At 40.5% G+C, this 59413-nt stretch overlaps 2 protein-coding genes across 11 annotated transcripts; both read right to left on the bottom strand.

Annotated features, from left to right (window-relative positions):
• Positions 1–14847: 14847 nt before the first annotated feature.
• LOC128313789 (zinc finger protein 33B-like) lies at positions 14848–42749 on the bottom strand. 10 transcript variants are annotated; one of them, XR_008294838.1, is made up of 7 exons: positions 36029–42749; positions 29820–29946; positions 27932–29530; positions 26492–27386; positions 20978–21117; positions 18505–18649; positions 14848–18225 (listed from the first exon to the last, which is right to left on the bottom strand). XR_008294838.1 is itself a non-coding variant. In XM_053213969.1 (4 exons), the coding sequence occupies exons 2-4, from the start codon at positions 26504–26506 to the stop codon at positions 18074–18076; spliced, it is 312 nt and encodes a 103-aa protein (XP_053069944.1). In that variant the 5' UTR covers positions 26507–27386; positions 27932–28207; the 3' UTR covers positions 17736–18073. The 10 variants fall into 10 exon arrangements, 2 of the variants coding, with proteins under 2 accessions (XP_053069944.1, XP_053069945.1); XR_008294833.1 differs by lacking the exon at positions 20978–21117 and having other exon boundaries at positions 27789–29530; positions 36029–42748; XR_008294834.1 differs by lacking the exon at positions 20978–21117 and having other exon boundaries at positions 35985–42747.
• A 10779-nt stretch (positions 42750–53528) lies between these two features.
• LOC128313788 (zinc finger protein 33B-like) lies at positions 53529–56351 on the bottom strand (the record flags this gene model as incomplete). Its single annotated transcript, XM_053213968.1, has 1 exon — positions 53529–56351. A coding segment is annotated over one exon (2343 nt), but the record flags the coding sequence as incomplete, so codon positions are not given.
• Positions 56352–59413: the final 3062 nt, after the last annotated feature.

The following is a 59413-nucleotide window of genomic DNA, read 5'->3' as shown; positions in this document are numbered from 1 at the left end:
GTAAACTGCTCTTTGTTGAAAAAGGAAACACAAAGCTGAATTTCTAAACCAAAAAAACTACTGAAAATATTACTTATGAGTCTATGTGGGATACACGTACTGATCAGAGATTTCATAGCATTAAATGTCTTGCATCAGTGAAAAAGAATGAAAAAGAAGCAAATCCGTGACTCAAAAAAAACTAGAAAAAGGCAACAATACTGTGAAAGAAAGAAGTTAAAGCAAAAAGAGGGAAATAATGAAGGTAAAAACAGAGAAATACAAAACTAAACTTAAAATAATACAGATAAGGGAGCTCAAGTGGTTAAGTTGTTTTGACACTTGATGATGTCACGGTTTGGTCTGAGTTCAAGCCCTCTGCGCTCTAGCCCCTTCCCTGCTCATGAGTGCGCGTACACTCTTCTCTCTCTCTCTCTCAAAATAAATAAATTAAAATAATAATAATACAGGGGCGCCTGGGTGACGCCGTCGGTTAAGTGTCTGACATCAGTTCAAGTCACGATGTCACGGTTTGTGAGTTTGAGCCCCGCACCTGGCTCTGTGCTGACAGCTCAGCTTCAGATTCTGAGTCTCCCTCTCTCTCTCTGCCCCTCCCCGACTTGTGCTCTGTCTCTCCCTCTCAAAATTAAATAAATGTAAAAAAAAATTTTTTAAAGGAAATAAATAATATAGATAAAAGTTTTTCTTCATCTTTAAGCTCCAGTAGATTTACTAAAGGATGCCTTAGAGTGAGTCATTCCAGGTCAGTTTTCCCAGGTCCCTCATGATCCCTTCTGTTAATAAAACAGAAACAGACAAACGGTTGTACAAGTGTTAACTCAAAAAGCTGGCAATTTGGGGGGCAACTGGGTGGCGCAGTAGATTAAGCGTCTGACTTCAACTCAGGTCATGATGTCAGGGCTCGGTTCAAGCACTGGGTCGGGCTCTGCGCTGACAGCTCAGAGCCTGGAGCCTGCCTCAGATTCTGTGTCTCCCTCTCGTTCTGCACCTCCCTGCTCACGCGTGAGCTCTATCTCAAAAAGAAACAAACAAAAAGAGAAATTAATTTAAAAAAAAAAACCTGGTTCTTTGGGGGCTCCTGGCAAACTCAGCTGGTGGCGTGTGCAGCTCTGGAACACAAGAGACATTACACCAGAAGGAACAAGGCAAAGAGACAAAGAAGGGGCATCCCAGGCTATTGCATTTGTTCCGATCCACCAGAACCATTCACACAAATACACTTATAGTAGATGAAGATATTCTAATGATTTCCTCCGACTGTGTTTTCCAGGAGATGATCTCAAAAATGGTGGCATGAAGGGCAGTACAAAAGAGTCGCCTCACACACTACTCTCTGAAAGGACTCACATTTAACTGGACCAAACTATAGAATGTGTGACTCAGGACAACGGTGGAAACATTGAGCGAAGAGCCAACAATGAGTAGAGGCTAAGGGCAGAATGTGACACCATTAGAAGCAGAGAGGTTAACACAGAGATCAGTGAAAGAGACTGTTAATCAGGGTTCTCCAGAGCAACAGAGCCAGGTACTATATGTACGTGTGAGAGCGACACAGACAAAGGAAGAGGTTTATTAAAGGACCCGGCTTTTGCACTTACGGAGGCCAAGAAGTCCCACCGTCTGCTGTCTGAAAGCTGGAGAACCAGGAAAGCCAACTGTATTTCAAAAGGCCTGAGAACTAGGGGAGGTGATGCTGCAACTCCCAGCAAAGATGAAAGGCCTGCCAACTAGAGGGTTGGTGGTGTAAGTCCCAGAGCCTGAAGGCCCCAGAACCAGGAGCACTGATTCTGTCCAGAGAGGATGGACGTCCCGGCGCAAAAAGAGAAAGAGAATTTGTCCTTCTTTGCCTTTTGTTCCATTCCATCCTCAACGAATTAGAGGATATCTGGCCATAATGGTGAGGGTGGATCTCTTTACTCAGTCTACTGAGTCAAATGCTGCTTCCAGAAACACCCCTCAAGACACACTTTTACCAGTCTGGCCATCCCTGAGGCCACTCGGGTTGACACCCAGAATTAATCATCATAGACACACTCAAAGAGCACCCTCTCAACACGACTGCCATTCTGCGAACCATGTGCACTGCCCAAGGCAGAGCCCTCTGACAAGAGACATCAGCCAACAGTACACTGCAAGAGGAAAAGACTTCAGTCAAATAATACAGTCAAGTCACTTAACAAATACATAAGCAAGCAAAAATAACAAGAAGCCCTATCAGACTCGGTACAAAATATCGAAAATATGCTTTCGTCCAAAATTACAGGTTCACAAGACAAACGGGAAAATTTCACATACGTGGGAGAAACAATAGGCAACAAACTGTCCTTGAGAGGGTCTGGATACTGGATTTAGCCGACCTCCAACCAGCTATTATAAACATGTTCAACAGGGAACCACACTGGGGCGCCTGGGTGGCTTAGTCGGTTGAGTGTCCGACTTCGGCTCAGGTCATGATCTCATGGCTTGTGAGCTCGAGCCCCGCAGGGGGCTCTGTGCTGACTTAGAGCCAGGAACCTGCTTCGCATTCTGTCTCTCCCTCTCTGCTCCTCCCCTGCTCATGTTCTGTCTCTCTCTCTCTCTCTCTCTCAAAAATAAACTAAAAACAAGTAACCATATTTACGGAAAAAAGGGAGGTAGTGGTGATACCTTCTCACACAGAAAATATAATAAACAGAGAAAGGAATAAAATGAAAATTCTAAATTTGAAAATTTACAATAACTACAATGAAGCTTATACAAGAAAGAATTAGTAAACTTGTAGATATAATACAGTCTAAACACTAGAAATAAGAATGAAGAAAACTAATCAAAGCCTCAAATAAATGAAAGATACCATTATCTGCACCAACATATTCATAATGGGAATAGCAAAAGAAGAGAAGAAAGAGTAAGGGGCAGAAAAATTATTCAACATAGTTGTAAAACTTTGCAAACGTAGAGAAAAACAATATGCAAATCCAAGATGATAGATAAACTTCACGAGGGATAAACAGAGATCCACATCAAAATGCATCACAGTAAAAATATTAAAAACTAAAGAGGAAAGGAAATTTCTTAAGTCTCAAGAGAACTACAACTCATCACATACAAGGGAACTCCAGTAAGATGACCACCTGACTTCTTATCAGAGACACAGAATCCAGGAGGTAGGATGGCACAGTCAGTGTGCTGGCAGAAGAAAACAAACAAACAAACAAACAAACAAACAAACAAAAAAACAAAAACCCAAACAGTCAACCAAAATACCAGCACTTCTTTGAAAACTGAAGGTGATGTAAATAAACCCATAGATTCCCAGTCGTGACTTCAAATCTGTAAGGATTGTAGGAAAAATAACTGTATTTTAAAAGACAGGATAAAGACGTATTTCTTCTCCTAACCATTTGGCCAAGGCCATGCAACAATCATTATGTATATACCTATACTGTTCAGTCTGTAACCATAGAAATTACATATATTTGACAATGAGGCAAAATGAGGCAGAAAAGCAAAGGTAACCTGGGGTAAGGAAATGACCCTGGATGGTAACATGAATCCACAGTAGCAAATGAAATGAAGCAGAAATGGTGAATAAGAAAGTTAATATAACAAACTCCACAAGGAGATATTTGCTATACTTTCTTCTCTCAGTTTCTTTAAAAGACATCCAATTATATAAAGTAGTAATTCAACAATGTATTGTTGGAATTTAAACATATACAGATCTACTATGTACAAAAGTAACAGCCCAAAGATAGAGGAGAAGAAATAGAATTACATATGAATGACCTTTCTATATTTCACTAGAGATGAGGGAGTATAAATCTGAAGTAGAGTCTGATAGGGTGAATTTCTTAGGTAAATTATAACAACAACCATTACCAAAATAATGAAGTGAAAAGGTCATTGAAGAAATTGAAATATTATGCTAAACCATATTCACTTAATGAAAACGAAGGCAGTAATATAAAAGAACTACAGGTTCATAAGGCTGGTTAGGGCAGATGTCAAAATGTAATATGGCAGGAGTAAATCCAGCCGTATCAATAACAGAAAACTGGAAATGGATTTAGAAATCCAATCAAAAGCAGTAACTGTTAGGTTGCAGAAAATACGTAAATCCAAACAGATGCTGTATATAAGAGACACTCTTAGCTCCAAAGGAACAAATAATTAGCAAATTTTAAAAGCAGAGAAAGATCTATCACGTACACAGCATCAATAATGCTAGAGAGGCGATACTAATATCGACAAAATACATTTTTACACAAAATATCTTATTAGAGATAAAGCAGGACATTATATGATCAAAACAGTCCATCAGTTAAGGAGACATAAATGCGAACAATTATCCACTGCTAACGATAAGTCTCAAGCAAGTACTGACAGAATTCAAAGCAAAAATACACACATCAACAATAATTAAAGACTTTAAAATTCCACTTTAAGTAATGGATAAAACTGGTAGAATACAAATAAAAGGGGGAAAAAAGAGATAAAAATAACACTATCAGGTAACCAGACTAACAAGTATATATAAGACACTCCACTCAAGAAGAGCAGATTACACATTCTTCAGAAGTACACATGAAAGGTTCCCAGGAATACATTCTAAAATGTTCTCCCACCAAAATGGAAGGAAATCATAAATCAATCACATGAAGGAATTTTCAAAACTCAAATAGTATATTAAATAACACATCTCTGAATAAAATAGAGGGGAACAATATCCAGGAAACTTAAGAAAATACTTTGAGTAAAAACGAAGACCAAATATACCAAAACTTATGAGACAGAGAACAGTACTTAGAAGACAATTTATCCTGCAATAATCATATTAAAAGAGAACAATCCCAAATGAATAACCTGCCGTGTATACCTGAGAACGGGAGAAAAAAAACAATACAAACCAAAGCAAGGAAGGATGTGAAATGAGAAGAATAAAAATTAATAAACCAGCAAAGAAAAGTAATAGATGACTCTTTTAAAATATCAATAAACCTGACTAAAATGTATTTAGGCTGACATGGAAATAAGAGACATAAGAGTCAAACTACTGAAGTTATGGGGTGCCTGGGTGGGTGGCTTAATCAGTTGAGCATTCAACTCTTGATTTCGGCTCAGATCATGATCTCATGATTCACGTGACTGAGCCCTGCATTGAGCTCTGTGCTGGCAGCGTGGAGCCTGCTCGGGATTCTCTGTCCACCTTTCGCTGTGCCCCTCACCTGCTCACTCTCATGTACACGGTCTCAAAAACAAACAAATAAATGTTTGTAAAAAAAATAAATTACTGAAGTTGTGGAATAAAGACGGTACACACGCTAGGGATAGAATATACTCACATTACAAACCTGGAATGTTTTCTACGCTACAAAAACAAAATATAAGTGAATGTTTTGAACTAACTTGATAACTTGGCTGAAATACAAAAATTCCTAGAATCGGAAAAAATATAACAACTCAAGAAGAAATAAGCTATCTGAAAAAAAGTGTAAGAAGTAAACACACTGCAGTCATTTTAAAACTGCCCATAAAGGAAGCCCAGGTCCAGATGGTTTCACTGGTGAATTTTTAAACTCGTTTAAGTAATAATTAATATTGATTATTCAAACACTCCTGCAAACAATAGAAAAGAACACCTCCCCCCTAATTATGTGAGCCTTATATTACATCGGCACTAAACTCAGACATGATGAGAGAAGACAACTACAGTTCAATGTCTAAAACAACTAAGAGCAACATCTTTGGAATACAGACCCACAGATACTCTGCACAATACTAGCAAATGTTATCGAATAACACATTACGAGGATGACACACAAAGACCCCGTGAGATTTATCCTACTAACGCAAGGCTGGTTTATCATCCGACAATGGCAAGTGAGCACCAACAGTGCACTCTCCCTCTGATTCACTCCAGCTGGAGGGTATCTTCTCTCCGCGTTCTCCCTCTGCCTCACTCCAGCTCGCCAGTGTCTTCTGGAAAGCAGTGTGTATACTCCTCCACCATACTTGGGCGCCTACTGCCTAGTGAACACTTTTAGATTCCCCAGCTCTGGTGGCCAGCATCACTTCTGCTTCCGGTCTCACAGGACTGTACATATTTGTATACTTTAAGAGATACCGTCTGAAGACCTCCCTTCCAAACAGCCTGAATCTAGATGCTGAGTGAGATCCTCCCCTTGGGACAGTGACAGGTCTTGGAATACCCTCAACTACTGAAAGCCACTACAAATAAAAGAGGCTGGTTAGACAACCATGAAAATTTGACAGGCAACCAAGAGCTAAGTCAGGGTCGAATGATAAGGTTCATCACCTACACCAGGCCATTCTTCCAATACTAGGAGAGGTGGCTGTTTTATCTAATGAACACAAACCAACACAGAGAATCAAGAAAAATACACAAAGAAATGTGTGTTCAAAACGAAAGAACAAGAAAAAACCTAAGAATAAGTTCTTAATGGAATGGAGACAAGTGATTTACCTAATAAGGAGTTCAAAATAATAGTCATATAAATGCTCATCGAACTCAGGAGAAAACAGATGAACACGGGGAGAACCTCAACATGAAGAAAGTACAAGAAAGTACCAAACAGAAAATACAGTAAGACAACTGACAAATACTAGAGGAATTCAATAGCAGAACAATGAGGCAGAATGAATCAGTAATCTGCAGACAGTGGAACTCACCCAGTGAGAGCAGGGGGAAAAGTGAACACAGCTTAAGAGACATATGAGACAATATACAGCAGACCAACATTTGCATTATAGAAATCACAAAAGGGGATGAAAAAGAAAGGGGCAGAAAATTCACTGAGAGAAATAATAGCCGAAAACTTCCCCAAATTGGGCAGAAATAAAAATCCATATCCAGGAAGCCCAGAAATTTCCGAGTAAGATGAATTCAAAAAACCCACACTGAAACACATTATGAGATGGAGTGCCAAAAACTAAAGACACGGAGAGAATGTTAAAAGTAGCAAAAAATCCACAACTGGTTCCAGAAAAGGGAACTCTCGTAAGATTATCAGATCCTTCAGCAGAAACCTTTCCAGTCAGAAGGCAGTGGCATGGTATATTCAAAGAATGGGAAAAGAAAAACCTTTACTGGACAACAATACACAGCAAAGCTCTCATTTAGAATCAAAGGACAAATAAATGAGTTTCCCAAACAAAAGCTAGAATTCACCAACACCGGAAAAGCCTCACAAGAAATGTTAAAGGGACTTCTTTAAGCTGAAACAAAAGAATACAAATTAGTAACACGAAAACATATTAAAGTATAAATCTCACTGGTAAAAACAAATATATAGTGAAATTCAGAATATCCTAATGTTGTGAAGATAGTGGGTTAATCACGTACAAAAGCAGTATGAAACATAAAAGACCGAAGTACAAAACAAAAACATTACTTATAATGATTAGTTAAGAGATACAGCAGATTCAAAGTTATGGATTTGACATCAAAACCATAAAATAGGGAGGGGGAAATACAAACACAGAGCTTTAGAATATGTTCAATCCTCAGTTGTTGTCATTTTAAATTGACATTGTCCTGAAATGCCTCGTTAGACCAGATGGACTTTGCAGACATTTACAAACATTTCATCCACAAAGAAAAATTCTCAAGTACACATGAACAATTTTCAACAACTGATCATATATTAAGACAGAAAACAAAACCTAGCAAATTTAAGAAGACCCAAACCCTATCAAGCATCTTTCCTGCATGTAACTAGAAATCAATTACCAGCACGAAAACTAGAAATTCAGATATGTGGAGACTACACAACACTCTCCTGAACAACCAATGACTCAATAGAGAAACCAAGGGATATCTTGAGGCAAATGAAAATGGAAATACAATACATCAAAACTTACAGGATACAGCAAAGGCAGTTCTCAGACGGAAATTCATAGTGATAAATACTTACAGTAAGAGTCCAGAAACTTCTCAAAAACAAAACAAAACAAAACAAAACCCTAACCTTACATCTCAAGGAACGAGAAAAAGATGAGGTAATGAAACCCAAGTTAGCAGAAGGAAGGAAATAATCATGATCAGAGCAGAAATAAATGAAATATGATCTGAAAAGACAATAGAAAAGATCAATAAAATTAAGAGATGGTTCTTTGAAAAGATAAAATGATCTGAATTTTTACTAGACTCACCAAGACAAAGAGGACTCAAATAAATCAGAAAAAAAAAAGACAAAACATTATAACTCGTACCACAGAAACACAAAGGATTTTAAGAGACTACTATGAACAATTATGTCATAACAAATTTGACACTCTAGATGAGATGCATGAATCTCTAGAAAAATGGTCTACCAAGAGTGAATCATGATGAAATAAAACATCTGAACAGACCAATTAATACTAAGGAAACTGAATCAGGAAAAAAAGCCTCCCTAAAAATAAAGCCCCCTCCCCACACCCACCAAATAAAGCCCAGGACCAAACACCTTCACTGATGAATTCCACAAATCACCTAAAATAGAATACCATTCTCAAACTCCACCAAAAAATAGAAGAGGAGGGAACATTTCCTAACTCATTTTCCAAGGCCAGCATTACCGTCATACCAAAACCGGACAATGATGCTACAAGAACAGAAAATTACAGGAAATATCCCTGATGAACACAGATGCAAAAACCTCAAGAAAATATTAGGAAACTGAATGCAACAATATAATAAGAGGATGATATACGGTAACAAAGTGGGATTTATTACAGGCACGCATGGATGGTCAAACATCCACAAATCCATCAACATGACACACATTACCAAAATAAAGGAAAAAAATCATAAGGTTATCTTTCAACAAAGTGGGGTTAAAGGGAACGCACCTCAACAGAATAATGGCCATATATAAAAAAACCAAAGCTAACAGCATACTCAATGGGGAAAAACTAAAAGCTTTTTCTCTAACATAAAGAACAAGACAAGAATGTCCATCCATTCTCATTACTTTCATTCAACACAGTAATGGAAGTTAAGTCCTAGCTGCAGAAATCAGAGAACAAAAATAAATAAATAAATGGTATCCAGGTTGCTAAAGAAGTGGAACTATCACTATGTGAAGTCATATAATATTTACAAAACCGTAAAGACGCCACCAAAAAAATGTTGGCATGGATGTATGAGTTAGGTAAAATCACAGAATAAAAAAAAAATCAATATACAAGAATCTGTTGCATTTCTATAAACTAATAACAAAACAACAGAGGTATAATTAAGAAAACATTCTAATGAAAATTAAGAATACGTTTCCAATTGCACCAAAAATTATAAAATACCTAGGAATAAACTTAACCAAGAAGGAAAAAGATCTGTAATCTAAAAACTAGAAAACACCAATAAAAGAAATGGAAGACAACACAAACAGCTGGAAAGATATACTATACTCTTAGATTGGAAGATTAGCATTAAAATGTCCTTACTGGACTACCTGGGTGGCTCAGTCCGTTAAGCAACTGACTTCAATTCAGGTCATGATCCTATGGTTCATGAGTTCAAGCCCTGCAGTGGGCTCTTTGCTGACAGCTCAGATCCTGGAGGCTGCTTCGGATTCTGTGTCTCCCTGTCTCTCTGCCTCTCCCCCACTCATGCTCTCTCTCCGTCTCTCAGAAACGAACATTAAAAAAAAAGTTTTTTTTAAATGTCCTTACTATTCAAAGCAATCTACATACTCAATGCAACCCCTATGAAAATACCAATAACAATTTTCACACTAGAAGAAATAATACTAAAATTTGTAGGTAGAACCACAAGAGGTTTTTTTTTTTTTTTAATATTTGTTTATTTTGAGAGAAAGAAGACACATACATGTGAGCAGGAAAGGGGCAGATAGAGAATCCCAAGCAGGCTCTGCACTGTCAGCGCAGATGCCAACACAGGCCTCGGTCTCATGAACCGTGAGATCATGACATGAGCTGAAATCAATAGTTGGACACTAAACAACAGAGCCAGCCAGGAGCCCACACAAAAAATCCTGAATAGCCAAAGCAGTCTTGAGAAGAAACAAGAAAGCAGAAGGTAGCATGCTTGCTGATTTCAAACTATACCACAAAGCTACTGTAATCAAAACCGTATGCTATTGGCATGAATCCAGACACACAGATCCATGCAACAGAACACGGAGTCCAGCAATAAACCCACATCCAAGTCAACTAATCTACGACAAAGGAGCCCAGAATATACAATAGGGAAAGGACAGTCACCACTTCAATAAACGGTGTTAGGAAATACGGACAGCCACATGCAAAAGAGTGAAATTAAACCGCTATCTTGCACCATACACAAACTCTAACTCAAAATGGATTGAAGACTGGAACACAAAACCTGAAACTATGAAAGTCCTCGAAGAAAACAGGCAGTAGGCTACACATCAATCTCGGCAGTAAGTTTTTGTATTTGACCCTAAATACAAAGGCAACAAAAGCAAAAATGAGCACGTGGGACTGCATCAAACTAAAAAGCAAAGGAGACCATCAATCAAATCAAAGACAATCCACTGAATGGGAGAAACTATTTGCAACCATTTATCTGATAAGGGGTTAATGTCCAAAACACAACTGATATTACTCAATAAGAAAAATCAAATTTGACTTAAAATGGGCAGAGGATATGAATAGACATTTTTCCAAAGAAGACATACAGACGGCCAACAGGTACTTGAAAAGGAACACTACATCATCAGGGAAGCGCAAACCAAAACCACAATGAGATATCACTTCATGCTATTAGAATGACTATTATCAAAAAGAAAAGACATAACCACTGTTTACAAGGATGTGAAGAAAAGGAAACCCTTGGGTACTGTTCGTGGGAAGGTAAATTGTGAAGCCACCATAGAACACAACATGGTAGTTAGTTCCTCAAAACATTAAAAATACAACTATCATATGATCCAGCAATTCCACTTCTGGGTACTTATCTGAAAAAAATGAAAACACTAACCTGAAAAGACATACACACATTTCTTCACTGTGCTACTATACAAATAAATGAAGAATGTATAAATAGTCATACATTAAGTTATATACGTTATGTATACTAAAGTACATACATTTTACATATGTATATATTTTGTATACATATCTTATAAACATGATATACATGTAGAATACTATTCAGCGATAATAAATAATGAAATCTTGCCATTTGGGGACACCATGGATAGATCCTGACGGCATTATGTAAAGTAACAGAAGTCAGACAAAGGAAGAATAATACCGAATGATCTCACTTAAATGGAATTTGAAAAATAAAAACACAAATACAGTGATTTTATAGATCCGGGGAACATACTGGTGATTGTCAGAGGTGTGGGTTTGGGGGTATGTGAAATGGGTGTGTGTGTGTGTGTGTGTGCGCGTGTGTATCAAAATGATGTATCATCAAAATGACACCCCCACACATACACACCCTCTTCAACAACTGATGCTGAGACAATTGGATAGCTACATGCAAAACAATTAAACTCGTTCCTCATACCATACACAAAAATGGGTAACAGACCTAAATGTAACAACTATTTACTTAAGGAAAATATAAGAATGAATGTTTTTGTCCTTGGGATAGACACAACCCTTTTAGATACAATACCAAAACCAATAGTGACAAAAGATAGAACAGATAACCTGTATTTCATGAAACAAAAAACTCTTTTGCTGCAGAGCGCACAGCCAAGATAGTAAAATGACAACGCCAAAACGGGAGAAAATATTTGTAAACAATATACCTAATTAGGGACTGATATACAGAATATGTAAAGAACGCTTACAACTCACCAATAAAAAGACAACTACAACTAAAATATTAATAAGGCAAATGCCTGTTGAATATTAAGCTTGTATCCGGCAACCTTCCTATAAATGACTTCTATGTTGTAGGAGTGTGCCGCATTAGGATTCTTAGACAATCGAATCTCTGCAAAAAGAAGAGTTTTATTTCTTCCCTTGTCACCTTTCATATCCCTGTTTTGTTGCATTACCTAGGATTTCTACTAAGATGTCTAAATAAGAGTGGTGAAACCAGATGGCCCTGACTTGCTCCTGATCTTAGAGAGAAAGCACCCAGTTTCTCTTTATTATATGTGATGTTAACAGATTTTTTGGTAGATGTTTTTCATCAACTTGAGGAAATTCTCTATTCCTAGTTTGCTGAATTTTAATCATACATGGATTCTGTTAAATGCTTCTTCTGCATCAAAGGATCCTATCAAAGGATCATACAGTTTTGCTTTCTGCAGCTTACTGATGGGATGGATTATGTTAATTGATTTTTGAATGTTGAATGAGCTTGCAGGTTTGGAATAAATCCTAATTCGTCATGGTATATAATTCTTTTCCTACACTGTTGGACTTTATTTGGAGTTCTGCATCTATATTCCTAAGAATTATTTGTAGTTTTTCTTCCAAGAGTGACCATCTGCTTTTGGGATTAAGGAAACAATTCTTTGGCCTTAAAGAAAGAGTGGAAAAGTTCCCTCTAACTACAAATCATCCCTAGGAATTTACAAAAAGGCCACTCGAGGTAATAAATAAATTCAGAAAAGCTGTAAGCCACAATATAACCACCCCCAAATCAGGTGAGGCTTCTATGCAACTGCAATCAACAATCTGAAAGGAAATTAATAAAGCAATTTTATGTATAACAGCATCTTTGTCAGCCTATGGTACATTACGCTGATTGTTGTTTCTGGAATGCTGAACCACTTTTGCATACTCGGAATATATCCCACTCGGTCACAGTGTAGGATTCTTTTTATACATGGCTAGTTTCTATTTGCTAATACTTTGTTAAGGAATTGTGCTAGTAAATTTATGGGACATATCGATCTATAGATTTGTATTCCTGGGCTATCGTTATATGGTTTTGGTATCGGGATAAGAAAAAACTCCATTAGAACTGTTTCCTTCTAGGGGAACCAGAAAAAGAAAAAAAAAAAAAACAACAACAAAAAAAGGCAGGTTAGAGTGGGAGAGAGCCAAAGCAGAAGAGACTCTTAGAAACTGAGAACAAACTGTGGGTTGATGGGGTCGGAGGAGCGGGAGGGTGTGTGAATGGTAGTGTAGAGGCCTCTCTCTCTGCCCGGATGAGCACTGAGTGTTGTATCGAAGGCAATTTGACAATAAACTTCATATATTGAAAAAAAAGAACTTTTTCCTTCTATTTTTCTAGAAGAGATTGTGTAAAATCAGTGTTAATTCCTCCTTAAATGGTTACATGTTTGATAGATGGTAAAAACATCTGTAGATTTTTTTAATCTATTTTTTTATATTAAATTTCTTTAATTCAAATTATCTACGTCATCTTCTATGACAATCTATGGACCATTCAAATTGTCCATGTCATCTTGAGTTTGGTAGTTTAGGATTTCTAAAGAATTGATCCATCTCTTCTTGACTGTCAAATTAAAAGCATAACATTTAAAGTATCATCCTGTTAATGAATGCAGAAGTCATAGCCCCACTCATTGGTGGTTTGGGGTGTGGGTGCGTGTGTGTGAAGACTGCTAGGTTTATCAATTTTATTTTTTTTCTAAGCACTGGCTTTGTATCATTAGGTTTCTCTGTTTTCCTATTATAAACTTCATTGATTTCTGCTTTTTTCATTTTCTTTCTCCTACGTGCTGTGGATTTACTTTGTTCTTTTCCACTTTCTTCAGGTAGAAAGTTCATTATGGATTCGAGACCTTTCATCTTATCCAATGTTAGCATTTATTACTATAAACTTCCATAACAGCACTTTAAGCTGCTTCACACACAAATTGGTATACTTTTTCATTTAGTTCTAAGTATTTTTAAAATTTCCTTTGAGCCTTCTTTGATTCATGCTTTACTTACATGGGTCTTGTTTAATTCGTAAGGTTTGTTGACTCCCTGTTACTGATTCAGTTGATTTCTTTTTTTGTTTTGTGAGGGTTTTTTTTTGGGGGGGGGGGGGTAATGTTTTTATTTATTTTTGAGAGAGAGACAAAACACAAGTCGGGGAGGGGCAGAGAGAGAGGGAAACACAGAATCTGAAGCAAGATCTAGGCTCTGAGCTGTAAGCACAGAGCCCAGCATGGGGCTTGAACTCACAATCCGTGAGAGCATGACCTCAGCTGAAGTCAGACCCCAACCAACTCAGCCACACAGGTGCCCCCACAGTTTGATTTCTTTATGTACGGACAACATAGCATGATTTCAGTTCTGCAAAATTTCCTAAGCTTTCTTCATGGCCCAGTATATGTTTTATCTTACTGAATGCTCCACAAGCACTGGAGGAGAACACATATCCTGCTCTTTTAGGTAGTATTCTTAATCAACTGAGCCACTCAGGCACCCCAATCTTTTAGGTAGTATTCTACATTTTCGTTCAATCCTGTTCAGGGATGTGCTCTGCAGCTCTTCCACATCTGCTATTAATTCATATCTGTTGTCTACAATTTCTACCAATTACTAAGAGTAAGGTGCTGAATTCCCCAAATATAATTGAAGATTTGTTTATTTATCCGTTCAGTTCACTCAGTTTTGATTTGTGTCCTAGGAGGTTCTGTTGTCTGGTGCGGTCACATTTTGGATCACTGCCTCTTTTTCTCTAATAATTTTCTTTGATGTCGAGACTACTTTATCTGATATTAATGGAGTCAATCTTGCTTTTGTTTTCATTAATATTTGCATAGTACATCTTTTTCATAAAATTTTATTGTTGATTTTTGAGAGAGAGAGAAACAGAGCATGAGCAGGGTAGGGGAAGAGAGAGAGGGAGACACAGTATCTGAAGCAGGTTCCAGGCTCTCGACTGTCACCACAGAGCCTGATGTGGGGATCAATCTCACGAACCGTGAGATCATGACCTGAGCCAACTCAGATGCTTAACCAAGCCACCCAGGCGCCCCTATCTTTTTCTATTCCTTATCAACCTTACTATGTTCTCTCTGAAGTGAATTTTTTGTAGATAACATATTTCTGCATCATGTTTTCTGTTTCATGCAGTCTACCAATTTATACGCCTATTGGTGTATTTAGTTCATTTACATTGATGGTGAACACTGCTAATGTCAAGGTTTCAGTCTGCCATTTTATTTTTCGGTTGTTTTCTCAGTTTCTCATTCATCTCTTCCTAACTAATTTTCTTACTGGTTACCTGAACATTATTTTAAATATTCCATTTTCATTAATTTAGAGTATGTCGTTTTTTTCTGTTTACGCTTTTTCTGAATGTACCACTTCATATAACTTTTTAGTGGTTGTTCTAGGTATTTGAGTACATTTCTAGGTAAAAAGCACATATATAATTTATCACAGTCTTCTCGGATCAACATCTTATCACTTCAAGAGAAATGTAACACTTTAATTCCATTTAAAGCCCTTTATTCTATCTTTTAAATGTAATTATATCATTTTCTCCACACATAGAGCATCAAATCATAAGATATTTCTAAATTTTGCCTGAATCAAATATGATTATAGAAACTCATGAGAAGGAAACTCCATTACATTTACCCTTATTTTTGCCACTTCCATTTTTCTTTCTTTTCTAAAGTTCCACCTTTCTAGTGTTATTTCCTTTCGATTCAGAGAACCTCCTCTAGCCATTTTTAAAAGCTTTTTTTGCTTACAACACTTTCTCTTAGTTTTCCTTTTTATGGTATCTTCAGCTCTCCTTTCATAAATATATATTCATAAGATACCGCTTTTGTCTGAAAGTTCTTTTCTTTCAGTACTCAAATAAGGGCATTATTTCCCTCTAGCTTCCATGCTTTTGGCTGAAACATCCACTATCATGTCCAAAGAAAAGGAGATGTTTCTCTCTGGCTACTTTGAAACATTCTCTTGTTTTTAGAAATGTTATCATGACATGACATTGGCGTGGATCCCTTTGCATTTATCTTACTTACAGTTCATGCACATTCTTCAATGAGTACTTTTAGCTCTACTGCCCAACTTGGGAAGTTTTCAACCATTATTCTTTAAAATCCTTCAAGTCCCACCCCCCTTCCCTTTCTGTTATTCTTCTTCCTGACACACAGAGATTCCACCCTCCTCTCGTTACCTCCACGCCTTCCAATCTGGACTGACCATAATCACCCTTAAGGAAAACGACAAGCGTCCTCTAGCGACATCTGTAGTGCTTATGCTCTTCCCGATATCTTCTCCAGGGGCGAGAACGATCTTATAAACATAAACTACACATTGCTTGTTAACCAAAATATACTAAAGAGGATAACATTAATAACTTTAATAAGATTTATGATATTTACCTTGTGGACCACAACTGCCTGACGTCATTTCCTGTCCCACACTCATCAATCACTCACTCCCCTCTGGCCACTGTGACTTTTTTTTTTTTTCCGCTATTTCCCAAAAAACACCAAACACATTCCTGCTCATTGGCTTAGTGGGTGCTATTCCCCTTGCTGAGAAGAGGCAGAAACCACCCAACTCACACAAACATTTCACTCAAATCCTGCTCTAACGGTGGCTGATCTGCTACTTTAGGTCTCCCCTGACTACTCTTCTTAAAGCAGCACAATTTAACTCTGCTCGAATTTCCAAGGTCATTTTATACCACTACACAGCGTTAATACGCAGAAGTATCTCCTTCTAGTGCTACTTTTTAAATGCATGAGACATATAAGTGTATAAATTCAACGTGCACGTTAGTTTCAGACAATTATAAACTGTATTAGGACTGCTACTGTGCCAATGATCAGCACCTTTATTATGTTACACAATTCCCATGCCTTATTAGTGATTGGAACGATTCAGTTCTGGTGTCTGGGCAAGTGTGATGACCGCAATTCGATACTGTCTGCATTCTTGATATGGTATCCGCCATCTCTACGGCTTACTTATCTCTTCCGATCTTGTCCTTTCCCTCCTTTCCCACACCCCATCCCCTGGGAACCACCACATTACCCTCCGTTATCATGAGTTTGCCTTTTCCAGATTCCAGATATAAGTGACACCACACGGTAACTGTCTTTCTCTTAAAGTGGCAGGATGTCATTTCTCATGACCGAATACTACTACTCTCTTTTCTTTCTTTAGCCATTCATGAACTGACGAGCACGCAGATTGTGTCCAGATCTGGCTATTGTCAATAAGGCCGTGATACACAGGAATGTGTATATTCTCTTCGATATCCTCTTTTCATTTTCTTCGGGTATGTTCCCAAGTACAACTGCGGGATCCTAGGACAGTTCTATATTTAACTGCTTGAGGAATCTCCACACCCTTTTCCACAGTAGGTGAACCAATTTACATCACCACCACCGACAGTGCACAAGAGTTCCCTTTTCTCCTCATCCTCGCCAACACTTGTTCTCTCTTGTCTTCTTGGTGCTAGCCATTCTAAATGGTGTGATGTGGCTCGGATGCGCATCTCCCTCACGTTAGTGATGTTGACCACCTCTGCATGAATCTCTTGGCCACTAGTGCTACTTGTACAAAGTCACTGGCACATTATTCTTTCACTGCTATGGCATTTATTAATTGTTTTTAATCAAAAAAATGTTTTTAACATTTATTAATTTTTGAGAGAGAGAGACAGAGCACGAGTGGGGGAGAGCCAAGAGAGAGGGAGACACAGAATCTGAAGCAAGTTCCAGGCTCTGAGCTGTCAGCACAGAGCCCGATGCAGGGCTCGACTCATGGACAGCAAGATCATGACCTGAGCTGAAGTCAGACGCTCAACTGACTGAGCCACCCACGCGCCTCTCACTACTATGGTATTTAGACAACAGCAAGCACTCAAAAATTATTTAGGTCGGAAAATCAGTGTATGAAACAATGCCTGGGAACAGCAGGAATGCAGTGCAACAACGCAGGTAAGGTCGGGGCTGACACGGCTTTGAGAAACACAGACTCATGCAGGAAAACGATGGCAAAGGGGAGGAAGGCAAAGATTGGTCTGTTGACAAATGTAAGAATGGTGAATATTCAAAACGTGAATCAAACAGGAGAACATTTTTCGTGAGAGCAGAATCTGGAGGTTTGGTTCAATAACCAGTATTCTCAGTCACTCACTGGATTATGACTTCTAAACAGACACCTTAAAAACACATTCCAAAGTTGTCCAGCCCTGGGTTAATCATGGGAAGATAATAAATGTCCTGATGTTCATCGGTGCCGTATGTATCAACTCACCTGGGAGGCTCTGGCTTGGGAATTCTTCCTCCGATATCCATGGCTCCTCTCCTTGCTCCAGCCTGAAGATCACCTCTGGTTTGGTAGCACAGGACCCTGTCAACGTGAAATCATTCAGGATTCAGACCAGGTGGCCTAGACTTCAGGGCCTCTGGAAGAGGAGGAAGCCGCTGCAGCTGCTCAGTGAAGAAGCCACGGAACACTTCACTGGAGAGGTAAACACAACTACCTTCCTGGTGCCCAATGGCGGTCAATCGGCAACGACTCCTGAATTCCAATCTTAAATATATCATTCAACGCGGCACAGAGCCTATACGCCTCATAATTAACACAATCAAAACATGCTACTTGGAATTACATAAAAACAGTCCTTACCCACTGAGACAAGGTGGCTGTAGTTCTCCAGCATCACGTCCCTGTACAGGGACCTCTGACTTGAGTCCAAGCACTGCCACTCCTCCTGGGTGAAGCCCACGGTCACATCCTTAAATGATACTGATCCCTGGGATTTCTGTTCAATCTGAAATGTTCACAATTGGGTGACATGGAAAAGCTGTATGGGAACCAATCCCTCTCACGATTACCAAAATAGTCTGCAGAAGGTGTGTTTGGCTTTAGGCTTTGAGGGGAGACGAGAAATCTAACCAACACTATGCCATTGCTTCAGGGTATTATTAATGTAAAAATCACCAAATCCCACAATGTATCCGGAACTGTTCCAATTCTCAGAAATGCTAAGATTAATAAAACTGTTCTTGTATTCAAGGAGCACATAATCTGATAAGAAAACATGCAGTAACAGGTTACAATGGCTAACGTGAAGTATGAACAAGACAGACTAAAACAAACGAGCAGCAAAATTAGCTCTCTGTGGGGCCTCACTGAAGAACGGCTGTTGGAGAAGAAGAACCCCGTACTCTCATGAACACAGGGTCATGATCCCAGGTGCAAGCAAAGGCGGGGCTCCTTTAACACATTCGCGAAATGAGAAGAGGGCAAATGGCGGAGGAAAAGATGAGAATCCACCCTGGATCTGTGATGACAGGAAGGGCCATAAAGGAATTCATGGAATGGATCACAGAGTAAATTAGACCGAGTCTTCAAATGTGTGATCACTTTCTACTTGAAAGAATATTTTGGAGTACTGGGGCGCCCGGGTGGCTCAGTTGGTTGAGCGTCCGACTTCGACTCAGGTCATGATCTCGCAGTTTGTGAGTTCGAGCCCCGCGCTGGGCTCTGCTGACAGCTCGGAGCCTGGAGCCAGCTTCGGATTCTGTGTCTCCCTCTCTCCCTGCCCCTTCCCTGCTCATGATCTGTCTCTCAAAAATGAATAAACATTAAAAAAAGTAAAAAAAAAAAAAAGAACACTTTTGAGTACTACCAAACTTGGTATTTATGAACTACATAAGTATACTATCAATACATTTTGTTACAAATTTTTATTCTCCAGTTTAAAAGGAAAAAGCCGAGGGGTGCCTGGGTGGCTAAGTTGGTTAAATGTCCGAGTTCGGCTCAGGTCATGATCTCCCTGTTCCATGGGTTTGAACCCTGCATCGTGTTCTGTATGGACAGCATGAAGCCTGCTTGGGATTCTATGTCTCCCTCTCTCTGCTCCTCCCCAACTCATGTTCTTTGTCTCTCTGTCTCTCAAAAATAAACATAAAAAAGTTAAAAAATATATGTAAATAACATGTTTCTACCTGTTGATGCAGCTACGTATCGTGAGTATAAAGGCTGAGGTTCCTTAAGTACCTGATGTGGGAGAATACACTGAGACATGACAAGTCTATGAAGAAGTGAGATGGAGCAAGATGATAAAATCAGCAGCACACAAAGATCTTCCTGAGTCATTTGCAAAACCAGTAGGCACCTCAGGAACCAGTGAGAACACTTCCAGTATCATTTGTAATGTGAGTTTCGGTTCTCACCTTTCAAGCATCAAATTGCCAGAAGAGGCATCTCCTGGTAGACTCGGACTCAAGAGATCTCAAATTTGTCCACTTCTCAAACTGCATTTTCTGCAAATGAACTATTCTATATAGATCCTGAATGTAAATCCTTATACGCTTCTGTAATTTCAGTACCTACAGCATAAAGGTGGTGTAGGATTGCACTAGCTAATCCAGAAAACTTACTTAACGTAGTATTATCCAGGCACATAATTAGAATTCACCAATCAAGAGATATATTTGATTCCAAATCATTCCTGACATACCAGCTCTGTCCTTTAATGAAACTGCTTCAAGAATTTTTTTTAGGTTTCTTTATTTATTTTGAGAGAGAGAAAGAGCACGAGCAGGGGAAGGGCAGAGAGAAAGGGACAGAGAGGATCCCAAGCAGGCTCCATGCTGTGAGTGTGGAGCCCCAAGCACAACTCCATCCCAGGAACCGTGAGATCATGCCCTGGACTGAAATCAAGAGAAGGATGCTTAAGCGACTGAGCCACCCAGGTGCCCCATGAAACTGTCTGAAAAACAGTATTACAAATATTCTTCATTAAGGAAAACAAAATACTTCAGAGGGCTTCCACAAAATACGGGATAGCAGAAGATGACTGAAGTAAATGTAAAGGTCAAATTGCAGTAATAATAAAGGTCCTTTCATATGTTGAAAGAAAATTACAAACTATAACCACAATTTAAACTTAAATGATAATTAATATTAGAATAAAAATTAAATACTGAACCACTCTAGAAGGAGTAACTTTAAACTGTATCATCAAAGGTCATTTGATAAATCATGTGACCACTGACAAACCACTCACAAAATATTTTTTCCCTTCTCCAGTAGGTCCAGTGCCCCAGCCTGCCCCTAAGGGTACATTACAAATCCTGCCCCTGACATGAACCTGGGCCACGTGACTTGCTTTGTCCAATGAAAAGTGGTACAAGGGAAATGTGTCACTTCAGGGAGAAGTTTTCAGAGACATCATCCTTCATCCTTGACCCCACAATGCACAGCACAGGGAACAGAGCCACGCCTTAGTCCCTAAGATCACAGACACAAACAAAAAATAAATTTAGGAATCCTTTGTTACAACACAAGCTGACTGATGCAGTGTTGAAAAAACAAAACAAAATAATCCAATAAAGTACAAACGAACAACCTCTAGAGACCACTTGTGTATACAACAGGCTTGAGCAGTCAAAGCTTGAGGAAAGCAAAAGGATCCACAGCGACCACGACCACGACCACCAAGCTGACGTGAACAGGCTCATTAAGCCACAGGCCCTCACTGACCAATGGGCTGCCCACGGCAGGCATAGTGCCTAAGATTACCAAAAATGGGGGAAAAGTTACAGCTACTCTAGAACTACAGCCCCTCACCACCGCCTAGTAGCAGACGGTCTCCCCTTTGCCATCCTGCCAGCTGCTCCCTTGCAGGATATCCAGTAAACGTCTATTTCCTCTGTTCTGTCTTGAGTGAATTCTTCACTGGCGCCCCCTGCCGGCTCCCACTCAATCGGGGTGCCCCACACAACAAAGAAAAAGCATAGGGAAGAAATACATTGTCAGATGGAGGGACTAAAGCCTAACAAGAACAAATACAAATGGGTTACGTCACCCAATACAAAAAACAATTATGTTATTTTAGGCTTGAAAATCTTGTCTTTTCATTTTTAACCAGAAATGAAAAATCATGAGGAAAACAAAACAGGATCCCCACCGTAGGACTTACAGTAACGTCAAAATCACGTGAGTTTCTTTTAATGCCCTACACAGTTCTAAGAGTTTCTCCTTATAAAGAGCGATGTCTCATTCTTAGAATCCTCACCAGCTGGCACACATTAGGACACATACTAACTATTCATAAATGGTTAATGAACGAAGTGAACGAAGGCCTAATTAAGGTACGTTATAGGGAATACCAACTGCAGCGAAAGGGAGACTTATTTCAGTGATAAAAACAGTTGCAGTCAAATGGAACAGAAGAGAAACCCCCCAATAAACCCACGCATATATGGTCGACTGATTTTTGACAGAGTTGCCAAAAACACACAATGGGGAAAGGATAGTCTCTTCGGTAAATGGTGGCGGGAAAACGGGATACCAACACGCAAGAGAATGAAACTATACCCCTATCTTACACCACTCATACAAATTAACCTGAAATGAATCAGACTTAAACATAAGAACTGATACCATACAATTCCTGGAAGAAAACATAGGGGAGAAGCTCAATATTGTTCATTAGGATGATGTTTTCTTTGGATAAGATGCCAAAAGGAAGGCAACAAAAGCTCAAACAAGCGTTCATCGAAGTTAAGAGCTCTGCCCAGCAAACAGTCCATAAACTGAAAAGTAACCTACAGATTGGGAAAAGATATTCACAAATCATGTATCTGATAAGACGTTAATATCCAAAATGTATACACAACTCATACAATACAAAAACCAAAAAGCAAATAATCCAATTAAAATGAACAAAGGACCTGAACAGACATTTTTCTAAAGACCTACAAACGGCCAATCCAATATGTATATGCAATGGTGCTCAATACCATGAATCATCAAGGAAATGCAAATCGAAACCTCAATGAAATACCACTTTCACACCTCTCAGAATAGCTATTATCAAAAAGACAAGAGATAACAAATGGCAAGAATGTGGCGTGAAGGGAACCCTCATTCACTGTTGGTGAGAATGTAAACTGGTGCTGCCACCTTGGAAAACACTATGGCGGTCCCTCAAAAAATCAAAAATGGAACTATCAGATGATCTAGCAATCCCAATTTTAGGTACAAATCCAAAAGGGATGGAAAGAAAACTGCAAAAGACACCTGTAATCCCCTGTTCACTGCAACATTATTGATAGTAGATGAGGCATGAGGCTTAGAGTTCATCAACAGTGGAATGGGGTAAAGATAATGCGTGTATACATACATGCATATATAATATATACATAAACGCGCGCGCGCACACACACACACACACACACACACACACACACACAATGGAATACTATTCAACCATAAAAACAAAGGAAATCCTGCCACTTGAGACAATATGGACAGACCTTGAGGGCATTATGCTAAATGAAGTAAGTCAGAGAGAAAACAAATATCATACACTATAACTCACCATAAAGCCAATTTCATAGAAACAGAGTATAAAATGGGGACTGCCAGAGGCTGGGAGAAAGAGGAAAAAAATGGGATGTTGTAAGCCAAGGTCATGAGATCGATCCCCACACTGGGCGCAGAGCCTACTTAACAATGAAGAAAGAAAGGAAGGGAGGGAAACAAACTAATTCCAGGTAAAGATGTCCTTACCTATGAATGAATACCTAAGAAAGAAGTAGAAAGAAAATAAAACACAATCTTGGGGAGAAAGCAGGAGGAAATACTCAAGAATTCTTGTTATGAATTCAACATATCTTTGACACTAAATACTAAATGCTAACAAGAACATGTCCCCCACCAGGAAAAAATACCTCATTGCTCAATGTCTCTCATGGACACAGATACATAATTCTAAAACAAAATATTGCCATGACCCAGTTAGGTTTATTTCAGACATATCTTGTTAGTTTTACATTTAAATTTGTTGTAATTAATTTTACATTAAATTTAATTGCATAAGATTTGATGTAATTTACTAAGAAAATGAAGGAGACAAATCATATGACGATTTCAACAGATGTCCAAAACCATTTTAAATAATTTAATTGGCACTCATTGGGGGGCTTGGTTGGCTCAGTCAGTTAAGGGTCCAGCTTCGGCTCAGGTCATGATCTCACAGTTCGTGGGTTCGAGCCCCAAGTTGGGCTCTGTGCTAACAGCTCAGAGCCTGGAGCCTGCTTTGAATTCTCTGTCTCCCTCTCTCTCTGCTCCTTCCCTGCTGGTATTCTTTCTTTCTCTCTCAAAAATAAACATTAAAAATTTTTTTTTAATTTAATTGGCACTCATTAAAAAAAAGAAAAATGTTACATAACGAGGAACAGAACTGCATATCCTTGATGTCATCAAGAAATGTAAACAAATACATCAAAAATCCATACTGAAAGGAAAGTTTACCCCCTACTCTTGCTTCTATTTAATATTATATATTTGAGGACCTAAGAGGGCAATATAGAAAAAAAAGTACAAAATCTGGGAAAAGTAGATAACAGTGTCACTATTCCCAGATTATACATGTGTATACATAAAAAATCCAAATTTTTAGGATATACAGATAAACAATTAGATGTAGTAAATTAGTGTAGAAAACTTGTTGGAAATAAGGTCAATATATAAAAAATAACATGCCAGCAACAAGCAGTTAAAAAAGTGCAAATAAAAATATATTTAAATATTAATACATAATACAGGGTGGCTCAGTTGACCACCAGACTCTTGATTTCTGCTGTGGTCCTGACCCCAGGGACGTGAGATCCAGGCTCATGTCGGGCTCTACCCTGAGTGTGGAGTCGGCTTAAGATTCCCTCCATCCATCTCCCTCTACCCCTCTCCCCAGCTCACACTACCTCTCTTGGGTGGGGGGAGATACATGTATATTTTTAAAAAACCACTAAATACAAAGAAATAATTCTAACAATGGGTGTGCAAGAATTCCACCCACTCTTGAAATTGCTGAACACTTATACACCATAAATTTATGAAATTTGCACAAACTCAATAATCAGACACATACAAATTAAACAGTGAAGTTTGTAACCATTTGAAGTAGGAATAACTTCTGTATCTGGAGAAGACACAGTTTTCTGATGAGTAACAATTTACCTAGAAAAATGAGAAATCCTAATATCCTGTAACTCAAAAATACTAATCACTGGACACTGGACCAGTGATTCTTAAACTTAATGTGTTATCAACCATCACACGGACATCCCGTAAGAACACAGATTGCTGGGCCTGGCCTCCAGAAGTTCTCTTCCAGTAGGTTTGGGATGGTGGGTCACAATCTGCATGTCAAACAAGTTTCGAGGTGACACTGCCATTTCTGGCCAAAGATCCTCACTCTGAGAAGCAATGCTCCAGGGTCTAGAGATACATCTGCATTTACCATAGAGAATGACAAGGATATTCACAGCAGCTGTTATATTAATGAAACATGCAAATTACCTACAAGTCTATCAGTAAAATATAGTATTTAGAATACGGTGTGGCCACACAGCGGGAAAATCCAACATTAAAAGAAACAAACTACAGGGGTGTCTAGGTGGTAAAGCACGTGACTCTTGATTTCGGATCAGGTCATGATCTCACTGTCATGAGACTGACCTCTGCACTGAGTCCGCAGCCTGATTAAGATTCTAATTAAAAAAAAAAAAAAAAAAGGAAATAAGCTACATATGGATAGATCTCAAATTACTAGTGAACTAAGAAGACAAAATGCCTGTCAATTACACATTAAGATAATTTACATATTTTTAGAAGTACTCAAAACAATAAACAGTATTATTCAACCATTTTTCCAGTATCCATCAAAAGAGAAAAAGAGTCTCCTGGAAAGCGTGGTCAGTAAATACAATTGAATCATTGGCAACCTTTACCTGGACAGATCTCAAACAGTGAAGAAGAAAAACCAAGGCAGAAAGCTATGGGATGAATTTGACGGAGAAGCTCAGACAGACTCACTGGAGAATTTAACTTTAAACGATAGGCTATACAACTCGCATACACAACCTGGTTAAAGTACTCATGGAAAGTTCTTGTTAACCAGCATGCAGGCCATATTCATTCCTCTAAACGTATCAGGGTTTTTATTTTCTTTTTAATGTTTATATATTTTTGAGAGAGCAAGAGACAGAGTGTGAGAGAGAGAGAGACAGAGAGAGAGGGAGACACAGAATCTGAAGCAGGCTCTGGGCTCTGAGCTGTCAACACAGAGCCTGACACGGGGCTCAAACTCACGGAGTGTGAGATACTGACCTGAGACAAACTCAAAAGCTCAACCTACTGAGCCACCTAGGCACCCCTAAACGTATCAGGTTTAATACCAGGATCGAACAAGACTATCATTAAATTAACTACTTGAGCTATCTCTTGGACCCTTTTACTTTCAGTGAGGAATAGTTTTAGGCACTCATTTCAGGGCTGTCACAGGAAGGTTAAAAGATAAAAAAGATATCATCCAAGAAGTCTTTGTGTCTTGTAAAAATTCTGTCTGTATCCAAAAGACGGTGTCCTCCTTTCTCCATGATTATCAGAAACAACAGAGATGTTATTTGTAGGTCAGTTTAGAAACTCTAAGATATAGAATGATCAGTATGTATCTACAAGCCACCTTAGTCTTGCTATTGATCTGTCACTACTTTCTGTAAAGATAGATTTCTATCTATTGCTAACTTCCCATTAGTATGGACTCACAACTCTCACCAGGTCCACTGCAAAATAAAGTGGGGAATGAACAACTTACCTGGGATTTGTTCATTTTCTGCTGTCTTGGAAAAGTGTAGACAACTCTGTTGCTGTGCTGAGTTACAGGAGGAATGAGGTCCTAAAAGAGCTGGCCTGCCTGGTGGCTCCTGAATGCTCCTGCCCTATAAAACTATACAACCCAATAGATAGGAAGAGCGTCAATGCCTTTCACCTTCAGAAAGGACAGCAGATGCTCAAAGAACAACTATCTAATAGGACTCTGACATAATCATGTAATGGCTGCTGGGCATAAAAGTTTTCACTGGGAAAACCTAAATATTTGTTTCCTGGGGATTTTTAACAGTTTAAAGCTCTCTTGATGTTCACAAAAAATTTTTAAATTAAAAAGTAGGTTTAAATAAAACATTATACTCAGTGAAGTAACATTAAGTCTTCACCAAAACTGCTACAAAAAATACTCCCAACCTGGGGCACCTGGGTGGCTCAGTCAGTTAAGCCTGCATTCTTGTTCAGGTCAAGATCTCAGGGATGACGGGATGGAGCGAGCCCCACATCAGGCTCTGCGGTGACAGTGTTGAACCGGCTTGGGATTCTCTCTCCCTCTTTCTCTGCTTCTTCTGGGTTCTCTCTCTTTCTCCCTCTCTCCCCAAAATAAGTAAACTTAAAAAAATACTCCTGATTAAACTGTTTATCAATTTCCCCACTGTTACTAAACCTTTGATTACTGATTACACAGAAAACGATAAAAAGCAATGCTTTAATGAAAGGTCTATGTTTTCATTTCTTGATCCTGGTTGCCGTTTCTCAAAAGGATCTTTTTAAAAGTAATTTGCCTTTCCTCGTGTGCAAAAGCAGGCAGTCTCTCTGGAGTCGGGAGACACAACTTCCAGTCTTCGCCACTAACAAACTGTGATTCTGAATAAGTCAGTAACCTTCGAGAAGAAAAACAAACAAACAAACAAACAAACAAACAAAAAATGTTTCTATTCAATGAGACAAAAAGTAAGGGATTCTTGGAGATCCTTCCCTAATGCCGGACTGAGTAACAACACACCTCAAGAAGCAGTCACGGACCCCACTGGAGAGCCGCTCAGACTCCAGGAAGGATACAAGGAGAACCAAGAGGCGGGGCGGTAACCGAGTCAGCCCAGGCAGGGGCGCCCGTCTTCCCGGACCACCCGGCCTCCACCGACGCGCTCGCGCCCCCCTCCGGCCGCAGCGCCGTCCCTCTCCCACCGCCTCCGGACACACGCCCTCCTCCCGCGGCCTCCAGAACCGGGCCCCGCGAACGGCCCCGGCCGCTCCGGCAGGGACTGAGCACCGGGGGGCCCGACCTCTAGTGCTGATGGACACGTCCCCATCCCGCCGTCACCGGTCCACGGACCTCCCTCCACACGATCGGGCACCGACCGCCGGGGCACAGACTCCCGGGCACACGGCGCCCCCATTGGCCCTCGTCCAATCGCCCCAAGCTCACCTATCGATCCCTGCGCACGAAGCCCCAGAAAAGGTCAGAGACACGGCGGGTGCAGAACGCCCCCTCCCAGCGAGAACTGAGTTAAACGGAAGGAAAAAAAGAAACAGGACGGAAGTGCAGAGCGGCGGAAGGCGGTACTAGGCAAGCGCAGAACCTGACAGTGGGAGCGTTCCGCGCTGAAAGCCAGAGCTACCGCTCCTTTAGACTGCGTGAGCGGCGATGGACTTGAGCGGAGAGCGTGTAGTCTTTATCCAGCGTGAGAAGGTTGGGGCGCTTGACAGAGTTACCCAAACTGTAGATCGCGTCAGGGACTCCCCAAAAGTTGCAGATTACAGCCGAGATCTATGTGCACCCAGTGTGCAATTTAGACACAGAGCTGTCAGGAATAGGAACCTGCTTGTCGACTTCACTTTTTTAAATACTAGGAAACAGATTCCATCAAGCAATAAAAGAATTTTTAAAATAAAAAAACAGTATCTGACACCGTCAGCGATTCTCTGGAAATAAAAAGCCAGGGGACGAGGGTGGCATCAAGCAAGGTAGTTCATCAAAATCATGAAAGAAATGAACGAAAATCGTAGATAAATCAGAAAATCGACAGTCCAAAAGAAAATGTCTTTATTCGTCTACATAATCCTATTCTTTCTTCTAGGACACTAACATTACTTGAAGAAATGGAGATAGACCCTTTCACTGAAACTCAATATACTGTGACAAATTCCACTACCACTGTCAACCAACTTTTGTACATACTTTTTTCTCTTTGATTTTTGTGTACTTTAATAGGTACTTTACAAAAGCATTCGTAACTTCATCTGTAATACATGAAAATGGAAACTGACAACATTTCGAAAAGAAGACTTCCTAGGAAATATCAACACGTATAATATTGCTCCACTACAAGCAGTCTGGCATCTGCTTCATGGAAACATGGCCATGATTAAGAGTGTTTTTTTGAATGTAGTCTAATAAATATAGCATTTCAAGGCAATGAGGAATGAATGGAATATTCCAAACAGCAAGTCATTCCCAACAGTTTGGAATAGCCTTAGGTACATAGTTCACACAGGGCATAATTCACAGGGATTCAAGATTTGAAATGTGTAAAATAAACCACTAGGAAAATAAAGGTGACAAGCTGTGACACCAAAAATAAAAACCATAAATTTAGTATCCGATGCGTTTTAGTATTAGCAATAACAAATAGTTCAGCTCTATTTTAAGTTAAAAGCAAATAAACAAGGAAATATATTTTTAATATTTGAAAGAAAAGATATGTTAATTAATAAAGAGATCTTTAAGTCAATAGAAACGTGAATCCGGCTACATAACTAAGCACTCATGATAAAAAAGAAAATGACAATGAATGACAAATGTATGTAAAAGTCTATTATGAGAATTTAAAAGAATGCAAATGTTTAAGTATAAACATGTAACCTATCATTTATTGAGAGAAAATTTTTTCATTTTACTTCTATACACAAAAGTTCACTCTGATGTAGTTTCAGGTATTGTGACAAATGCGGAGATCTGTGTAACCACCACCACAGCCAAAATCCAAAACTATTTCACCACAGCCCTCCTTAGGAATGGATAACCCTGTGAATAAGAATCATATGACGTGGGACAAACTGGGTGAGTTTCAGGACTCCTCAAGGTGGACGACAGTATAACTCAAAGACTACACAATAAAAAAAAATTTAATTTAATCCCTGTTATGGGACACAGGGAAACAAATTCCTTGTGACAACCAAAAGGGATAAACCATCCTTGGCCTCCAAATTCCAAAGCTAAATATTATTGTAGTCTACAAAAACTCTACAGGTTTCTGTAAATACAAAACAGGCACACATACTGGAGGCCTGCCTGAGAAACAAGCACTACCTACCCACAGCGACAAGGTGGCTGTAGTTCTCCAGCATCACGTCCCTGTACAGGGTCCTCTGAGCAGGGTCCAGGCGCTGCCACTCCTCCTCAGTGAAGCCCACAGTCACATCCCCGAATGACAATAATCCCTGCAAAAGCACATTGTGCTCAGTCTCAAGTAGTCAGAATCAGGAAATATGAAAAAAAAAAAAAAAAAAAAAAAAGATGTTCAAAGACAAATTCTTACATGTTTTGCTGTTGAAAACTGACCAGATGTTACTAACCTCTACTATATATATGCCTTGTTTTGTGTTAGACTTTGCAAGTAAAAAAGAGATTAGAGTAGAAATACCACTGACGAATCAATTTATTCTTTAATGCAAAAGATCTGAGTGCACACATGTACTTGGAACTGCCCTGATTCTGACAATTCCAAGTGGAATAAAATACTCTTTCTGATCTCAAAGAAGATATTCTCATAAGGAAACCCGCAAAGACATACCTGCCACAGGAATTAAAGAATCCACACCTAAGAAGACATTACGTTTATACATCAGGCTGATCCTTGGCACAAAGAGAGACTACCACCATCAAACAATAAATAAGTAAGAAGAAACAAAAACAGTAAGAAAATACAGCAAACATTGCAGACTGGGGAGAATCTGATTTCCAAGCTACCACATTATTAAATTCAAATGCCCAGTGTTTAATCAAAAAAATCACAAGGAAATACAAGAAAACAGGAAAACATGTAACCATATAAAACTCCTAAAAAAAAACAACAGAGGTGCTAATGAGCTCCTTGACATAGGTCTTGGCAATGGTTTTAGGTTTGACACCAAAAGCAAAAAAAACAACACAAGAAGAAATAAATAGGAGTACATCATAACTAAAATGTTTTGCACACCAAAGAAAATCATCAACAAAAATAGAAAGGAAACCTACTCAACACAGAAAATATTCCTGAGTCGTGTATCTCATAAGGGACTAATATTCAAAATGTATAAAGAACTCACATAACTCACTTGCAAAAAAAATATGAATACACAATTATTCAGAGAAGACATACAGGCCCATAAAAAAGATGCTCAACATCATTCATCATTAGGGAGAGGCAAATCAAAACCACAATGATATTACCTCCTACCTGTTAGAATGGCTACCAAAAACACAAGGAGAACAAGCGTTAACAAGGATGCAGACAAAAGGGAACGCTTGGGCACTGGGTGTGGGAATGTAAACTGGTGCTAGGGAAAACAGTATGGAGGCTCTCCAGACAATTAAAAGTAGAACTACCACATGATCCAGCCATTCCACTTCCCAATATTTACCCACCCCCCGAAAAAATAAAAACATTAACTCAAAAAGATACATACACCCCATGTTTACAGCAGCATTATTTACAATATCCAAGATATGGACGCAACCTAACTGTCCACTGATGGATGAATGCATAAAGAAATTGTGGTATGTATATACAACGGAATATGATTCAGCCACAAAAAAGAATGAAACCTTGCCATTTGCAACAACATGGACGGACTTTATGGCACGATGCTAAGTAAAATAAGTCAGAAAGAGAAAGACAAGTAAGTACCATGTGATCTCTCTTACATGTGGAATCTTAAAAAAACAAAAACAAAAAACAAGCTCATACAGAGAACAACTGCAGGGGGGGGCGGGAAATGGGTGAATCCTTTTCTAGTTTAAAAAACTGTCTTCAAGAGAACAAGGAAACTACAATATCTTTTATGAACATGGATGTAAAAAGTCCTCAACAAAATATTTCCAAACAGAATTCAGCAACATAGTAAAAGGATTATTACATATCACAAAGCTATAGTAATCAAAACATATGGTATTGGCACGAAAATAGACACAAAAGTCAATGGAACACAATCGAGACCTCAGAAGTAAACCCATACCTACATGGTCAATTAATCTATGACAGAGGAAGCAAGAATAACCTTTGTGAAACAGACAGTCTCTTCAACAAATGGTGCTGGGAAAACTGGACAGCTACATGCAAAAGAATTAAACTGGACCACTTTCTTACACTATACACAAAAAAGAAACTCAAAAGGGATTAAAGACCTAAATGTCAGCCCTCAAATCATAAAACTCCTAGAAGAAAACTACACCCAGTAACTTCTTTGCACGGGCCATAGAAACATTTTTCTAGATATGTCTCCTCAGGCAAGGGAAATAACACCAAAAATTAACTGTTGCAACTACACCAAAATAAAAAGCTTTTGCACAAAGAAAACCATCAACAAAACAAAAAGGCAACCCAGTGAATGGGAGGAAATATCTGAAAATGATATATCTAATAAAGAGGTTAATAACCAAAACGTATGAAGAGCTTATACACCTGATTAAAGCAGACATACAGGGGCACCTGGGTGGCTCAGTCAGCTAAGCATCCAACTTTGGCTCAGGTCACGATCTCACGGTTCGTGGGTTCGAGCCCCACATTGAGCTTTGTGCTGACAGCTTGGAGCCTGGAGCCTACTTCAGGTTCTGTGTCTTCCTCTCTCTCTGCCCTTCCCCTGCTCCTGCTCTCTGTAACCCTCTCTCTCAGACACAGGAAAACATGTTCAACGTCACTCATCATCAGAGAAACGCAAATCAAAACCACAATGAGGTATCACCTCACACCTGTCAGAACGGCTAGTATCAAAAAGAAATAACAAATGTTGGCGAGGATGTGGAGAAAAATGTGAATTTTTGGTGGGAATGGAACCGGTGCAATCACTGTGGAAAACAGTTTGGAGGTTTCTCAAAAAAGTAAAAATGGAAATACCATATGACCCAGTAGTTCCACTACCGTGCATTTAGCCAAAGTAAATAACACACTTAATTGGAAAAGACACATACACCCCTATGTTTACTGCAGTATCATTTACAATACCCAAGATATGGAAGCAACCCAAGTGTCCACTGATACATGAAGGAATAGAGAAGATTTGGTATATATACACAATGCAATATTACATAGGCATTAAAAAGAATGAGATCTTGGCATTTGGGACAAAATGGATGGCACTAAAATGTATTATGCTAAATGAAATAAGACAGAAAAAGAAAAATACCACATGATTTCACTTCCATGTGGAATCTAAAAAACAAAACAAATGAACAAAGAAACAAAAAAGAGACCCATAAATACTGAGAACAACTGGTAGTTGCTAAGGGAAGGTGTTGGTAGAGGGGTGAAACAGAGAAAGAGGATTAAGAGTTACAGCCTTCCAGTTACTAAATAAATCATGGAGATGAAAAGTACAGAACAGCAAATAAAGTCAGTAATATTGTAATAACATATGGCAACAGCTGGTGACTAATTGTGGTAAGCACTAATGTATACAATTGTTGAATCAGTATGCTGTACACCTTACACTAATAAAATTGTATGTTAATTATATTTCAATTAAAAAATAAAATAAAATACGGGCACTTGGGTACCTCAGTCAGTTGAGCAACCCATTCTTGTATTTGGCTCAGGTCATGATCCCAGGGTCATGAGATCAAGCCCCATGTCACACTCCACACTGGGCATGGAGCCTATCTAAGAGTCTGTCTTTCCGTTTTCCTCTTCCCTACTCACACCCACACTCTCTGTATCTCTAAAAAATTAATAACATTTAATTTACTTTAATTTAAGTTTTCAAAAAGGATTATACACCATGACCAAGTAGATCCATTCCTGGAATGCAAGGATGGTTCAACATACAAAAATCGATTAATATAATATACCACGTCAATACAATGAAGGGATAAAAAAACCACATGACAATCTCAAGTGATGCAGAAAAAGCATGTGACAAAGTTCAACAATCTTTCATGGTAACAGCACTCAACAAAAGAAGGGAACTACTTCCACATAATAAAATCCATGTATGGAAAGAAAGAAAGAAAGGAAGGAAGGAAGGAAGGAAGGAAGGAAGGAAGGAAGGAAGGAAGGAAGGAAAGACAGAAAAATTATTCTCAGTGGTGAAAAGGCGGAAAGCTATTCCTCTCAGATCAGGAGCAGGGTCAGGATGCCTGCTTTCACCACTTGTCTTCAACACAGGATTGGATGTTCTAGTCAGAGCATTAGACAAGAAAAAGAAATAAAAAGCATCTAAATTAGAAAGGAAAAAGTAAAACCATCTGTGCAAATGAAATAATATTACATGTAGAAAAACCTAAAAACTCCACAAAAAAAGCGGCTGCATCAACTAAATGAATTCAGCAAAAGAAGCAAGATACATCAACACACAAAAATCAGTTGTATTTCTATATACGTACAATGAACGATCTGAAAAGGAAATTACAAAACCAATTCCACTTACCAAAGCATCAAACAAAATCTTAGGAATTACCGTGACCAAAGATGTAAAAGATCTGCACAATAAAAACCACAAAATAGTGCTGAAGGCATTAAAGAAGGCATTAATAAATGGAAACACATCCCATGTTCATGGATTAGAAACTTACTGTTAAAATGTCAATACTACTCAAAGTGATGTACAGATTCAATGAAATCCTTAGCAAAATCCCAATGATGTTTTTTGCACAAATTAAAAAAACCCATCCTAAAATTCAAAGAAACCAGACTATCCACAACAATCCTGAAAAACAACAAAACTGGAAGACTTACACTTCCTGATTTCAAAACTTAGTACAAAGCCACAGCAATCAAAACAGGATGGTACCAGCATAAAAAGGGACAAATAAGACCAATGGAATAGAAAAAAGAGTCCAGAAATAAACACTCACACATCTTGTCAAATGATTTTTGACAAGGCTGTCAAGACCACTCAATGGGAAAATGACAGTCTTTTCATCAAATGGCACTAGAAAAACTGGATAGCCACATGTAAAAGAATAAAGTTGGACCCTTACCTAACACCATACACAAAAATCAACTCACATCAAGTACCTAAATTTAAGTTCTAAAACAATAAAACTTAGAAGAAAACATAGTACAAAAGATACACAACACCGGATTTGGCAATGACTTCCTGGATATGACATCAAAGGCATGGGTAACAAAGAAGAAATGGACACACTTGTCATGAAAATTGTAATGTTCACATCAAAAGATACTATCCACAGAGTTAAAAGTTAATCGACAGAACAGGAGAAAATATTTATAATTCATATATCTGATAAGAGATTATTATCCAGAATATAAAGAGAACTCCTAAAATTCAGCAACAACAAAAAAAACCCAAACAACCTAATTCAAAAATGGGCAATGGACTTGAACAGATATTTCTCCAATGAGGATATACAAGTGGCCAACAAACACAAGAAAATATAGTAAACATCATGAATCATTAAGGAAATACAAGACAAAGGTACAGTAAGATCCCACCTCACACCCATTGAGATTGCTACTATCAAAAAAAGAAAAAGCAACTGTTGGCAAGGATGGAGAGGAAATGGAACTCCCATGCTCTGCTGCTGACAGTGTAAAGCGGTACAACCATTGTAAAAACAGGATGGAGCTTCCTCAAAATTAAAACTAGAATTACCTTACGGCCCAGCAATTTTCCTTCGAGGTATATACCCAAGAGTAGGTCTCAACCACATGTCTCAACCACTCGTGTTCACGGCAGCACCATTATTCACAATAGTGGAAACATGGAAGCAACTCAAGTGTCCATGGACAGGTGAATGGACAAGCATAATGTGCATATACGTACAATGGGATATTACTCAGCCTTAACAATGGAAAAAACCCTGCAATACGCTACAACATGGATGAATCTTGAGGACGTAACGCTAAGCGAAATAAGCCAGTCACAAAAGGACAAAGACTACAGGATTTCACTAATACGAGGTACTCAGGGTAGTCAAAATTACAGAAACAGGAAGTACAACGGTGGTTTCCAGCGCTTGGAGGTAGGGGAGATTGGGGAGTTACTGTTTAATAGGTATAGAATTTCAGTTTTTACAAGATGAAAAGAGTACAGGGATGAACGGTAGCGACATTTGCCCAACAATGTGAATGTATCTAATACCACTGAAGCGGCTCCCGTCACCTCCCAGCAGGCGTTACGCGGTTACCATGGGGACGGGACACTGACCACCGGTGGCTGGAAGGACGAAGATGGACCCGAGTGGAGAAGAACGAGGCCCCCCCCCCCGGAGAGAAGCGACCACCCACGAGCGCCCCCGGGCCAGTTTCCGCCGGTCTTACTGAGGCCTCGGGCGACCCTTCACCTCGGAGACGAAAACACGAACCTTCGCTGGGTGACAAGCGCGGGGACGCGCTGGTTCGCATTCGATGCATACAGACGCAGCAGGACTCACCCCGCGCTCAGGCAGCGAGCCGTTTCCTCCTTCACCGGCCCCTCCCGCGCGGGGCCTCAGTCCCACGGGTCACCCACATTCAACCACAGACACCCGGGGGCTCGACCATCGCGTCCTCTCCGCCTGCGCCTCGGCACTCTGCAACTGAAGCATCCGGGACCGTCTTCTCCCGAGGCCGCCTACGCGAACTACCGAGAGGGGCGCAGTGCACATGCGCAGAAGGCCCAGAGCGGCTCATGTGGCCGACCCGCTAGTGCAGGCCTTTTCCCAAATTCCTGGTGCAACCTTGTTGGGAATCAGGCATCAGGCTTAGGAGACGTTGGGTACGACTGCCCGATTTAGCAATAAAGGTACAAGCAGGAGACACTGATACTACCGTCTGACTCATTGTTTATCCGAAATGAGTATCTAAATACACCTCTTTCATTAATTGTTTCCTTAATGAATTGGCTGTCCTAGCGGTTCCATCTTTTATAGAACGCACCTGCAGAATTCCTTCCAGGGACAGTCTGTGTTCCATTTATGTTATAACATAACTTCGACAGTAGTCATCCCTGTCTTATTTCGTTCTTCGTCCTTTGAGACGTTCATTGATGAGAAAGCATACTCGATTTAGCATTATGAGTGGTCAGGATTCACCAGACTCAGCCCATCCTTAAATTATTAGGTAAATATAATTGAAAACAAAATCTTGGGGCGCTTGGGTTTCTCAGTCGGTGAAGCATGGGACTTTGCCTCAGGTCATGATGTCACAGTTCATGAGTTGGAGGCCCAAGGCCTGGCTCTGTGCTGACACCTCAGAGCCTGGAGCCTGCTTGGGATTCTGTGTCTCCCTCTCTCTCTGCTTCTCCCCCACTTACGCTCTGTCTCTTAAAAATAAATAAATGTTGAAAAAATTTTTAAAAATCCTCTCTGAACCTAGAAAACTTAAGCACTCAGGCAGAAGACAAAGAAAACAATCTTATCATTGAATGGCGGGATATATGTCAAAGACAATCCAAGGACAGAAAGAAATCTCACCCTTTTTTATAGCCAAGTAGATACATCCCATCACATAAATGTTGCAAAAATAAACAATAACTAATTCTCAAGTAGGAGGACTTCACAGCATCCTTTATCACACATTGTTTGCCCTAAATTTGCCTGGTAATTGGGATGACCACCTGTGTTAGTTTATTGGTTTTACAAGTTAAAAAAACAAGCTTCTCCTATCTTTATGACAGGAGGTAGTTTTGCAACTTGGATCAAGACCCCAACCACCAAAGTTTAGGCTTCTACCCTCTCACAGACTCTGGGAGACAGAAGTGCCAGCTCCCTATTACATTTCAAACAGATGGTTCTGAGGTCCTTGGGAAAGACATTCTAGGCTGTAAAACTGCCAAGAGACATTTAAGAAGATTTGTGGTTCATTCTCAAAAGCGCAAAGAATTTACAACTTTACAAAGAAAATAATCTACAAGGAGGGATGTCTCTTCATTTTTAGCAGAATATTAAGCCTCTTATTTTTCATTTGTATATGCCCTTACACCACTCTTACCACTTACGGTTAATGTCGAACCGAAGGTCCTAGAAAGGGAAATTAGGCAATAAAATGGAATAAAAGTCATCCAGATTGGAAATAAAGTGGTAAAACTCTGTCTGCAGATGACAGGAGCTTCCATGTAGAATATACTTAGGAACATGACAACAAACATCAGAACTAATCAATGATTGCAACACGTTTGCAGGATACAAGATCAATACATTAACAGCAAATGAATTTGTACACAATAGCACTGAACAATCCACAAACAAACAAAGAAAAAGTTCTTAGAAATGAATTTAACAGGGGCGCCTGAGCTGCTCAGTTGAAAGCATCCAACTTTGGCTCAGGTCATCATCTCACAGGTTTGTGAGTTCAAGCCCCACATGGGGATCTCTGCTGTCAGTGCAGAGTCCACTCTAGATCCTCTGTCTGCCCCCCCCTCCCTCCCTTGCTGTCACTTCTCTCTCTCTCAAAAATAAATAAGCATTAAAAAAAAAAAAGAAATGAACAAAAAGGAGCATAAGACTTCTACAATTAAAGTTGCACGGTTTGTACAAGATTTGTATAATAAAAATTTCAGTGAAAGATTTTGGAGATCTAAATAAACGGGAAATCAGGAGAGAGGTCAACAAGATGTTAAAAATGAAGTTCCAGTCCTTGTTCCTTCACAGAAACACCAATTTAACAACCACCCGTAGATAAAAATACCTTCAGATGATCTCCAGAATCTAGATGAGAGGTTAAAACACATTGGTGGAGCACACAAACAACAAAAAAGACATAATTGAAAAGAGTGAGAACAACAGTCTCACTATACCCTCATCACTCCTCCCCAAAACCCACACAGTGCAGCACTCAAAGAGATCCCCTCAGTCCATAAGTTCTCCTGTAGGAAAAAAGAGAGCAAAGTGGGGATCCAAGTTCGGTGTAGAGCCAGCACTGGGTCCATTCACCCCCAGACCCAGCCAACCAGTCGACCCAGAATATCTGGTCATGCTGACTTGTATAGGGCTTTTATTGACGATGCCAAGTCTGTAATGACTAGAAAAAGTAACCACTTCTTCAAATGTACAGACACCAACACAAGCCTATAACGACCACAAAAAATTAGGGAAACATGCCACCACCAAAGGAACAAAATAAAGCTCCAGTAACAAAGTCTCAATCAATAAAAATAATTCAAAATAATCATCTTCAAGAAGCTCAGTACAAGAGAACACAGAGAGATAGCCAAATGAGATCATGGAAAACAACAAATGAACAAAATGAGAACTTCAAGAAAGTGATAGAAACCACAACAAAGCACCAAACTGAAATTCTGGAGCCAAAGAATACAAAGATTGTAGTGAAAAACTTCAGTAGAAATCTTCAAAAATAGACACAATCAAGCAGAAGAAAAAAAATCAGTGAACTCAAAGACAGGTCATTTAAAAACATCCAGAGGAGCATAAAGGAAAAAAAAATTTTTTTTACGAGTGAAGAAAGCCTATAGGACCTATGGAATACTATCAACTAAATCAACATACACATAATGGGAGTCCCAAAAGACAAGAGAAAGAAAGAAGCAAATGTATTTGTGTGTCCAAGAATGAGAAATAAATGTGACCAAAATTCATGGAAGGGGCAGCATTTTGTCCTTACTGGAACAGACACTCTGGATATAGACTTGCCTTCCTTGCACACAATGCTTCTGCCAAAACAACCATCTGTGGGCTAACAGAATATCCCACTGTCATGGGATTCCACACTGTGTTGCTTCTGATCAAGGAACCCACTTCACAGAAGAAGTAGAGAAGCAATGGACCCAGGGGTCATGAAATTCACTCATCTTATCACCTGTTCTACCATCCCGAAGAAGCCAGCTTGATTGAATGTCAGAATAACTTTCTGAAAATGCACAGTGCCACTGGGTGGCAATACGGTACAGAGCTGGGGCAAGTTCTCCAGAAGGCTGTACATGCTCTGAATCGGTGTCCAGTATATGGTGATATTTCTCCCATTGCCAGGATTCACAGGTCCATGAATCACAGGGAGGAAATGGGATTGGCAGCATTATTACCCCTAGTGTCCAGTAGCAAAATTTTTGTTTCCTGTCCACAAGACCTCTGGTTCTGCTGGCCTAGAAATATTAGTTCCAAATGGAGGAATGCTTCCACCAGGAGACGCAACAATGATTCCACTGAACTGGAAGTTAGGATTGTCACTTGGAGAATTTGGGCTCCCCATGCCTTCAAATCAACAGGCAGAGAAGGGAGATACTGTGCTGAGGCGATTGATCCTACTAAGAAGAAACTGGACTACTACCACACATTGGGGATCAGGAAAAGTGTGTCTAGAATACAGGAGATCCCTTGAGGCATCTCATAGTACTAGCATGACCTGTGATTAAAATCAATGGAAAACTACAACAACCCAATTCAGGAAAGACTACTAGTGGCCCAGACCCTTCAGGAAGGAAGGTCTGGATCACCCCACCAGGTAAAGAACCATGACCAGCTGAGGTTCTTGCTGAGGGTAAAAGAAATAAACATAGTCATGAAAGATCATAATACATACCACCTGTGACTGCATGAGCAGTTACAGAAATAAGGACTGTAATTGTCAGAGGAGTATTTCTTCTTTATTTCGTTAATATGTGTGTGCCCATACCTTAAGTATACGTACTTAATGTACATATAGGTATATATTCAATATTTACTTAACACTTAGTATAACATATACTTAAAATATACTGGGTATATATATTAAGCAGGTATCTTTGTTTACTTCCTTCTCTTATCCCTGTATCTATAATATATGGTGTACTGATTTTATATCATAGTATTTAAGTACTGTTAACTTAAATCATACTATTTAAGTTATGGGTTATCAAGGAAAAAAGTAAATAAACATCACTGAAGGACTTTGCATCCTCTTTCAGGGATAGGTTTAATGGTTTTTAATTGTACCCTGAAGATAGTTGTATAATGTTAGATGGAGGAAATATGACTTTGTTATTGTCTTTATTTGGAGATTAAACATGGGATATGGTATTAGAAACCAAGATCTGGGCACTATGTGTGCATGTTCCTTCCAGGACTCTGGTGCGCTTATATTGTGTCAGCTGACACAAAGAGGATATATTTTGTGTATACTAGCATGTGTATATAAACATACAGGGAAGGGGCACCAGGGTGGCTCAGTCAGTTAAGCATCCAACTTCGGCTCAGGACATGCATGACTTCATGATTTGTGAGTTCGAACCCCATATCATTCTCTGTGCTGAAAGCTCAGACTCATTTTTGACAGCACAATAAATAAACATTTTCAAAAAATAAAAAGAAAACATACAGGGAGAGGGGCAGAGGGAGACAAAGAATCTCAAGCAAGCTCCATGGTCAGCATGGAGCCCAATGCAGGGCTCAATCCCTCGACCCTGAGATCATGACCCGAGCCAAAAGCAATAGTAAAACACTCAACCAAGCCATCCAGGTGCCCCTCATAAAGATCTTCTGATCCTCTCCAGGACTTTCTTACATTATCTCCCCTTGCTTCTAGATCTGTAACTGGACATAAGTCCCAGTAGATGTCAAAGAGTACAAACTGCAACCCATAAAGAAGTGTGATACACACTAAAATGAATGTGTAATTTTATATTAACAGAAACCTGGGGAATATGTTTGGGATCAGAATGGAAAGAATATAAGGTCAGATCAGGCTGAATTTATTGACACGGGCCCACTAAATTGATATTCTGGACTGAATATTTAGCTTGAGGGGCTAGTAATGTCTCTTGTTTGATCTGGTTGACCTGCTGCACTAAAGCAGTTGAAATGCCAAAACTTCCTTGATATACTGTAGAGAAAACTATGCAAAGGCTCAGCAAGATTAGAATGTTAAAGCGGATTTCTGTAAGGCTTGCTTACCGACCTCAGAAGGTCCAGAGGACGTCTTTTATCAGGCAGGCCCCAGAATCCTTCAAGAGCCTTGTGGTTGCTCTTCTCTATGAATCGGAAATTACAGGGAGAATTGCTACCTTCAGATGGGGATGTGTGAGTCCAACGAGGATGCTGAGGTGCCAGGGTGGCAGGGGTGACACATGGCACTTACTCATCAAAAACATGGACATGGTTACTGTTAGGGACAGTGGAGCCAAAGCAGTAAGCAAAATAGTTTGGCTTGCAGATATTTGGTGTTTACTAGTTGAGCATGGTGTAAGCAGAAATAAAATAGATGGGACGTCCACTATAGTCTTCATCTAAGTGGAAAACCTGCAGGCGTAATGAGCAGAGGTCTGACTTGACTCACCAAAGGAGTCATACCCTCTCAATCAACGTCCAGCCTTGAGCCAGTTTACAGACTCAAAGCATCCCTTCAGAAGAGGAGTCTCCAGGTCTTCTTGAGGAAAAACCCAGTAATGCCAAAAATGTATACTGTTAATCTATCTCCCAGCATTCCTCAGAGGAACAGCCAGCCATTTACCAATCTGAGTAGGCATTTGGGTGGGTGGGTAGGGGGAATCAGACTTTTCAAGATTCCCAAACACTGGCTTTCAGCTGATGTTAATGCCTAGTGACCCAAAAAGTCGCTTGTAGTGCACTACCCAGAGAAGGAGCTAATGGGGGTCAAGTGATTGAGGGATTTTAGCTCAGGTCTAACTCATAGTGGGCCCACTGGGCCCAAATCCAAAGGGTGGTTCTTTCTTCAACTGTGGAACACATAACTGGAATAGAGACACCAGAAATTTTCAGAATTCCCACACTGGTTCCTTGACCCTTCAAGTGAGAGCTATTATGGCATAAAGACCATATGGAAGTCAGTAAAACTATCTCTATCTACAAAGATACTAAATCAAAAGCAATACTGCATTTTTGGAGGGTTTGCAGATATTAGTGTCAGCCTCAAGGCCTGGAAAGATAGAGCAGTGGTGATTCTGCCTCCATTCAATTACTTATTTGGCCTGAGCAGAAGGTATATTAATCTTACATAATGACAGTGGATGATCACAAATTTAATCAGGCAGTAACTCTGTTTGTAGCCGAGCTTTTAGATGGAGTTTTGTTGCCGGAACAAAGCAACACTTCTCTTGTCACCTGGTGTGAAGCTATTTAGCAGCCAATGCTTTTTATCCCCCTCTACTATACTTATTAGTAAATACCATCATAGCAGTTTGCTTTCTGTTGGCAAGGCCAGGAATACACCTTCACTGTCCAACCTCAGGGGTCTGTCAACTCTTCAGCCCAATATCATAGTCCAGGCTACAGGCTGCTAGGTTGTCTTTTTCTTCCACCTGTCTTGTTGATTCATCACTTTGATGATACAATGCTGGTTGAACCTAATGTACAGGAAAGAGAAAATATTCAAGACCTATTGGCAAGTCACTGTGAGCCTGAGGGTGAACTATAATCCCACAAAAATGCAGGGGGCTGCCACCATGGTAAGATTTCTAAGGGTCCAGTGTTGGAGGGCATGCCAAGATAATCTTTCCAGGGTAAAGAAGGAGTTACTCCTTCTACCACAAGGGAAGATGTACAAGCGCTATTGGGCCACCTTGGATTACAGCATGTGCCACGTCTGGGCCTGCAACTCCAAGCCATCTACTAAGTGAACAGAAAAGGTACCAATTTTGAAGAGAGTCCAGAAGAAGTGACTGTTCTGCAACAGATCCAAGCTGCCAAGCAAACTGCCATGCCATTTGGATTGTGTTATCCAGAAGGCCTAATGTTGCTTGAAGTCTCAGTGGATGAGGATCCCGTTAAGAACCTTTGGCAGGCCCCTATCCAAGAATCACAGCATATACCCTTAGGATTCTTTAAGCAAAGCCATGCTATTCGCTGTCAACATCTATTCCCCTTTTGACATGTCTGCTAATGGGTCATAGTGGAGACTGAACACCTAACCATGGGCTACCAAGTTACCATGCAACCTGAACCGCCCATCAAGAACTAGGTGTTGTCTCATCCATCAAGCTGTACACATCGGCGTTCACAGTAGCACTTCATCGTGAAATGAAATGGGATATGCACGATTCATCTCCAGCAGGTCCTGAAAACACAAGTATGCCCATGACCCCTACTGCTGCTATATACTTCCCTCAATTCACAGCTATAGTCTCATAAGGAGTTCCCTATGACCAGATGACTGAGAAAGAAAGAATTCAGGCTTGAGCTAGATAATTCTGCATGGTATGCATACCTACAACCTCATTCTGAGATGGTCCTGAAAGTCAGTGGTGAAAGGATATCATCCAAGTGGGCAAAAATTTGAGCAGGGCACCTGGTTATTTATTTTGTAGGGAAGGAGAGATGGCCATAGTTATAGGTCTACACTGATTCATACACATGGGCTAATGGTTTGATTGGATGATCAAGGATTTGGAAGGAGTACATTGGAAAATCTGTGACAAGTTGTTCTGGAGAAGAAGTGTGTGCACAGACTTTTCCAATCTGGCACAGTGTGTAAAGACATTTGTTTAACCATGTGAATGTTCACCAAAGTGTAATCTTGTCAGAGTAGGATTTAATAATTAGGTGCAGGGAAGCACATATTCTGTGGACAAGACTCTCCTTCTGCTAGTCAGCCCCTTTCCCCAGCCATTTCTGTCACTGCCAAGTGGGTTCATGAATCAAAGATAGATTCCTGGTAGCAGTGAAGAGATCATGCATGGGGTCAGCAACATGGACTTCTACTCACCAAGGCCAATCTGACAAAAGTTACTATTAAGTTTCCAAACTGCTAACAGAAGAGACCACCAATTAACAACTAACTTGGCACCATTCCCTGCGTGGATCAGGGGCTACTTGATACCAGAGTGATTATATCACATCACTTCCATCACCAAAGGGACCATACTTTGTATATCTGGTGAAGATATTTACTTTGTACATGGATTTGCCTTCCCCGTCTGCAATGCATCTGTCAAAACTAACATCAGTGGATTTACAGAACGCTGAACCCATCACCATGGTATCTCATACACCTCTGTTTTATACCAGGAAACTCATTTCACATGCCCATGGAATCAGTGTTCTTACTCTGTTCCCCATCATTTTGAAGCATCCAGGGTGATACAACATGGAGTGGCCTTTTGAAGACTCAGCTGCAGCACAAGCTAGGTGTCAACACCTTTTTGGGCTTGTGTAATGTCTTCCAAGATGTGATATATGCTTTAAATAAGTGCCCAACATTTGGGCCTGTTTCTCCCGTAGCCACAATTTATGGAGCCGGCATCAAAGAGGTGGAAATGGGAGAAGAGCCCTATCATTTTCCTAGAGATCTACTAGCAAACTCCTTGCTTCCAATTCCCTCAGCTTTAGATTCTGTTGGTCTAGAAGTCCTATTCCAAGATGAAGAATATACCATGAAACACTTCCACTGACCTAGAATCTGAGACTGCTAGCTAGCCACTTTGGTGCTCATAAGCCACTGAATCAACAGGGAGCTGGGTTACTGGAATGGCTGAGTGACTGGTTACTATTAGCGGGAAATTGGTTAGCTTCTACCCAGTGGGAGTAATGGGGACTATGCCTGGATTGCAAGAGATCCTCTAGGCTGCCCCATATTACTTTTGTGTCCTATTATTAAGAGAAGTGAAGGTTTGGGTCAACCCAAAGAACCAAGACAAGCTAGGGTGCTTGCAGAAGACAAAGGGACAACACAGTAGGTATGTACTAGAGGGTCATTATAAATGCCAGCTATAACCATGTGATCAATAGCAGAAACAAGGACTGTATGGTTATGAATACTTTTTATTTTTGTTATTTAATTTAAATTCAAGTTAGTTAACATACAGTTGACTTGGCATCAGTGATTTACCTTATATGTGACACCCAGTCTTCATCTTGCAAAGTGCCCTCCTTAATGCCTGTCACCCAATATTTTTACTACTTTTTAATGTTTATTTATTTTAAGGAACAGAGTGCATTTGTTGGGGAGGGGCAGAGAGAAAGGGAAAGAGAGAAAATCCCAAGCAGGCTCCAGGCTCAGTGTGAGCCTGATGCACAACTCCCATGACTGCGAGATCAAAACCTGAGGCGATATCGAGTCGGATGCTGACTTGACTGAGCCACCCAGGCGCCCCCTCCTTTATTTTTAAATGACCAATTATGTAAATATTAACCAAATATTTTTTCTTTTATTTCCCTTTCTCGCCCCTGTATCATTTAACATCGTATGTGTTAATAGTAATCAAGTTACAACTTAAGGATGCCAGTATTTAAGTTACAGGGTATCAGTGGATGACTATGAATCAGAAAAATACACATCATCCAAAGAAAGAAAGCAACAAAAACAAGAAAGACTTCGTACCTTCTCCTGAGAAAAGCATAAGCATGTTTTTGGTTGTCTGCAAGATAGTTGATCACGTTAAGTGGAAGCATGACTTTGTTTTGGTTTTATTTGGAGATTAAGTTTAGGGGTTTTTATGGGCTCAATTTGACAAGGGTGAACTGAGGTTGCATGGTAATGTGCCAATGGCTGGGGAAAACTACACTTTCCAAAGTTCCATTTCTTGAACATTTCTACCTAAGTTTCACTACAACAGATTCTTTCACAAGAAGTGAAGCTTCCACCATGTTGAAGTTTGCACCCTATGTCGGGGATGTACTGACTTACTTATGGGTATGAGGCAGTGCCTGGGCTGCCTCCAGGGGCTCCTCCCTGGGGCTGACTCCAGGGCCAGGAAGGTAGGTTTTGCTTTAAGGACCCTGGCTTCTGCACAAGTCCTTTACTGAGAAGGTCAAAGGAAACAGAAACAAACATGGCTTTCAGTCCACCCTTGTAGGTTCCAGCTGTTACTTGTGAGTTCTAGTTTGTTCTTGCTTTCCCACCTCACATCTATCTTCCCTTCTCAACTGCTCCCCACTCCCACCCCGTTACTTTCAAGCTCCAGCATCAGACACAAAAACAAGAGCGTTCCAGGGACTATTTAACAAGGTCCCACAATGCATAAGGTCAAATCCCTGTAACAAATCTGTATCTACATGTCTCCTAATGGCTCTGTTTCTCTGACTGAACTCTGACATTTACATTCTGAACACGCAGTTTAAAAACCTGTGATTTCAAGAATATAATCAAGATTAGTACTTCTGGCTCATGTATTTATAGTCATCACATATTTCCAGTTTCGAACAGTCCTTCGCATGCCTCGTGTATATGATCAACACCTAATGAACTATGTGCCCAACTTACAAGGAAAGAGTCATATACCCTACGGATCCAAGCAAGCTGAGGATTCCTAGGCTACACCACTACCACCATCAATAACAATCATGTTTCAAACAGCTGTCTGAAGATAGGGCCTGACCTACATGAACAAGCAGTATTAGGGCTTTTGGGGTATAGCCCTGTATCGCGGTCATTCACACACCTCTGGAAATCTATATAAAATATGACTCAGGTGACAAAAAAAGATACACACAGATTAAAGATGATCATCTGATTTCAAGTGATCTGGTTGACACAGATACTATTGTTGTGAAATATTAACCATCCCATAGTGGCCTAAAACACCCACCATTTTCTTATACCGGAGAATGCAGCAAGGGTATACTAGACAAAACTTTTCCCTGCTCCTTGATGTCTGAGGAAAAGCTGGTTTCACTCAGAGGTGGGCTACAGCATCTGAAGACTTGCTTGCTACCATGCACAATATATTATCTGGGAGGACAAAGACTGGATATAACAGAACTCCTATGCAAAACCTCCCTGTGTGGCTTGGCTTCTTCTGACACGAAGGTCTCCTGCAGGTGTACTACTCACATGGAGGCTTAGGGCTCCGATTACAAGTATTAATAGCGAACAAGGCAGTGAGTTCTGTGGCCTTCAGGAATAATGCTGGAATCTCTTCCACCAAATATGGGTGCAATTAAGGTATTGCCTGCAAAGACTATGTGCAATGGCAAAGAGTTGTTGGGATATCCCACTGGCAGCCTGCTGAAGGTATACCGGGACCCTTTGGAGGCAAAGGCAAACTGTGGCTGAGGCTGCTGAAAACAGCCCTGGGGAGAATGTACTGGCAAAACCCATAGTAACAAAATATGTACTGGTTGCTGCTTAGACGAAGGCAGTTATTTCAGGAACAGTGGTGTTGGGTCCCGGACAATTGGCCCCAGCATTGAGGATGCGGTGACCCACTGTGACATGCCAACACTATTTCCAGGTTTAAGAACGCAGTAAACTGGAGTACTAAATGGAGAAGCAGCAGTGACAATCACTTCGTCTCTGAACAGGTGGTTACCATGCTTTCAACCGGGACATACAGTACACGGGGGTCCCCTTCTGACAACCCAAATTCTACGTGCCAAAAGTTCATATTCACTCGACTGGAACCTACCATGGGAATGTGCTATAATTAAGTCAATGGGTGCTGTGACCACGGAGAACTCAGGCAATAGTTCTGTGGATTAAGAGAAAACATACCTACTCATCCGAATGTCTCAGGTTGTTCATACTGGCAAGAAAAAATAACACAGCCCGGGTGGCTTACAAACAACACAAATTTATTTCTCACACTTCTGGAGGCCCTCAAGTCCAAGACAGATGAAGGGGCCAGCGGTATCAGCACGTGGGGAGGGCCTGCCTCCTGGTTCACAGATAGCTGTCCTTTTGCTCTGTCGTCACTTGTGCAAAAGCCAAAGGCGTTTGCTCAACACTTGTGAGGGCTTTACTCCCATTCAGGAGAGCTCTACCCCCATAACCTCATCACATCCCAAAGGCCCCCCACCTCCAGAGACCATCACCCTGAGGACTGGAGTTCAACATATAAGTTCTGAGGAAACACAAATATACACTCACCCGCACTCCATTTTGTAGTCAGTAACTCCTCTAAGATTTTAGGGAATGACATGATCAAATTTAGCCGAAGGCCCAAATACAGCTGTAATTCAAGCCTGGTGTCAAGGTCATGACAATTTGTCAACGGTGCGTTTCAGCAGATATTTAAGTCATTTCACAAACGATCTAGCGAAGGTCCAAAAGCCAGTTAGTGCCCTTTGATCTTCTGTTGCATAAGTTATCTTCGTATAGTCTGGACTCCCAGCTGGGGCAATCTGTGCACCTTCATTTCTGTCATTTCCTTGTTTCCTTTTCCTGTACCTAAGTTCCTCCCACCCCTCATTCTTTCTTGCCAATTCTTTCCTTTTTGTTGTCACTCAATATACGTCAGGGGCTTTTCTATTTACTCTGATCGCACGTACAAGTTGCCTTCTCCAGAGAGCCTCCAGGGAGGATCTACGGGCTCGAGAGCCCACTCGATGGCAAAGGTTACATTGCTTCATACGGATTAAGGATCCTGGGCTTACGCTGCATTCCAATGATCCCCTTTGCTGTGGCACAGGGTGAGTGCTTTCCCCTCTGAGCAGGAGGATGAGAATTTTTCTCAACAGAGGCAGCAGAGCACAGCTGCAAGGAGCAAGCGTGGCCCATAACCCGGCGGTTGACCGAATGTCTTCTGTAGGGCTGCCTTTTTGCAACAGTGCAGGTTTCTTCTCTCTCATTTCTCTCTCTACAAATTCCCTCACAGTATTTTGGGTTTCTAGCCATGTGAAGTGACAGCTTTCAGTTTTTGTCTCCATCCTGACACCTGTGGCGGGGGCCTGGGTGGTTACAAGGGAAAGGACCACGGCCCCGCAGTCCGCCTCACAGACAGCTGCCGCTTCCTCCAAGGAATGCCAGCCAGTCTCTCTGGGGTCACGGTTCACAAACAATAAGGTCATTCTGGCACGGCAAGGGTCAAGGCCATCAAGCCCCAGGACTCCAAGGTTAGTCCTTTGGTGTACTGAAAAAAACCCCAGCGCCTCGCCAACCCCAGGTTCACTGGCTGAGGGTTCTGCATTAGCGCAGTTGAGGTCCTTCCTCTGGCAATTTGCAAGACGTCCCCTTTTGTTTCTCATCAGCCTCCGGGCCACAGGACACCACAGGTGTGCACCTCGGCACCCTCGGGCGTGAGGCGTGTGTGCAATGGCAGCAGGGGAAGGAGCAGCAAGAGATGGGGACGGCCGCTGCCCGCACGTGAACGACAGCTCATCACACACCGAGGGCCGTGCACGCTTCATGCTCCCGGGGCCAGGGCAGCCCAGCTTTCCAAACTCTCACCAAGGGCCATCTGCATGCCCTCCCCGCTGGGGCACAATGACAAAAACTGGTAAGCGTGGCTACCCTGAACAGCCGGGGACGGCCAACACTCGGTACACAGTAACCGGAGAGTGCCAGCCAGACCCTCGACCCTGGGTAGCTGGGGCTCAAATGCTCACCAGTTAAAGTGCGGTGTCGTCACTGCCTCTACAGGCGGAGCGTCTCACGACACCAGCCAAACTGACTGAACCCGGAGCCCAGGCACCTGGGGTACGGCCAATTAACAATTCTTAGGGCCAAGAGCTTGTTGCCAGGGGAGGAAACAGTGACACCCAAAACAGGCAGCACAGTCCACAGCAAGAGGCTGTCTGCCAGCAACCGGTAGCTCGGTCCCAGGTGGCCTTTGTCCTATCTCAGACCTCGTTAGTCAACAACAATCACTTAATGACAACTGGATGAACTGGGTCTTACGTGGTGACCCGGGTCTTAGATGGACCATCCTCTTAGTGATGCCCACTGGGTTAACTGCCTCCTGCTCGGAGGGTTCACTCCATGCTGGTTTCAGATGTCAAGAGTCTAGGACACTAGGCCTTAACTTCAGACCACAGTTACTGTAATTAAAAATATTCTGAAGACTATAGACACAGCTCAAATGTTCATCAGTGGCCATTATATTTGTAGTGCAGGAACACAGGACCAACGGAAACTTAGTACAGAAACAAGGTGTTATGAAGAGAGGTGAGAAATTTACGATACTTGCAGAAAAGACAAGGCGGCTTATAACAACAGGAGGCTACAGCTGAAAATAGGCTTTAGTGATGGTCAGCATATGATTTCTGAGAATGCATTCTGCCTCCCACCATGGCAAAAGTGGTACTGAATACTCTGTTTCTAACTGTGTAATTATAGAAGAAACACCCTCGGAGATTCCTCTATATTGCTATAGGCAGACAGGATGGTTCATTTCTTTCACACACTTTACATTTTAGAGTAGTCGTACAGTTACAGACACATGGAGCAGAAAGTCGAGTTCCTATACACCCCTTCACTCCTACCCCTCTGCAGCCCCCCATCATTCATATCTTGCAGTAGTGTGGTCCATTTGTTACAACTGATGAGTCAATGCTGATACAGGAGTACTACCTGAAGACCACAGTTTACATTAGGGCTTACCCTTTGTTACATTTTTGGGCACTGGCAAAGGATCCGCACGCCATCTACCGTTACAATATCCTACAGCATACTCCCACCGTCCTAAAAGTCCTCCATAATCCACCTATTCAGCCTTCCCTCCCCTGCCTCAATCCTCCGGCGACCACCGATCCTTTTACTGTCCCCCCACGTGCCTTTCCAGAACGCACTATAACTGGTAACGTAAGGTGGAAAGCCTTTCTGATTGGCTTGTCTCATTCAACAATATGCACGTAAAGGCTCCTGCATGTCTCCTGTTACCGAACGGCTCATTTCTTTTTACCACCCACCCAATCACCGTATCCTAAAACCTCGTTAACTCGCGTCAGCGCGTTTTATTGCCGACTCCTGGACATTTCCTACATGGGCAATCATGTTATGTGTGACTGTACACAGTTTTCTCTCCTCCTTCCCAATCCAAGTCTCTCTCCTTCTCTGGTCTTGCTCTGTCGGCGAGGACTTCCAGAAGGAGGATGAAAGAGCAGGGACAGGGACCTCTTTGCTCTCCTCTTCTCACTGGGAAAGCATCTAGTTTCTCACCATCAAAGTACAACGTTAGCTGTAGGGCTGTTGGAGATGTTCTCTACCAAGTCAATGTTCCCCATACTCCCAGCCTGCTGAGATTTCTTATTGTGGATGTGGGTTAACGTTTTGTGAAAGGCTCTTCTGCACCTATTGATAAGATCATATGATCATTTCTTCTTTTGCCTCTTGATGTGACAGGTGACTACCCGACTATCAAATGTTGAACCAGCACAGCACCCCTGGAATGAATCCCACATGGTCATGGCACGTAATTATATATTGTGGGATTCAACTTGGTGATGATTTGTTGAGGATCTCAATATCTATGTTCCGAGACATACAGGCATCTAGCTTCCCTTTTCAGAATTTTATTAAAGTAATCACACCCAACCTAGGGTTCAAACTCAGGACCCGAGATTTAGAATTGCGTGTTCTACTGACTCAGCCAGCCAGGCACCCGTTACTTTCCTCTCCTATAATGTCTCTGCCTGGTTTTGCTACTATAATAAGCATCACAGAATGAGTTAGGAAGGATTTCTTCTACTCCTCCTTTTTGGAAGAGGTTGTAGAGAACTGGTATCATTTCTTCCTTCCTTAAGTGTTTGCTAGAAGTCACCAGTGAACACATCTGGGCCTGAACTTTCTGATTTGGAAGATTAAGGATGAACTCAGTTTCTTTAATAGATATTTGCCTATACAAATTTATACTTCTGTGAGTTTAGGCAGATTGTGTCTCTCAAGGAATAGATCTAGGTTATGAAATTTGTGGGCAGAGTTGTCCGTAACATTACTATCCTTCTAATGTCCATGTAATCAGTTGTTATGTCTCTCTTTCACTTCTCATATTGGCGACTTGTATCTACTCTTTTTCTTAGTTAACCTAGCTGAAGGTTTATCAGTTTTATTGACCTTTTCAAATAACTACCTTTTGGTTTATTGGTTCTCTTTTCAAACATCTCACTGATTTCTGCTCTAATTCTTAGTATTTGTTTTGCTCATTTTGGATTTAGTTAACTCTTCTTTTTCTAGTTTCCGAAGATGAAAGCTTAGACTACCTGTGCAATTCAAGATAATTAGTTTGTGTAACCTGATTTTTAAATCGGAGCTTGAAATGTATTATATCATCTTTACCCTCTGTCGGTCCATAAAAGCCTCACTCTGAGCTTCCTCTGGCTTTGGTCCAGTCTCAACCTACCCTCTCATATAATCAAAAATCTCCAAGGGCCCAGATATGTTTCTGGGCACAATGGTCCCCTGAATTTACAGCCTAGTTTACGACCCTAAGTGTCATATAGTCTGTCTGTGGCTTCTATTTTGAACTATGCCTTGGAGGGCAGTTACTTCCAGGGGTTTGTACAACTGAGGCTGAGGGCTGGAGGATTTACATATGTACACACAAAGGAACCCCACGGCTTGAAAGGGGAAAATGAGATTACAGACTAGATATCCCTCTGCACAGAACACACTTACCATTTTGTTATTTCGATTTATATATTTTAAATGGTTACCTATTAGCTTTCTGGGCTTCCTTTCAAGACATTCCTCCAGGTTGCTACATACATGGGAGGTGTGCCTGATATTGAAACAACTGCTGAACTAGGAGTGTCTATATTCAATTCCCAATTATATCAACTTCCACTAGGAATATGAAACACACAGGTGACAGAAGGTAGCATTTGAAGATACAGGAGTCCTGTAAACTTAAGGGACACTTCACAGAATCATTTAACAGGGTTGCCGTAATTATTAAATTTATCTCTCCTTTTTATAAGCTTCACATTCACATGAACTGCCAAGATTAAGGTCGCCGAAATGATACGGTTATTAACACATCAGAACTTCTTGTGGTGAAATGCTGATTGCTTTGTAATCCCAATGCAATTAGGACAGATTACAGATTCCCTTTTGATTTTGTAACCGGTGTTAACCGATACTTAAACTATAAGCAAGAACATTTCATAAAACTTCACACACACATAGTGCATATAAAAACTACTGACATGTGAATGTAAGTGAGTATTATGGTATCGTCCATATTTCTGCTCTAGAATATACCATGGTCATGTAAGATATCTTTAGCTAAACCTCAGGGAAGGGCACGTGAGCATGTTACGTATTACTACTAATACATACTACTAATTACTTGTTTTCAGTTTATTGTTTCATTTTACATTTTTTTGTTGTACACTGCACAATATTCCTCTAAAAATTACAACTTCTTATGTTGCCTAAAGTAATAAGGCATCAAAACCAAAACACAACTTCCAATATTATATTACCTCTAAAGACAATCTTCAAGCTCTTTGTCTCAAATTGAAAGATTTCTCCTTAATAGAAATTAACATAACCTACTTTGTATTTTAGCTAAAAACAAATCTTATAAAATCAAAACATCTTCAAGGTTCTATGCCCGCATTTGCTAGGGACATTCAAAGGAATGTTCCTTAACAAGACTGTCCTTTATGTGTTGCAGTCTACTTCGGGGTAAAATAAGGCCAGTTTGTGGACGAAAGTTATTCAACATTCAGGACATCGACATTGCTTCCTCTACAACGTGAGTTCTCTGAAGCGGAGCGACTGCTGAACCACACCTCAACATTCCTAAGACCCACTGCAATCCTAAGGTTTCTCTTGCGTGTGTGTTCTCTGATGTACAATGAGGTTTGACTTCTGAGAGAAGGGCTTTCCACATGTGTTACATTCATAGGGCTTCTCGCCTGTGTGTGACCTCTGATGGTTAACAAGGTTTGATTTACGGTAAAAAATTTTCCCACATTCATTACACTGACAAGATTTCTCCCCTGTGTGAACCCTATAATGCACTGTGAGAGAAGATCTATGAATGAAGGATTTCCCACATTGGTTACATTTGTAGGGTTTTTCCCCTGTGTGTTTTCTCTTATGTATAAGAAGTCCTGACTTCAAATAGAAAGATTTCCCACATTCATTACATTTATAGGGTTTTTCTTCTGTATGAGTTCTCTGGTGCACACTTAGAGCTGATTTATCACAGAAAGCCCTTCGACATTCATTACATTCATAGGGTTGCTCTCCTATGTGCATTCTCTGGTGCTGAGTGAGCCTAGACTTCTGGACAAAAGATTTTCCACATTCATTACATTCGTAGGGTTTCTCCCCTGTGTGTTTTCTCTGATGTAAAGTAAGTCCTGACTTGACACAGAAAGACTTCCCACATTCATTACATTTATAGGGCTTTTCTTTTGTATGAGTTCTCTGGTGCACAATTAGAGCTGACTTATAACAGAAAGCCTTTCCACATTGGTTACACTCGTAAGGTTTGTCACCTATGTGGATTCTCTGGTGCTGAGTGAGCTGAGACTTCTGGCAGAAAGTTTTCCCACATTCATTACATCCGTAGGGTTTCTCCCCTGTGTGTATCCTAGTATGTTTACTTAGGGACGATTTATTATAGAAGATTTTTCCACATTCTTGACACTCGAACGGTTTCTCCCCTGTATGTGTCCTGTGATGTTGAGAGAGGGTAGATTTACGGCTGAAGGATTTCCCACATTCAGGACACACAAAGGGTTTCTCCCCTGTGTTTCTCTGATGCACCATGTGGTCAGACTTCAAACACGTTTTCCCACATTCGCAACATTCATAACGTTTTAACTCTGTATGAATTTTCTGATGCCTGGTGAGTACTGACTTGTGGTAGAAACTTTTCCCGCATGCCTTACATTTGTAGGGCTTATCCTTTACGTGGGTTCTCTGATGTTGTGTAAGATATTCCTTCCGACAGAAAGATTTCCTACAGTCAGGACATTCAAATGGTTTCTCCCCCGTATGAGTTCTCTGATGCAGGATAAGGTGTGAATTGATCCAAAAGGATTTCCCACATTCATAGCATTCATAGGGTTTCAGCCCTATGTGTGTTCTTTGGTGTTTGGTGAGGTCTGTCTTCTGGTAAAAAGTCTTCCCACATGCGCTACACTGATAGGGTTTCTCCCCTGTATGTATTCTCTGGTGTATCGTGAGGGCTGACTTGTGGCTGAAGGCTTTACCACACTCGTTGCACACATAGGGCTTCTCCCCCGTGTGTGATCTCTGATGTTTCGTGAGGTCTGACTTCTCCCAGAAAGTTTTTCCACATTCATCACACTGAAAGCATTTCTCTTCCGTGTGTATCCTTTGATGTCGAGTGAGGTGGGACTTATGCCAAAACGCTTTCCCACATTCATTGCATTCAAAGTGTTTCTCTCCTTTATGAGTTTTCTGAAGTCGTGGAAGGCATAAATCCCCCCGGAAATGATCCCCACTCTCACTACACTCCGAGGGTTTCATACGTGCCCCATGAGGTTTCAAAAGGGTGGACTTCACACATAACGATTTCCCACAACCACGCAGTCCACAGTGATTCTCTTCGGAGGCATTCATGTGATGTAACAGGAAAGAGGAGTTAGGAAAGAAGGTGCTCCCATATTCAATACATTCAGAGTGATTCTCTTCAGTGATCTCTCTCTTGTACGTACTCAATGTTGCCTTTTCGGGGAAGGTTTCTTGATACATGTAATATTCAAAATTTTGCTCTGCACTTTGAATCTTCTCACTATCAACAGAGTCCTCAACCTGACTGAAAGTTTCTCCATGTTTAAAAAATTCACTTTTCTCGCTAGTAGGAGTTTTCTCGTGTTTAATACTGAGTAGCAATTTTCCATAGGCACTAAATTCACCAGTCTTTTTTCCCAAACGTCTTTTCTTATTGATACACAATTCAGAAATACAGCTGAAACTCACTCCATATGAGTCACACTGACAGAGGCTTTCTCTGGAAGGAAACGAATTTGTGTCCAGGTTAAATGGTTTTCCTATTACGTTACCTCGTTCCTTGGTCAGCGTTTTCTTACTGATGAATGCAACTTCCCACATAGGTTTACGCTGGTTTTCTTGCCTCCTGCCTTTCTTGTGATCAGTTTCCCAGACTTCTAAAGATAGGAAAAATTAACCGTACACATAAATACTAACTCATTTCTTCTGGAATGCAACGTATATACAAACGCCCTATGTTTTAGCGGATTTTGATTTCTTGTCTAGCCTCCAAGGAAGAAAATAACTATAAGTACTTATTTTTTCGATTTCTTCTGTTGGACATGAAAGTACAAAAATGGAAACAAGAAACAAAAGGCCTGGCATGGTGGAAGAAAGGAAAGGAAACTACTGCAAGCATACATCTGCATTCCGACGTCTGAGCAGTAACGGCAGCTACTAAATTCTGAACGTCTCCATCTATCCTCCAAATGCCTAAGGATCAACATAAGGAGAGCAAATAAAATAACCAATCAACAACCCGTGACTTCAGCATAACTGGGAAATACAAAATACTACTGACTTCAAACCACCACTGAGGAAATAAACATTTAATACAGAAGAAACTGATAAAAGAGCTCACATCTATAGAAAGAGCTTGAGCCCGTGGCAACTACACGTAGAGGAAGAGACAGAGAACTTAGAGGTAATTAAAGTCCTTTGTTTTAAATACTTACTTATTTTTGAGAGAGAGACAGGGAAACAGAGTGTGAGCGAGGAAGGGACAGAGAGAGAGGGATACACAGAATCTGAAGCAGGCTCCAGGCTCCAAGCTTCTAGCACAGAGCACGACATGGGGCTCCAACTCACGAACCGTTAAGATCCTGACCTGAGATGAAGTCAGACGCTCAACGGACTGAACCACCCAGGTGCCCCTAGAACGTATAGATAATTAAATGCAAATAAAATCACTCCCTCAAAGGAGAAGTCCCACCGTGAGAGGGAAAATATGGAGCAGACATCTTCGTTCTGACAGATGACAGCTCAGACCACCGAGAACTCCGACACAAGGGACTTGGAGTATTAATGGGAACTACGGAGGCAAGGGCTGATCGGGTGAAGAATTCAATTGTAAAAAGGCCAGAGTGATCTTAGAATATGACTCAAATTGTAAGAACCTGGTTATGAGCTCAACTGTCCCCCTCCCAAACTCGTATGCTGAAGCCCTAATCCCCAGTGTCACTGCATCCGGACACAGCCTTTAAGGAGGTTAATTAAGGTTTGAATTACATCATCAGGGTGTAGCACTTATGGGATAGGAATGACCTCCTGATCAGAAGCCGAAGAGACACCAGCACTTGTCTGCTCTCCCTGTGTGCACAGAAAAAAAAGCCATGTGAGGAGAGAGCCACAAGCTGTAGAGAGAGGGCTCACCAGAAGGCACCCTGAAGGCACCTTCATCCTGCCTTACAACCTCCAGATGAGTAAAAAATAAATTTCTGCTACATAGGCCACCCGCTCTGTGGTGTTTTGTTAGAGCGGTTCAGGCCAACTCGTAGGAAGCATGAAGAGAAAAGAGACTTGAATGAAATTTTAATATACAGCATGGAAAAAAGACATGACAATAGAGCAAAAAAAAAGAATGACAATAAAACCAAAGAAAGAAACCTGGATCACAGAGAAAGTTCTGGATAAAGCAGGTGATCTACAAAATAATAAAGTACATGTTTTAAATTAAAATTATATGTGTGACTGTAGTCTCTAAAGAGAAAAAAAGAAAACAATGGAATAAATACAGTATTAAAAACCATTATCTAAGAAAATTGCCCAGAAATAAAAAGAGATCTTGCCCGCATATTTTAAGGACCACCATGAACTTTCCTTTTCCGTCAGGAAAGCTGACCTGAAACAGTCCTTCCTAAGACATGCTTTAATGAAACTGTAAACCTTAAAAGTGAAGAAGTCTCCTCTGGACAGAAAGACCAAGTCTCAATAAGCAAGCAAACAAACATGTAGATTGGGCAAGAGACTGTCACCAATAAACAAAGTGAGGTCAGTGCAGCAACCTTTTCAACAAATAACCAAGTAGAAGTCAAGGGTTGTATATCCAGCCACGTGATCCTTTAAAAGTATCCAGGCTCTGGGAAGAGGTCAATCATATCAGATATTCAAGAAATCAGGTAATAATGTAATCACGGAACCTTCTAGAAGAGGACAAACTTCAAGCAACCAGTATTTGATAGGAAACACTGGTAGAAAAGCTGAGCAGTGTAGGACTAAGACCAAAAGAAAGTTGAGAATAAGAATACCAGAGTAATGTATAAATGCTATATATACCAGTGAAGTAGAAATAATGCACATAAAAAGACTACTGGGTACAGGAAAAAGGAGAAGAAATAACAGTAACCTAAGTGAGAGCCATGGAATAGTCTAAAGAAGGTCACTAAACACTCTAAAGGTCACTAAAAGCTGAAAACCAAATGGAAGGTTAAATAAGGATATGAGCAACTAAAGCCAGTATAAAAGACATTACTGTAAAAGTAACCACCAGAACAAAAACATCTAAAGTTTCTAATGGACTCCTTCCAAATGAACAAAAGGAGTGACGAAACAGAATGATTTAGTGAATATGATACTCATGAAATGTAACAAAATGACAGATATGAGACCAGACAGGATTCCTGGTAGTAAGTGTGAATGGGCTTAACGCACCACTTAATAAAATGACTTCAAACGGAGTCACACACAAATCCCAAATCTCTCCTGCAAAGGGGAAACACACTGACAGAAAATGACTCAAAAAGCTAAAAACAAAGGAATGGTCAATATTGTTCCAGGCAAAGGGAAACAATAAGGAAACACATAAAATCTAGTTATCAGGAAGGACAAAAAACAAAGCACAAGGCTAATATCCACAACTTTGAATGTACAAGTAACAGTAAGGAGTATCAAAACACCAAACAACATTCATGAAACAAACACACTGATAAAAAGAGTATTAAGAAAGATCAGAGAGTACGATGTCAGAATGTAGAGACGCAACGACAACAATCAGGAAGACATGTATTATGACCCATATACAATTTTCGAATATTAAAACGTTAATACAAAATACACTTACGACTCTAGGGTACAAAAAACATTAAAAAAAAAAACCTGATACAGGTAACATGCTCAGGAAACAATGCACTAAAACTAGAACTTACTCGGGAAGAACAAACTTCTTCCATCAGGACCTCAAAACCAAACAACTGTCT

This window comes from Acinonyx jubatus, unplaced genomic scaffold (assembly GCF_027475565.1).
Source record: "Acinonyx jubatus isolate Ajub_Pintada_27869175 unplaced genomic scaffold, VMU_Ajub_asm_v1.0 scaffold_50, whole genome shotgun sequence".
NCBI lineage: Eukaryota > Metazoa > Chordata > Mammalia > Carnivora > Felidae > Acinonyx > Acinonyx jubatus.
Note: the sequence above shows the minus strand (reverse complement) of the source record. Positions and strands in the feature narration are given on the sequence as shown.

Excerpts from the sequence above, each read along its gene's own strand:
- LOC128313789 (XM_053213969.1), bottom strand. Across the intron at positions 18,226-18,504 it reads CAGCCACCTTGTCTCAGTGG|GGTCCTGTGCTACCAAACCA; the intron begins GTAAGGACTGTT and ends TCACGTTGACAG.